The sequence below is a fragment of the Suncus etruscus genome, chromosome 11, assembly GCF_024139225.1.
Source record: "Suncus etruscus isolate mSunEtr1 chromosome 11, mSunEtr1.pri.cur, whole genome shotgun sequence".
Taxonomy (NCBI): domain Eukaryota; kingdom Metazoa; phylum Chordata; class Mammalia; order Eulipotyphla; family Soricidae; genus Suncus; species Suncus etruscus.
In genome coordinates, this window is record NC_064858.1 from 38,140,013 (window position 1) to 38,212,101 (window position 72,089).

General features: G+C 35.0%; 1 protein-coding gene across 1 annotated transcript; it reads right to left on the reverse strand.

Moving 5' to 3' along the window:
• Positions 1-29,978: 29,978 nt before the first annotated feature.
• Positions 29,979-48,045, reverse strand: LOC126022054 (indoleamine 2,3-dioxygenase 1-like). The gene is given in 15 exon segments (XM_049782919.1): positions 29,979-30,331; positions 32,104-32,249; positions 32,632-32,683; positions 33,649-33,651; positions 33,724-33,838; positions 34,668-34,767; positions 36,274-36,288; positions 39,106-39,224; positions 41,845-41,848; positions 45,522-45,547; positions 45,550-45,642; positions 45,760-45,834; positions 45,836-45,856; positions 47,945-47,998; positions 48,001-48,045. Coding segments are annotated over 15 exon segments (1,221 nt in total).
• Positions 48,046-72,089: the final 24,044 nt, after the last annotated feature.

Sequence of the window (72,089 nt, forward strand, 5' to 3'; positions counted from 1 at the left end):
CTGGCTGAGAGAAAGTGAAGACACTGGAGAGCCTGATGCTCTCACTTTCAAGAGTCCCAGCAAGGAAACAAAAAGAAAGACAAAGATATGCTTGACGACAGATGTTAAATCAGTAACTTGGAAAGAGAGCGGGAACAGATTGATTGCATCGTCAAGTAATTTGGAGGAAAGATGACCAGGAGACTTGTTAGTATTCAGTGTGAGTTTGAAAGAAGAAAACTAGATGGGACCTCCTCCTTCCAACATGATCTGTCTCCTGGGTCCCACATACAGGGAAATGCGTTTTGATGAATAAGTGACCAATAATCTTAAAGAATGTTCACAGCAAGTGACCCCTGGTGATTTATGGAGCTCGGAAAGCAATGAGGATATCTGTCCCCTACTCCATTGTAGAAAGCAACTTGGTAAATTTAACGGAAGGTTTTGAAGATCCTCAAAAACTAATGTGGCTGAATGTGGACCTGTTGGGGTAGAAAGCTGGCTGAGTTTGGATTATAGACTATACACATATCTTTTTTCATTCTTAATTTGAAAATTCTTTTCAGAAGATATTAAATATTTATAAATTGTGTTTTGATTAAACCTTGCAACAATTTTAATGTTCCAGAGAATGGACCTATTAGGTAATAAAGCTGAATCCCAACAAGTAAAAAAAAAATGAGTTGACAATCTTTTTTTTAATTATTATCTTTATTTAAGAACCATGATTACAAACATGTTTGTAGTTGAGTTTCAGTTATAAAAAAGAACATCCCCCCTTCACCAGTGCAACATTCCCACCAGCAATGCTCCCATCTACTTCCTCCCCCACCCCCTGCCTGTATTCGAGACAGGCGTTCTATTTCTCACACTCATTATCATTGTCATGATAGTTGTTAGTGTAGTTATTTCTCTAACTGAACTCACTACTCCTGTGGTAAGCTTCATACCATGGGCAGATCTTTCCAGCCCTCATCTCAATTGTCTTTGTGTATTATTACAATAATATCTTTTATTTTTCTTAAATTTCATAGATGAGTGAGACTATTCTGTGTCTCTCTCTCTTCCTCTGACTTATTTCACTCAGCATAATAGTTGAGTTGTCATTATTAAGAAAACACAATGAACAATCCAATCAAAGCAATACTGGTGTTTTGAAAATGTCTATATAGCCAACATTCCCTTGGGAACTTTTATATAACAATACCAGTTGTTATATAGTTGAAGTGTGCTTTTGGGTCCATGTATTATTAATGGACAGTACTTAGTCATCATAGAAGACATAGAGTCAGAAGAAGAAGCAAACCCAGGAACATATCTGAAAAGCATTAAGCCACTGGGTGTGGCAGCAACGTTTCAAAGAAAAAAGTAAAAATTGAAGTAAAATAATAGGTAGGGATTTTGCCTTGCAGGCTGCCAATCTGGTTCAATTATTGGTATCCCATATGATCCACATAGAATGTAAGGAGTATTTTCTGTGAGCAAAAGCCAAAAGTGAGCCCAGAGCATCAACAAGTGTGGCCCCCAAAAACAAAATAAACAAATAAAAAAAAAACAAATGAAAAGACAAAACATAATCATCTATAGATATTAAATTACATCTCATATATTATAATCATCTATAGATAAGTCAATGGGGTTAAGACAGCAACATTTTTCAATAAAATGAATCTCAAAGAAAATATTTTAGTAAGAGCTAAATTACTGTCTTGATAATTGCTACAAACAGGAGATGGCTAACTACTAAAGGTGTGGTAGAAATGTATAGCCTCTCCACTGATGTAGCAAAAATCAAGAGTTTCTTCATCATGCTATTTATGGACCAGGCTCTGAGCTCTCAGTGCTGCTGAGGCATCCTTGTGCAGATTAAAGAATTTATAAACCAGCAGCAAGACCCACAATAGCTATAATAATCACTTTAATTGGTGCACAATACAAAGTGAAAGAGAGTAGGCAGATAGTTATCAAATTCTAAGAAAGACCAGAATTAGATTGAAAAACTAGTGAGAACAGTAACTTTGAGAGGTCTGAGGAACTAAGAATTTTATTAGCAAAAGTAGCAAGATGTTTAGGGAGTAAAAATTGATGGAAAGAAAAATCAACAAGCAGCCTGTGGAAAGGGTTTTTTGACTGAATGAATGAAGACTTGACTGTTGGTATTTCAAAGTAGGGGGCAAATGGGACTGACACCTAGAGAAGAAAACAGAAAACTAACCTTTGCAAAAGACCAACAAAAGATGGTGATGTCCTCAGGACTCTCTAAATCCTTAAAAATTCCATCATGACAGTGGATGTAATGGTCTTATCCTACTCATCTAAGTTGCAGTCACCAACATCATCAGATGCCAGGAAGCCCCAGACAGGTATTATATGACAAGTAGCTCACTCTCTAAATGAAATATTGCAAAAATAAAAGCTGCTTTACAAAGAAATATATAAAATAATTTAATAATTAATTATGGGGCCGGCGTGGTGGCCCTAGAGGTAAGGTGTCTGCCTTGCCAGCGCTAGCCTATGAGGGACCGTGGTTCTATCCCCTGCGTCCCATATGGTCCCCCAAGCCAGGAGCGACTTCTGAGCACATAGCCAGGAGTAACCCCTGAGCATCACCGGGTGTGGCCCAAAAACCAAAAAAAAAAAAAAAAAGAATTAATTATTTAGCTTTTTTGGTTTTGTTTTTGTGTCACACCCAGCAGTACTCAGTGGTTACTTCTGGCTCTGCATTCATGATTCAATACTGACAGGAATTTTGGGTCTATTTATGATGCCTGGAATGGAACCTGGAAAGGCTGCATGCAAGACAAATGTCCTAACTGCCGTACTATCACTACTCTGGCCCCAATTATTTAAATTTAATGTAAATTTTAAATAATTTAAAAATTAATTAAATTAAAGATTTGATTCAATCATATTTGATATTCAATTTCAAATTATATTTCAAATCTCAACGTCAAATTATATTTAATTACTTATATTTAATCACAAATCTATTTAAATCTTCATCAAGTCACAGATTTAATTAGTGGAGATAGGAATTTAAGAGAAATCAATTTTTTTCTATTTGTTAAAAACACACCTGGTATTATTTGAGTTACTGGAAATGATGACTCTGACAGACACACATAGGTACTTACATGCACACATAAGTATATATTGCTATATGTTTAAATATTTATGCCAATGGCTATATTTCAAACAGAATGGTAGATGTCTGAGATTTGATATGTAAAATAAAGCTTAGACAAATGATTTCAGAATTTGTTTAACTTTTGACATAATTACAGAAATACAAAATAAAAGAAAAATCTACCAGAAACAGTAATGCATTATTACTACAAACTAATGTCCCAAGGCAGGTAAATTTTTTAAAAAATTTCCCATAATTGGGATCAGAACGATAGCACAATAGTAGGGCGTTTGCCTTGCAAGTGGCCAATGTGGGATGGACCCGTGTTCAATCTCCAGCATCCTCCCATATAATCCCCTGAGCCTGCCAGGAGCAATTTCTGAGTGCAGAGCCAGGAGTATCCCCTGAGCACTGTGGGCGTGGCCCAAAAACAAAAAAAATATGCATATATTTTTAAGAGTTGCTTTTAGCTATTTTAAAAACTTCTTTCTGCACCCCATACTTTAATCTAGTCTATATTTTTAATCAAAAATTCACATATAATTCTAAAATATTTAAAAAGTGGATTGAAGGTTTTTTTTCCCTTAGGAAACAGAAATATTTTATTTATTTGACAAAGTTGCTTCTTAGCTCCTTCATTTTCCTCAGTGGTATAGAGTTACAAAGTTGTTGAGAATGGGAGTGAAAATACAACTAAGTTCCTTTTTTCCTCCACATTTCCCTTCTCCAGATTGTCACTCATTGATTTTGCTCTGTATTCAATTTCACAGTAAAAGCTTTCCCTCCATGGACCAATTCTGATGAATTATTATATTTTAATGAACTATTTCTACATATTTGTCTTAATACTCCTAAACAATTAATGACCATAATTTTGACATTATATCCACCAACCTACATTCATTATCCCAAAATCATTTGTTCTATAACTAAAGGAATCATATAATAATATAATCTTCTTTAATATCAGTTGATGATTAAAATTGTGTGTATTTTATAAAACAAATAACAGGGCTTTACAACCATCATGGAGAAAAGTTTATGGTAGAAGTTCTGCAATAAAGATGAACAAATATAGATGCATTAAACAATTCTGTGTAAATCATAGTATTTATCACCCAAGTTACTTCAGATTCATTTAATATGCATAGAAACTATCATTTTAATACGAAAATAAAATGTTAAAATGCAGTTATTGATCACCAAAGACACATCTGAAACATGATTTCAGGCTGTTGAAACATATTGGTTGACAAATAATTTATACAAATTTCAAAAATATATTTTAGGGGCCGGAGAGATAGCATGGAGGTAAGGCGTTTGCCTTTCATGCAGAAGGTCATCGGTTCGAATCCCGGCGTCCCATATGGTCCCTCGTGCCTGCCAGGAGCAATTTCTGAGCATGGAGCCAGGAGTAACCCCTGAGCACTGCCGGGTGTGACCCAAAAACCACACCAAAAATATATATATATATATATATATATATATTTTAATCTATAACTTAGATAAATTGTAGTGGAGGTCTCATACCCCAATCCTGGGAAGATTGGGGAATGCAGGTCTGGAAGCAATGCCAACATAGGAAATAATCCACAGGGGTTAGAAAGATAAAATAGCTATCTGCAAGGAGCCAAAAGGGTACCAGCAGAAAGACAGGCTAGCTATGGAACTGAAACTGCAAGAAGTCTCTCTATAAGAAGTCTTTATTAGGAAGAATAGGAATATCCCCACTAGTGGACAATAGATAGGGGTAAGAGATCAATTCAGAAGTACTTTTTGCCCAGGTGGGACAAACATATACAAAGAAAAATTATCCCAATAAAAGTAAAAATCAATTACTCCAACATTCCCTCTAATTGATTTAATAAAAATGCAGAAATATGAGATAAGATGAAGTAAATTGAGTCCCAAAATTATCTGCAAAAGGAGGGACTCCTATCTGATAATAAAAAAAAAAGGTGGCTGTATTTTGCTTAAGTGAAGTTAATGTTGAGTAAATAAAAATAAAAATATATTATTCTAAGAGCAGGATGTTCTTACCCATTAAGCATCTTGCCATAAGACCAACTACAGGCTTCAGGTAGACTAATTTGTCTAATACCAAGGACTTTCTTCTTGGTCCCATAAGAGTTTTCCTCATAGCAGTTATTGCACTATGGCTTTTTAAATTAGAAATCTTGAGTTTTATACTGGTCCTATGTCTATTTCGGGTGTCATAAAATGTTTTCTGGTTTCATTTCACCATTAGGTGGCATGGCACAGAAACCCAACCTGGGTACAAGTCATTGCTGTTTCCAAGCATCATCTGGTGGCATAGGAGCCAACCCTGTTGCAAATCAGTGCTAGGGCAGTATGAAGACCTGTTCCAGTTGAAGGTTGATTCCAGGAGATGGTACAGAAACCATGTAAGTCCTGAAAATGTGACTAAAGAAGGGCCAATATTTGAGCAATTGAAGCCTCTGTGAACAAAACAACATTAGAAAATTGTTGTAAACATATTAAAATCACTAAAACTTTCTTATGGTGGCACTGTAGTAAGAGTTCATGGAATAAAGCCATTCTTCAGCTGTTTCTGTGGGTGAAAGCATTATAACATTATTATAGACATTTATTAAGGGCATTTAGCTGAACAGATGCTTAATCTAAGCAGTTGTGTCCATTATTTCAGGTCTCTTTGAAGTATAAAAAATAATATAAGCTGCTGAAGACTTCAAAGATGAGGTGGGATTTCTGAAACTTTTTTCTGAAAGATTTATGAAATAAGTTCTGGGTCTGTACCAAATATTAAAATGAGGGCACAGCCTGATTTTTTTTCCTGTGGCTATTTTCAAACCAGCTGCTGGCAGGTAAATAATTACATACTCATAAAAATTGAAGCTCTCTGTCCATAGAACATGCTAACAAGATTTCATCTATCTAATGACTAATATAGATATTGGGAATCCTTGCATGAGCAGGGAGTAGTAAGACCACTTCAAAATATTGATGCATTTTATGTGAGATAACCATGCTCTGTGGTAAAAGATTTTATTGAAATCGCTGCATGGGAGCCAATTGTTGAGAGAAGGGACTGAGAACTCAAAGTGCATCTTGTCATTAAAATGGATAGGTATATTGCTTTTAAAAAAAGAGTCATTTAAGTCTGTTTTTAAAGCCACCAAAGGTCAGTCTTTTGGAATTACTTCAAGAGAGAGAACCCAGTTTCAGGGTTCCCATGAATACCATAACTGCATTAACAGCTCTTAAATCCATTAGAAAACTTCACCTGCCTGACTTCTTTTGAATAACAAAAACAGCAGAATTCTAGTCAGAAAATAATGTAGTAATGTGTCTCAATTTAAACTGTTTCTCTACCAAGTTTTTAGTACCTCCAATTTTGTATTATTTACGGGCCACTGCAGTATACAAATAGGTACATTGGACTTCCACTGGGTAGGGATAATTCTGGGTGCTACACCCCAGCAGCCCAGTTAAAAAGGTGAAACTTATGAATTTCCTGGAAGTAGGTTGGCTACAGAATGTAGTGCTTAGCACCCTATTGTCTGTGTAAATAGAAGCCCCAGAGGTTTAGAGAAATTGGAACCATTTATAGTATAAAAGTAGCTTACTGTCCTTCAGGGACAATGTATTTCAGCTACCTTGCCCTTTGCCAGACAGAGGATAAAGACAAAACACCAACTATTTCCTCCAGGCCAAGGTGTTTCTTGCAAGACCTAAATAAGAAGCTAGTGTTGTAACAATATTACAGAGACCTCTGCAACTGCATCAAACATACCTTTACATTTCTTGCTATTAATCTCAAGGATTTACAATGGATGCTTTGTTTGTTGTGTAAGCTTAACAGTAAAGCATATTAAAGAGTTAACAGAGATAAAGAAATTTGTACTTTTGAATCTTTCGACCCTATTACAATCAGACCAACACAGCATAACAATAAAAGCAATAACATATGACCCACATTCTTCCATTTTTTAAAAGTTCAAACTGTCAGCATGTTAATAAGTATTTCTCCAACATGATCAGAATATATAATTTCCAGATGAACAGAAATACCTTTGATAGTCAGACCCTTTCTCCCCATAGCAAGCCTATGTGCCTGGAGGTATTGGTCCATTTATGTCAGATCTTAACTTGTAATACACCGGGCTAGTATTATAGTCACAGTCTCAGGGCAGGGGATATCTAAGACACAGCTCCATTTAGTAACATGTGTTAATGAGTTTATTGATCATAGCTCTCTTGGCCTGGGCCAGGAAACAGAATTACTGATGGTAATATTTCTTGATTTTGGGGGGTGTCTGGGACTTATTGAACCTTCACCTAGTTTCCTAAGAATGGTCAGTAAGGTATTGTTTTGGCACAGGGAGAAACCTGCAGTCTCTAAAATTAATGTCCCATTTTCCACAATTAAAACATCTGGCCTGAACTCATAGAGCAAGGTTTGACCTTTTCCCCAGTTTCTTGAGACACATTAAAATGAGAAACAATATTTTTCTCAGTAAAAGATTTACCACATCTTGGGCAAAGTCCATGGGTCACCTTGAAAGGTGTATATTGAGGGACATCTGTATTCTCTAGAGAAATAGCCTGGTCATTTCTGCTTCCCCTGAGTTTCCTTTGCACAGGATAGGCTGCCATAATATTCACACAAACCTGCACAAGAGCTCTGTCCTCTATGAAAACAACATTCCTGTAAGCCAGCAGAAATCCTATAACATATTCTTTTTCACTAAGGGTATGTAAGATCACCTGGCAGTCTTCATTGGCATTCTCAAAGGCTAATGTTTTTATCACATACTGTTGAGTTTCCCTTCCATTAATCTGCTATTAATCTAGAAAGCATCCATTAATTTTTCCAATAAATCTGCATAAGGATCAAGGTGGCCTAAAAAATCTTAGTAAAACTATCATTTGTTTATGTGTCTGCATAAATTTTCTCTCAAGCACACAATACAATCACACATATCAGTTCCAAAAACAGTTCCTACCTTTGGGGGTCCGAATAAGCCTCTTTCTTTATTAAAAGTTTATGAGACAACTGAATTTTAGAAATTCACCTCCTAACATGACCTAGAGTATGAAGCTGGGTTTTAGCTTTGACAAAATATAACATTTTCAACTATAAATATTGAGAAGTGCTCAGGCATGTGTTAACCACTGAATGAAAATCCTAGGGCTCCCAAGCCCACCTTCATTCCAGGTAGTAAGAAATTCAATGCAAACTGCTGAAATCACCCCATACTGTGAACAAGCCTTCTTGAATAGGCTGAAAGAATCCATGTTCATGCCCTTTCTAATCTCCCCAATATTTACTGTGCCTATGCAAAAAAAAAATGCACAAATTAATTTTTTCTGGTTTTGTTATTGTTGTTTGCTCGTTTGCTTGTTTTTTTTTTATTTTTTCCTTTTCTTTTGCTTTCTTTCTTTTATGTTTTTTTTGTGCTTTGTTTTATTTTTATTTCAGAACCGTGGTTATTGTATGGTTGGTGTCTTTATTGCTGTGGTGCTTTTTGGGTTTTTGTTTTGTTTTTTCTGTTTTTTTTATTTGATTTTTTTGTATTGTTGTTATGTTTTTCTTCCGTTTTCCCTTTCATCTCTTAAATTAATATTTGTAGTCTCTAGAAGGACTCTGCCCATTTTTTGCTTGTTTGATTTTCCTCTCATTTTATTTTTTTCTTTCCTTCAAATAAAACCACATAACTTGAACCATCTTGTTCTGCCTCACAAATTGAGGGGGAAATAATGGAGGGTACCAAGACCAATCAGTCATATGAACATTTAGTAGAAACAAAAAATGATCAGACTTAAACACCAAATCCAAAGCCAACAACAACAGAATCAATACCCAATTTATAACAAGCTAGATACAAAGGTGACCACTTATACTAGTAGCCTGGGGGTAAAGGAGGTAGATATGTGATGCATAATGGGAATGGGGGTGGAGGGAGGACAGCATTGATGATGAGAATGCCCCTGATTCAATGTCACTATGTATCTAAAACTATTACTGTGAAAGATTTGTAATCACTTGGGTCAAAATAGAAATTATTATAAAAAAGGGAAAATTTTAATATCTCAAAGTTTTACCTGTCTGCCCAAGTCCTGAGTATCAATTCTGATGTGTATTAAAAGATTAGTAAGAAGCCAGTTTTCTTATCAAAGTTTCTTTTCATCTGAGGATGCAAGAGCAGTCTGCTTAAAGTTACAGGGCTTTATAAAAGACTATGAGGATTACAAAGTTGTTTTCATGTTTCTCGTGGTGCTGAGTTTTCCAGGTAAAGAGAAACTCAATCAAAACTACTAATTCTTTCATCTGGATGTAAATGTTCAAACATATACATACTTAGTACAGCAGAAGGGCGATTTATATTAGGCCAAATAAATGTTTGCAACTAAACTTGAGAAACACAGTCTTCACTATCAGGAAAGTGACTTCCCTTTTAGGTCTGTTCAGCCATCTGGGCTAGGAGAAAGGGCTAAGTGGGTCTTCTGATATTATGCTTCCCTTCAGGGATCTCAAACTCAATTTACCTGGGGTCTGTAGGAGGCAAAGTCGGGGTGATCCTTGAGTACAAAGTCAGTAGTAAGCCTTGAACATTGGGGGGGGGTGACCCAAACAACTAAAACAAAACAAAACAAAAAAAGTTTCTCTAGGGCAGGGCCACAAAATGTTGTATGGAGGGCCACAAAGTTTGAGACCCCTGCTTGAAAATAGTTGAGGCAAAAGGGAACCAATACAGAGGTCCAAGTGGGATTTTCCTGCCAAGTGGGATAAGCACATGCAAAGAAGAATGATCCTGAATAAATTCAGATAAATAAAATTACTCCAATAATAAATGGTCAAATGGGAAATGAAGTCAATATTGAATAAGGGATAAAATGAGAAAATATTAAACTATGTCTTAATATACCATACATATATAGCTCCTAAGAAATTTATATTCTAATTTCTTATCCCCTTTGAGCAAATTATGCCTTTTAGGGGGTGGAGCTGTAGCACAGCAGGTAGACTTCACAGCCAAACCAAGTTTGATCCCCAGCATCCCACATGATTCAATGAGCCTGCCAATCTCAATGATTTCTGAGAGTAGAGCTAGGAATAAACCCTGAATACTTTCAGGTGTCACACACACACACACACACACACACACACACACACACACACACACACACACACACACACACTGCTTTTTAATCAGCAGATCTTACTTTCTGTCCTTGATTTACCTTTCTAAATCTTTTTACTTGTAGCATTTTTTAACAATTGATATATTTTCTATTTTCAACTCCTAAAATCTCTTCATAAAAATTTAATATGCTGAAAGAGAATATTTATTAGTTTAGTCTTCATCATTCTAACCTTCAGTATGATATATGTACACATATATATACTTACTTAAACTTTTGATTATAGCATGTACATTCTGTTTTCCTAATATTTCACTAGTCTTTTTTTATGCTCATCACCTTTTAGATAAGTTTTAGAAATCTTTCAAATGCAAGTCTTTTTAAAAGGTAAGTTCAAGTCTCTCTCTTCCATGAATCACTTAAAGATACTGCCAACTACTTTTTTTATTAAAATCTTTATTTAAGCACCATTATTACAAACATGATTGTAGTTGATTTTCAGTCATAAACAGAACACCCCCCTTCACCACAGCCAACATTCCCACCACCAATACCCCCTCTCCTTCCCCATCTCTGCCTGTATTTATTTTTTACTTTATTAAATATGAGTATGATATAAGTATATCACATATTTTATACATACAGATATACATTAATTTATACAGGTTGTGAGAATAATGCAGCATGAAGACAAGATCATCTGGGATTAACTCTAGTCACTGACATATATAGATCATCTGCTCTACAATTGAATCACATCCCTAGCCTCCTCCTCCTCCTCTCTTCTTTTCTTGTGTTCTTTTTTCTCTTTTTCTTCTTCCTCCTCTTCTTTTTCTTCCTTTTTTATTTTCTTCTCTTCTTCCTCTTATTCTCTTTCTTCTTCCTCTTCTTCTATTTTTTTCCTCTTCACCTTCTTCTTCTTACTCTTCTTTACTTTCTTCTTATTTCTCTTCTTCCCCTTCTTTTCCTCTTCTTCCTCCTCTTCTTCTCACTCTTCCTCCAACTCCTCTTCTTATTATTCTCTTCTTGGGTCTCTGAAACTTCAATGATTTCTATGTTGAGTTTATCAAAGACTTTCATTTTCATCTGTTCACGTTCTTTGAGTAGTTTATTCATTGTCTGATCATTTGCCTTAAGGTTCTTTTCCAATCTCTTCTGCTATATGGAGTTGTTCTGCATCTCATCCTCTTGCTCACTGACCCTGTTTGCAGCCGCTGTTACTCCATTGGAGAGGTTTTTATTGAGGTTTTCTATTCATCTACTGAGTTTTTCAGACTTGTGATTTCAGTATGAAATTTTCTAATTTAATCTTTATAGTCTCTTGATTCTTATTTGTGTTCCATGCAAGTCTATCTATGCTTTTTTTTGAGTTCCATGATATTCCTCAATATTTCTTCTCTAAATACCTGATCTGAGAGGATACCTAGCTGTTTGGTACTTTTCAGGTCATCAGAACTGCCATCTTCATTCTCTATACAAGGAGTTGTCCTGCATTGTTTCCCCCATTTTGATGCTTATATTGTGTTTTTTACTATATGCTGTGGTGGGGTTCACTGGTTACAAGATGTTCAAGGCAGCAGAGTGAAGGTCGAGGAATGAAGTAGAGCAGCATTACTCTGGCTCCACCCAGGGAGCAAGACAGCAGTCTTATAATGGCTCTCTGGTGCCCAAACACACCGCAGGAATCAGCCCCCATGGATGTTGGGTGGGGACATCTTAACGGGTTAGGGTCCTGGAGAGATTATGTTCGTTGGTGTCTTCTGGGCTGCCCTCCCGCAGTAAAAGATGCCAACTACTTTTAAACTCCTCTGGTATCAGGCTCTTTTGCAGCCAGCAATATGCATTCCTATTCTATGTTTACTCCCATTTTAAATGCAATGTCTATCTGGGGAGGTTTGGTTCTAAATTTTAAGGTAGGTTTCAAAATTCGACTTTTTGTATATGAGTAAACATAGAATTCATGCATGCAGTACTATAATTATAAAAATGCTCCTGCTGTAATACAAAAACAATGTCTTCCTCTTTTTCAAGTATCAGGGTATGATTCATCATAAAAGTGTGCTGTTTATATAATTGAATTTCTGAACAGAGTTGGGAAATAAAGCAAGATAAAATAATAATTAATCTTTTTTGAAAAAAGAAAAATAGAGAAATAGCAAAGCAGGTCGGGAATTTGCCTTGTGGTGTTTGCCCAGGTTAAATCCTCTGGCATCCCATGTAGTTCCCCAAGTCTGTCAGATTTCTGAGCACAGACCGAGAAGTAACCCTTGAGAGTAGCCAGGTATGCCTTCTCCCCAAAATGAAATTTGCTGTTGATGGAGAGAAATGATGCTGATAGCAGTAATGAAAGTGATAACAGTAAGTAGGAGGAGGAAGCTGTTAAAAAAACTACAGTAATAAAATCTACAGGAGATACTCTGGGCAAAAAAGGTAAAAAATAAATAAATAAATAAATAAATAAATAAATAAATAAATTTAAACATTATACAAGAATCAAACCAGAATGGAAAAAACTCAAACCAATTTCAAGATTAAAAAATTGAGAATTCTTCACAAATTTTGGAGTAAAAAAAATAACCCTTAAACACTCAAAAGACTATATTCTGTAGGAGACATTAAAGTAAAAATACAAGCAAGGTTCGCAAAGGTCCTTTCCCAAAATGGAATCAAAAGTCTTCTATGAATTTGGTCAATTGTAGATGACTGGCAGATATCACCACGGAGGAAATGTCTTATAAATAGTTTAGAACTTGTTAAAATATTCTTTTTTCTTTTTGTTTTTGTTTGCTGTTTTGGTTTTTGGTTTTTGGTTTTGATGATGTTCAGAGGTTATTCCTGGCTATGCGCTCCTGGCTTGGGGGACCGTATGGGACGCCAGAGATCAAATGGTGGTCCATCCTAGGCTAGCGAGAGCAAGGCAGACTCCTTACTGCTTGTGCCACTGGCTCCGGCCCTAAAATATTTTTCTTATTATTTAATGTTTTTTAACTATGATATCTGATTGTCATTTTATAATGCAGAGTGAGAACTTTATTGTAGGTTGTAATAAATGTTGTCCAAGTTTCATTGCCAAAGAATATGTTGTACAAATACCTATTTAATTTTTCAAGATAAAATTCCATCTTGGATATAAAGACATACAAGAAATGAATACGTTTAGATAGTCAGTTGATGGTCCCAGTATAGGGCCAGAAAAAAGATGACAAGGAATCCCAGGAATGCCCTGTGAATGAGAGTCATTTGGCTACTCTTTTGCCCTGTTGACTTCCCAAGGAGGAAGATCATCCACAGAGACTTTTATAATAAATTCCTCTTCCATACACACCTTTTTTAAAAACAAACAAACAAACAAACAAGCAAACAAAAAAACAAAGAAAATAACCCTGTTTGGGCTTGGTAAGCATTACAGGGGAATTTGCCCTTATCTGCCCTTATTCCCATGTTGATTATTCCTGATCAATAACTTTCCTAAGTGAAGGACAATCAGAGCTCTCAGTCCCTCAACCCATGTTTTTCTATTTCGTGTTTATCTTGTCTTGTTTTCCTAATATGCCCCTGCTTAAGGCCCATTCACCAGGAGCTGTATTCCAGTAATTCCACCCTTTGCTTGGCTTTAAATACATATGAATTATTCTAATAGTACAAAATAGGAGATGTGATCAAACAGGTGGAAATGGTTGGGGAACAAAAAATATACATATACATGTGAAATAATTTAGTATTTTAGTAAGATAAAAAAAGAAAGTTTTTGTTTTCACTGTACATTATATTATTTGTTTATTTTTGTTTATTTAGCATATCAGAATAAGATAGCCCAGAAATTACCTTTTTGTTTTAATTTTAATTAACATAGCATTCTCTAGTCCTAAGTTGTTGCAAAATGTATGACTTCATCTTTTTTTAGTAACTAGATAGTAGTTTATTGTGAATATATATATTATATTATATATTTTTTTCTTTGATTTTTCAGGCCACACCCATTTGATGCTCAGGGGTTACTTCTGGCTAAGCACTCAGAAATCGCCCCTGGCTTGGGGGGACCATACTGAATGCCAGGGGAAAGAACCGCGGTCCTGGGGCTGGAGAGATACCATGGAGGTAAGGCGTTTGCCTTTCATGCAGGAGGTCATCGGTTTGAATCCGGGCGCCCCAGATGGTCCCCCCTGCCCAGGAGCAATTTCTTTTTTTTTTTTTTTTTTTTTTTTGGTTTTTGGGCAACACCCGGTAACGCTCAGGGGTTACTCCTGGCTATGCGCTCAGAAGTCGCTCCTGGCTTGGGGGACCATATGGGACACCGGGGGATCCAACCGCGGTCTGTCCAAGGCTAGCGTAGGCAAGACAGGTACCTTACCTTTAGCGCCACCGCCCGGCCCCCCAGGAGCAATTTCTGAGCCTGGAGCCAGGAATAACCCCTGAGCACTGCCGGGTGTGACCCACAAAGAACCGCGGTCCTTCCTTGGCTAGCGCTTGCAAGGCAGACACCTTACCTCTAGCGCCACTTCGCCAGCCTCAGATTATATATATTATATTATTATATTATATATAATATATTATATGTAATTTACATATAATATATATTATGTATTATAGAGTTTATATAGATTATAAATAGATAATTAGATGATAGATAAATCACAATTTCCTTATCTGCTTGCCTTTGCTAAGAATTTTAATTATTATAAATAGTGCCACATAGGTATAAGTAGAATATATTTTCTAATGAGTGTTATTGAGATAAATACAAAGAAATATCTGGATCTTATGGTAATTTTGCTCATAATTTTTCAAAAAGCCTCTAAACTTTTCTATAGAGGTTGAAACAATTTAAAAATTCCCATAGCTGAATGCCGTCTAGTTCAACCTTTATGGAAAGCAATATGGAGATTCCTCCCAAAACTGGAAATCGAGCTCCCATAAGACCCAGCTATACCACTCCTAGGAATATACCCTAGGAGCACAAAAATACAATACAAAAATCCCTTCCTTACACCTATATTCATTGCAGCACTATTTACCATAGCAAGACTCTGGAAACAACCAAGATGCCCTTCAACAGACGAATGACTAAAGAAACTGTGATACATATACACAATGGAATATTATGCAGCTGTCAGGAGAGATGAAGTCATGAAATTTTCCTAAACATGATGTACATGGAATCTATTATGCTGAGTGAAATAAGTCAGAGAGAGAGAGAGAGAAAGACACAGAATGGTCTCACTCATCTATGGGTTTTAAGAAAAATGAAAGACATTCTTGCAATAATAACTTTCAGACACAAAAGAGAAAAGAGCTGGAAGTTACAGCTCACCTCATGAAGCTCACCACAAACAGGGATGAGTTTAGTTAGAGAAATAACTACGTTTTGAACTATCCTAATAATGAGAATATAGGAGGGAAATAGAAAGCCTGTTTAGAGTACAGACGGGGGTTGGGTGAGGAGGAGGGAGATTTGGAACATTGGTGATGGGTATGTTGCACTGGTGATGGGTGGTGTTCTTTACATGACTGAAACCCAAACACAATCATGTATGTAATAAAGTTGTTTAAATAAAAAAAAATTCCCATAGCTGTTAATGAGAGGTCTTTTTTTTCCCCACATCCTTTACAGTGCTAGATGTTTCCAGTCATTATGTTAAAGGTTATTATCACTGGTATGAGATTATATTTCACTGTTGCTTTTAATTTTTTTCTGATTATCAATAATGATGAAAAACAATTCCATATGTCTGTTGACCATTTTTATGACTTCTAAAAAGTTTGTCTGTTTTATGATGAGGTTTCTTTGTTGTTGATGAGGTTTTTGAGTACTTTCAATATCTTTACTATAGATTCTTTGTTAGATATAGTGTTCAAATATCTTATCAGCAACTTGGAATTTCTTGGAGATTATTTATGGAGCTGGACTGTTTATATGCTGAAGAACAATGGGTGTGGAGAGAGTGCCAGAACTCTTGGCAAGATTGGGACTTGTCCCACCCAATCTGGAGAAGGATACAGAACTTTGTACAGAGACCAGGATTACCTGAGATAACTTGGTGGCAGCAATATAAGTCTAAAATGAACCCTTTTTTAAAAAAAAATTTGCTCTAAATTAGGCATCTACTGTCTTAATTCTCTCAAAAAAATTATTTACTGGCTCAGTAATCGGCATCTAGGTTAGTCAGAGCCAGTAAACTAGAGGTCTTAGATGGCTAACACTTAAAAATAAAGAAAGATAGATATAGCTGAGTTGTTATTATATATCATATTATATAGTTCTTCTAGGTATATAGACTTTAAAAGAAAAGCAGGAAAACATAAATTATTTGGGGGCCAGAGAGATAGCATGGAAGTAAGGCATTTGCCTTGCATGCAGAAGGACAGTGGTTCAAATCCCGGCATCCCATACGGTCCTCCAAGTCTGCCACGAGTGATTTCTGAGCTTAAATCTGGGAGTGACCCCTGAGCGCTGCCAGATGTGACCCAAAAACCAAAAAGAAAAGTTAGTTACTAGATATATAAATGATAGTAATATTAGAAACAAGAAGTTATATTATCATATTATCATTGAAAATTTTGAGTATTTCTTTAGTTAAGATTCTGGAATGCTGGCATAGTTACCCAGGTGTCACTAAACTTTTTGCTTTCATCAATTTTAATACATATACTGAATTTTATTTAAAAGGATAAAAGAGGGAATGTTTGTTGATTTTTAATTACTTTATTAACAGTGTGATTACAAGGTTATTCATAATACAGTTGAGTATTAAGTTTCAGTCATACAATGTACAGCATCCTAGTGGACATTTCCAGCCACCATTATCCCCAGTACCCGCTCCTGCCTACTTCTTGGGCAAAGGTCCACTTCCCATTTCTTATTTCTCTCTCTCTTTTTTTTTTCTTTTATACACTGGTTTGCATACATTTTTTCTTTTATACACTGGTATCATGCATATCACTTTATCTCCTTTCAGCACACATTTCTAATCCAGAGTGATTATTTTCAACTCTCACTGTCATAATGGTCTGTCTCCTCTCTGTCCTAACTGCTTAACCCCACTATTTGTGACAAGTTTCCTACCATGGATTGGGTCTCTTGGTCTTTGTCTCTATTGTCTCTGAACATTATTACCATTGTTTGTTGAATTTTTAAGCATTAAAATTTTGTCATAAAGTAGGGCATTTGTAGTGCTTAGTTTGTAATAAATTCAGTAAAGCCAAGTCCTAGTTATCCAGTAAGTTTATGGTAAAATTTAAATTTTTATGAATATTTATTTCTGAAATCATTTCCTCCTACCCTTTGACACTTCGTAATCAATGTAGTCCAGATTTAAGTGTGACCATGGCACTCTTTAGATCTTTTTCACTTGGCTTTTTTTTTTGTTTTTTGTTTTTTTTTGTTTTTGGGTCACATCAAGCAGCACTCAGGGGTTACTCCTGGTTCTGTGCTTAATAATCGCTTTGGCAGGCACAGGGACCATAGGAGATGCCGGGATTCAAACCACTGTCCTTCTGCATGCAAGGCAAAAGCCTTACCTCCATGCTATCTCTCCGGCCCCTCACTTGTCTTTTCTTAAATATATTTTTCAGTAAAATATTAGAATTTTACCCCCAGTGATTAATACAGAAAACACTTTTGTTACTTGTCATTGTAAAAATAATAATTTTATAATTTATATGTATTTCTTTGTGTTTCTCTATAGCTTTGTGCAATTTCATCACATTTGTGCATATTTATAACCACAATTATAATAACAGACTATTATCTGCTTTCATAGAAATTGATTGTGATGTTATGTTGTTAAAGGAAAAAATAAACCTTTTCTTTTATTCACACACTTTAAGTATTTGTTAAGCAAATGCTAATGCATTTTGAGCACATAGTGCAAACATACTGTCACCTAAATATGCATGCCTCATTGGGTATTTCACTGTTTTTTCATGAAGAATATTGTTTATATACCAATAATCATGTTGTGTAAAATATTTAATATAAAAATCACAAATAGTACTACCAATAAAAATTATCTCAATTTCTCTCACTATAAATATCTTGTCCTGCAGTTAAAAGATTAAATTAATCTATCTTTAACTGAAAACTTTTCATATTGTACTTTCAGTTTTAGCTAGCAGTGCAAATTCCTGAGACTTTTCTAGAATTATTTTTACCCTGCTCTGGACTAATCTATGGGGTAGAGGCAATCACCTTTTACATAAAATCAAGTGAGGCAAACTCCATTTGTAGATATCTTGATTTTTAATCTTTTTCAGCATACTGTCTTATTTTTATCTCTTATCTCTGAAGATCTCTGATCTTCATGATAATTATGGCTTGCTTATTGTTCCTTATTTACAAAGTTTCATCTTATAATTGCAATTTTAAAAGGAAGTTAGAAAATCAAATCTTGACTAGACATGCACGGAAAAAATTTTCCTTCTTGCATTAAGTTAAAACGACCAGAAGAACTGTTCCTCACAAAAATAAATGAACAGAATTGCTGACTTGATAGTACAGTATGTATGATACTTACCTTGCCATGTATGCAGCCAATCCAGGTTTGATACTCTGAGCCTGGCCATGAATAATACTTATGTATAGAGCAGGAGTAAGCCCTGATCACCAGGAAACATGGTCCCCCACCAAAAAAAAAAAAATGAATAGGTAAAATAAAATCAAAGTGGTAGTCAATTCTGCCTCATATACTGAAATAGAAGAGGGGTATTCTTTTTATGACTGAAACCAAACTACAAACATGTTTGTGTTCATGGTGCTTAAATAAATTGTTTTTGTTTTTGTTTTTGTTTTTGGGCACACCCGGTAGTACTCAGGGGTTACTTACTCCTGGCTTTGAGTTCCTGGCAGGCTCGGGGGACCATATGGGATGCCGAGAATTGAATCCAGGTCCTTCCTGGGTTGAATGCATGCAAGGCAAATGCCTTACCGCTATGCTATCTCTCTTGTCCCTAAATAAAGATATTATTATTTTTTAAAAAAATTACAGAATGGGGCCGGAGAAGTGGCGCAGTCTGTAAGGCATCTGCCTAGAAGGCATTAGCCTAGGACAGACGGAGATTCAATTCCCGGGTGTCCCAATGGTCCCCCAAGCCAGGAGCGATTTCTGAGCGCATAGCCAGGTGTAATACCTAAACGTCACCGTATGTGCCCCCTCTCAATACAGAAAGAGTTTGGTCAAGCTAAATAAAAGAAATTAATCTATTTGGGGGGGGCTATTAAGAGCTTGCTTGTTTCTTCCTACCATATCAAACTATTTTATAAAGTAGATGTCACATATTCAAAATAAATACTCAATGATGACTGTGGGGCCCTGAGTTCTGAACAGGGAGGGGCAGCATTTTGTAAAAGACCAAATGTTAGGTTTCTCTTTCTCTAGCCTAAATTTCTATTAACACCACCCTGAGTTATCTGGCCATGCCAAGTAACCTATCTGGAAAGGACATGAGGGAGGGGTAGGAAAGTACCTTAGACAACAGCCAATCATCTTAAAGATCATCAGAAGCTAAAACTCACCTCAACCCTCCCTATGTAAACTGACTTGTGAACTTGGCAGTGGCTGTTTCCTCTGGAAGACAGCACTGACCAGTTTTGTTTTGCTTTACTCCAATAGTGAGGTCTCTCATTCTTTGACTCCAGATCTTAACAATAACATAATTAGTGCCTACCAATATGTTTTTTTAAAAAAAAGCTATTCTCTAATTGCATAGGATTGAATGTTTATAATGACCAAGTAGAGGAAGTATATCAATTATTTCAAACAAAAGCACATTCTGTTATATATAAATACAAAATATAAATAAATCGCATGGGACTGAAACCACGTAGGTAAAAGAACCTCACAGACGTTTTAAAAAGAGCTCCTCAGTTGCCTCTGTGGCTTATTAACCTCATGATACTGGAAACAGATCTCTGTGTTAACCAGCTTGGTGAATTTTCTGGTTCCCACACTGAACAAATACACCAAAGTTGACACTTAGGTCATTACTTGAAATATAACCCCAGTTATTTTTACAAGGCTTAATTATTCTGTTTAGTTTTGAGTTCCTTGAACTTCAATAAATGTATCTACACTGTAAAGACCTATGGTCCATATTTGTAGATGGAACAAGCATAAAAAAGAGTGAGGAAGTAACTTTCCTAAAAAGATTATATGTGCCAATACATGAACAGGATGTTTTTAAGATAAATAAAACTCTGCCATACTGGAAAACTCAGACTATTACTTTTTCTCTAAACTCTCATTCCTTGACAGTTGACTGTCATACTAATCACTCACTTGTAAGACCTGTAACTTGAAATAAACCTGAGGGGGGAATAGATAAAGGGTAATTGTTAAAAATTAGACGTGTGGCCAGAGTGGTAGCGCAAGTGGTAAGGCATCAGCCTTGCCCGCACTATTGTAGGACAGATTGTGGTTTGATCCCTCAGACTCCCATATGGTCCCTGAAACCAGGAGCAATTTCTTTTTTACTTTTCTTTTTTTTTTACTATACTTTTTTTTAGTTAATATCTTTATTTTAACACTTTGATTACAAACATGATTGTGGTTGGGTTTCAGTTGTGTAAAGAACAACCCCCTTCACCAGTGCAACATTCCCATCACCAAAGTCATATAATTCCCACCTCCCCACCCCACCATCACCTGTACTCTAGACAGGCTTTCTACTTCCCTCATTCATTCACATTGTTAGGATAGTTCTCAATGTAGCTATTTCACTAACTGCACTCATCACTCTTTGTGGTGAGCGGACAGACAATTTGACAAAAAAGAAAAAGAAATGGCCAAAAGACACATGAAAAAATGCTCCACATCACTAATCATCAGGGAGATGCAAATCAAAACAACTGAGGTACCATCTCACACCACAGAGATTGGCACACATCACAAAGAATGAGAACAAGCAGTGCTGGCGGGGATGTGGAGAGAAAGGAACTCATATCCACTGTTGGTGGGAATGCCATCTAGTCCAACCTTTATGGAAAGCTATATGGAGATTCCTCCAAAAACTGGAAATCGAGCTCCCATACTATCCAGCTATACCATTCCTATGAATATACCCAAGGAACACAAAAATACAATACAAAAATCCCTTCCTTACACCTATATACATTGCAGCACTATTTACAATAGCCAGATTTTGGAAATAACCAAGATGCCCTTCAACAGATGAATGGCTAAAGAAACTGTGGTACATATACACAATAGAATATTATTGCAGCCATCAGGAGAGATGAAGTCATAAAATTTTCCTATACATGGATGTACATGGAATCTATTATGCTGAATGAAATATGTCTTGCAATATTTTTAAGAGTGATTTCTGAGCACATAGCTAAGAGTAATCCCTGAGCATCACCGGGTGTGGCTCAAAAAGAAAAAAAAAAAAACAAAGATTAGACTTGTACCCTAATTCTTTAGTAATGAAGCGATTTGAACTAATTACTTCTGATATGCATTCCCAAAACTCTGGAAAATAATATGTACAGAAAACACATTATAAATATCTGCATAATTTATTTTATTGAATCCTCTAAATCATCATTTATAACATAGGCCTCAATATCATAGTTAAAGACATACAAAATTATCAGAAATGTCTACTCGGTGACAACTACCCATCATTGACTGAACTGAATACCATTTAGCTCTGTCTACTTACAGTACATAAAAATATAAACTCACTTAGCAAGTTGAAAGAACTATTGCTTTTATTTTTCAGCTTAAGAAAATAATTGCAAATGTATTGGATAAAACTATTATAATGGCAACATATATTTGTGTGAAATATGGACATATTTTTCATTATTGAGGGGGATAAGATTTAGGAACATGCATTGTTCAGGGCCTATCCCTGACTCTGTGCTGGGCCATTCTTGGGTTATTTTTGTCAGGTCACAAGTTAAGCTATTGTAGATAAAAATAAATAAAAATCAAGTAAAATTTTGTTATCTATACAATTTAGAGTGTAGCCCCAAAACAAAACAAGCAAGTCTCATCAACTTCAAACTACACTTGGTTATACTTATTTTACCCGATATGGAAAATAATCTGAGCTACGGAACTCAGGCTGAACCAAAAAATTGCTTTTTGCTGGAAAGGAACAGAAATCCTAAATCACCTTCTCCCATGGGGAAAAAATCAGAAAGAGATAAATAGTGAGGTAAAACAAATTTTGGGGGGAAATAAGAGGAGTGAAGAGAGAGAATCAAGTGCTCAAGAGAAGACTTGGGCTTCTCTAGAGTGAAAAAGTCCAGACTGGCTTTCTGGGGAAAGTTAAGTATGGCTTTTCCAGAGCAAAAAAATATTGAACTTCTGGTGGCCTTTGTGCATTTTGGGCACCTTTCCACCAGGAAATCCATTTTATGCACCAAGCTTGGAATTCTGCATTGTAAAAAACTTCCTAGTTCCTGAGTCTTTTGTCTGAAAGGCCTCTATCCCTTTTACTGATTTAGGTTCTAAACTATTTTCCTTTTATTACAATACCAACCCAACCCGAATCCCTCCTGTAAAATCTGTATTTTATAGTGCAAGTATTGTCTTATAAAGATATCACCAGAGTGAGAGAGACTAGTTTCAGATAGAAAACCTAAGCTTCTTCAGAGTGGAAAGTGAAAAAGAATACATCGCAAGTAAGTTTGGCATCAGATTCTCAACATGCAGAACATAATCCATAAAGAAAATACACATCACAAGGGAGTTGCAAGTAAGAAAGTACACAACCCAGAGGTGCTTTAGGGGTTACTCCTGGCTCTGTGCTCAGAAATCGCTCCTTGCAGACTCAGGAGAACATATGGGTTGCAGGGAATCAAACCAGGGTCCATCTTGGGTTGGCCCATGCAAGGCAAACACCCTACCACTGTGCTATAGCTCCGACTCCTAATTTCCATCATTTCTATAAGTAGTAATAGCATTTCTATCAGTACTTATAAATAACGCCTTAAGAAACTGCACACTTGGGGCCGGGTGGTGGCGCTAAAGGTAAGGTGCCTGCCTTGCCTGCGCTAGCCTTGGACGGACCGCGGTTTGATGCTCCGGTGTCCCATATGGTCCCCCAAGCCAGGAGCAACTTCTGTGCACATAGCCAGGAGTAACCCCTGAGCGTTACCGGGTGTGGCCCAAAAGCCAAAAAAAAAAGAAAAAAGAAAAAAGAAACTGCACACAGGAGCTGAGGAAACATGGTTACTTTGGGATTAGTTTCCATTACAGAACTGAATCTCACTGGCTGGAATAAAAGCAGTAGTGGGTGTGCTTGGCTCTCTCCTCGGGGGTCTCGTGTATCATTTCCCTTCCTCAGTCTTCTAACACCTAGAGAAGGTTCTTCATTGTGGCCAGCAACTGAAACTGTGACCTAGATTTATGAGAATTGTCCTTGACTGATAGGAGCCTCCTAGCCAAGCAGTTCTGAGAAATTACTCTCTCTCTCTCTCTCTCTAGGCCAGTGACTGACAAATGAGGAACAAAAAGTCTTCCTCGTCAGAAACAACATGAATAAAATTTGTGAAACAGAGGCAAGTTCCTCCATCCACTTACAAATTCAGGTCAAAACAGTTCTTAGCCCAACATCAATTCTTTGTCTAGGAATCATATCTAAGATACAACATGGACATATACTGAATGGGTAATTCAGAGAAGTTACACTAAGGGATGGCCTAGATCACATGACCAGTACATACACACACACACACACACACACACACACAGATATATATATATATATATATCACATAAAGTTAGATAGGTTTCATCAAGGACTTTGATTTGTTCACTCTATAGTCCCAATATCAGGCACAGAATAAGCATGGCTGTATTTAAATATATTAAGTAATATATATTTCTTATATAAATTTAAAATAAAGAAATTGCTTATAGAAACTGGGGAGATAAAACAGCAGATGAGGGGCCGGGCGGTGGCGCTAAAGGTAAGGTGCCTGCCTTGCCTGCGCTAGCCTTGGATGGACCGCGGTTCGATCCCCCGGTGTCCCATATGGTCCCCCAAGCCAGGAGCAACTTCTGAGCGCGTAGCCAGGAGTAACCCCTGAGCGTTACCGGGTGTGGCCCAAAAACCAAAAACAAAACAAAACAAAACAAAACAAAACAGCAGATGAGGCTTTTTCCTTGCAAGCAGCCAACACAGATTCAGACCTAGGTTAGATCTCCAGCATTGTCATAAGTTATTCCTGAGCAAAAAGCCAGGAGTAATCCTTGAGCATCACTGGTGTGTGATCCAAAACAAACAAACAAAAAACAACTAAAAGTAACTGCTCACAAGTCCTTTGACTAGATTAATTACCAATCTTGGACTTTAATATATATGTCTGATTTTAGTTTAATAATTTTTTTTGAGACCAATATGAATTGCTAGTCTTTCACAGTTATACTTAAAGTTCATAGTGACAATGACTTAGGGCAATTCCCACCACCAGTGGTTACCTCCCTCTGCCACTGTTCCCAGCATGCATCCCATACCTCCGCCCTTAGCCCCCAGAACTGCTAGTGTAACTGTTTCTCAGACTCAATAAGACCACAGTGTGAGACAAAAAATGTGCCCTGTATCTCACCGCCCCCCACAAAGACTATCTCAAAAGACTTAATGGGGATATCTATTTTTCTTTGTATGTTTAATTCCTTAATAGCTATACCTCTTAGTGTGTTATTTCCAAATGAAAAGATAGCCTCCTCCAATCCTTTTCTTTCTTTCTTTCTTTCTTTCTTTCTTTCTTTCTTTCTTTCTTTCTTTCTTTCTTTCTTTCTTTCTTTCTTTCTTTCTTTCTTTCTTTCTTTCTTTCTTTCTTTCTTTCTTTCTTTCTTTCTTTCTTTCTTTCTTTCTTTCTTTCTTTCTTTCTTTCTTTCTTTCTTTCTTTCTTTCTTTCTTTCTTTCTTTCTTTCTTTCTTTCTTTCTTTCTTTCTTTCTTTCTTTCTTTCTTTCTTTCTTTCTTCTTTCTTTCTTTCTTTCTTTCTCTCTCTTTCTTTCTTTCTTTCTTTCTTTCTCTTTTTCTTTTGTTTGTTTGTTTGCTTGCTTGCTTGCTTGTTTTGGTTCTGCTTCTAGTAAAAAAGTCTTGTTGGGATAAAAAACTCAGGCCAAAATCAGGGCATGAAGATTGTTTAACTTGTCATTTTTACCCCAAAATTACCATTAATATAATATGGCATCGTTCCTTTCTGCATAGGTACACTAAAATTGGAAAATATTGTGTATTAAAACAAGTTCTTATTTACTAGGGATAAGAACCCATAAATTTTAAAATACATTGGCATCTCCCACCCTGTACATTTGTTATGGGGACTCAACTTAGACCTCATGTGATTGGACATCTACAGTCCAACCCCGAATCCTAGATTCCAACCTTAGAACTGAATCATTTTCTTACAACAGCACCAGGAATCAAACTCCCTCTAGGGGAATCCCTAATACTGCTCTGAAACCAACTTGCACTAGGTAGGTTCAGACTACATACTGATAATGAGGAAATAGCAACAACTTGATCTAAGAGCAGGTTGCCCTACCTCATCACTTAACAGCGAGATGAAATTAGAAGACATTTGTCCTTTGATCTGTGCAATATGATTGATTTTTAATTGCATATGATAAGTTCAGAACTCTGGATCCACCACCAAAAAAGATTATCAGGGAGACAGACAGTAACATAAATGCAAAGGAGTTTATTCCAGCAAGCTGGGGTTCAACATCTCCTACAAAATAAGGACCCTGAGAATGGCTCACAGGCCACATTTAAATTTAAATTTAGGGAATCTCTGTCTCTGGGTATTGATCTTTTAAAACTACTGGGTCTCAGTAAAGTTTGGGCTAAGATTGGCTATAGTTCAAATGTAGCATTAGACAAACAACGGTTGTGGCAGGCTGTTCGCTCAGTGAGGGTTCATCAGACATCTCCAGATCCAGGGAGTGGTTTTCATATGTCTGACTGTCAGCTGCTGTTTAGCCTCTGATATATGACCAAGAGGTCAGTTTCTGAAATATCCCCCAAGGGTCTGGTTCCAGGAACTGGCTGCTCTTCTGGGTCTAGACTTTATACTTTAAAACTTCTGCCTGTTATGGCTATACGTGGGCTCACAGTAAAGTCAGGTTTACAACAGTTAACTTCGGTAAGCAAGCAGAGTACAGAAGCCAAAGCATTCTTATCTCTAAAGACATGTCATATTCTAACATCAATATTTAGGTTACAGTTCATTCTAAATATTAGATCCTAACACAGAGATGTTGAAAAGAGACTCAGTTGCTCCTAGTGTGAATTTCTGATAATCTACAAATGTTCCACACCTCAGGCATTGCTTTATTCAAGAAAAAATTACATTTAAATGTATAACAAGATGGTTCTACTTAATAAATCCTTAACTGTGATAATATCAAAGGGAACCTCTGTAAATAATTAAAAACAGTTAAACAGCATCTTGAAAGAGAATTCAAAAGGGAAAAGCAGCAAACATGTTCTCTGACACTGAAATACTCTGAATATAGCCAAAAATGACCTTCAAGCACCAGGCAGTACTTGAGGAGTCAGTAAACAACATCCAGTGTGGTCCCCCACAAAGTAAATATAACAGTTTTAAATAAGGTAGTCATCTTGTGCATCAAATGCTATTCATGTTCAAATATACTTTGAGTTACAGCTTCTAAGAGAGAAGTGATTGGGAGATTCATAGAGAGAGCAGTGGTTTTCATTTGTCAGTTAAAATAGAAATTTTTAAATTAAATATTTATTTTTAATTAGTCACTTTATTTAAATACTGTGGTAACAAGATTGCTTATAATACAAGTTTTTTTTAACTACTGAAAAATTGTTTTATGAGGGCAAGAGCCATGGTGCAGCAGTAGGGTGTTGGCCTTGTATGCTGACCTAGGACAAACTGCAATTTGATTCCCGGGCATCCATATGGTTCTCCCAGCCAGGAGAGATTTCTGAGCACATAGCCAGGAGTAACCTCTGGGCATCACCAGGTGTGGCCAAAAATTGAAGAAGAAGAAGAAGAAGAAGAAGAAGAAGAAGAAGAAGAAGAAGAAGAAGAAGAAGAAGAAGAAGAAGAAGAAGAAGAAGAAGAAGAAGAAGAAGAAGAAGAAGAAGAAGAAGAAGAAGAAGAAGAAGAAGAAGAAGAAGAAGAAGAAGAAGAAGAAGAAGAAGAAGAAGAAGAAGAAGAAGAAGAAGAAGAAGAAGAAGAAGAAGAAGAAGAAGAAGAAGAAGAAGAAGAAGAAGAAGAAGAAGAAGAAGAAGAAGAAGAAGAAGAAGAAGAAGAAGAAGAAGAAGAAAACCAGGCATTAACTATGACAGAGTCTTAGTGTAAAGATTAACCTTAACCATATGGGATGCCGGGAGATTGACCATGGTCAGTCCTAGGTTAGTGCATGCAAGACAAACTCCTACTGCTTGTCGCTCCCTTCATACATTTTTGAATACCAGACCAGAGCAATGGTACAGTGAGTAGAATGTTAGTTTTGCATGCCTTACTATGATTCTCAAAGCCCTCCAGGAGTAATCTCTAAGCACAGAGTTAGGAGTAAACCCTAAATGGTGCTAGGTGTGCCCCACCAAAAAATATTTTTTAAGTGACTAGAAAGAATGCTTATACAAAATGTATTCAAGTTGTCTGTGTGATAGTTATTCAAGAAAAACATTCCCATGGAAACTGAGAAAATTTCTTTTTGTGCTAAATTTGACTTCAGTCTTCAGAGACAGAATACCTGAATTTAATTCTTTTTGTGTTTGTTTTTGTTTTTTATTTGTTTGTTTTTGGGTCACACCCAGCAGCATTCAGAGGTTGCTCCTGGCTCTATGCTCAGAACTTGCTCCTGGCAGGCTTGGGGGACCATATGGGATGCCGGGATTCGAACCACAGTCTTTCTGCTTCTAAGACAAACACCTTACCGCTGTGCTATCTCCCTGGCCCTGGATTTAATGCTTATGTATATTTTGTGACAGTTGGACTGGAGTACATAAGGTAAGGTGGTCTCCATAAAAAATTTGAACAAATGTTGGGAGAAGTCACATCTGATGCTGCTCAGAGTTAGTCCTGTCTCTGTGGTCAGAAATTACTCTTAGCAGTACCTGGGAATTATACAGTGTTAGAGATCAAGTAGGGGTCAGCTGTGTAATGCCCAAGTAAGATACTTTTAAAGTTTATCTCCAAATATTAAGAATTGACTTCTCAGGGCCGGAGAGATAGCATGAAGGTAGGGCATTTCCCTTGCATGCAGAAGGACGGTGGTTTGAATCCCGGCATCCTTTATGGTCCCCTGAGCCTGCCGGGAGCAATTTCTGAGCGTAGAGTCAGGAGTAACCAGTGAGCACTGCTGGGTGTGACCTAAAAATAAATAAATAAATAAATAAAAGAATTTCCTTCTCTGAAAAGAGATGGTTGACATGTTGAGAATATCCCCTTTTTCTTGTCCTAGAGGAATTGAGGGAGGAGCCATAATCAGAAATCTTTACTTACAGTCACATTCTCAGTGTGCCCCAGTGGAACAACCCATTAATTAATTAATTTACTAATTACACTAGATTGCACCAGTCTGTGTAAAACAACCTTGTTAAAAATCTTCTTCCAGAGGTCAGAACCATAGTATAGTGAGCAAGATGCTTGTCTTGCAAGATTCCACCTGGGTTTGATTTCTAATTTCCTATAGATTTCCCCAGAGAACCACCAGGAGTAAATCACTGAGTACAGAGCCAGGAATAGGCCCTGAGTGCATCTGGGTGTGTGGTTCAAACTCTCCACATAAATAAATAAATAAATAAATAAATAAATAAATAAATAAATAAATAAAGATAAAACAAAGACTGTTGATGCTCCGTTTGATTCCCCAACTCTGATTTGTGGAAATGACTTCGTTTACAACTTTCTCGTTTCCCTATTTTTTTTTTTTGTCCCCCACTGTGTGCTATCTTCATTTACCTGCCTCCTCTACCTTTTAAACTAAATATTTGCTTTAATTGTTTTGTGTTCCTATAAAAATCCTTTTGGATAAGCTCAGAATTGGGCAGGAGGATCTGTGCATGCCTGTGCCCCAGTTTCTCTCATGCTTTCTCAAAATTTTATGTCAAGAGTGAGCACTTCTTATTAGACCAAGATCAATATATAAAAAATTAAGTCACATTTGGTTTTTTTGTTTGTTTTTTGTTTGTTTTTTTTTTATTAAGTCACATTTGAACACACATTTGTTAAGCCATTTATTTCTATCATCTTATTCAACACGCAATTGTTAAACCACTATTACTAAGAGCTGGGAATTTAGGGCTCTGGTAAACAATGTTGTCTTGATTACAAATAAAACACAGCTAGTATGAAATAAAATAAGAATGTGCAAACATCCCCAATACCAAAAACAAAGTAAAAAAGTAATACATTTAAGTAACCAAAAAACTATAAAATACTTGTATATTGCTATTATCAGGAAAGTACACTAATTTATTAGTCATCCTTAAAGAAAACAAATAAGTCTAACCTTTCTGAATAATTATTAAGTGATCATTATATAAAAGCAATATTTTGACAGTTTTATATACTGTTCTTGGTTTTATCATAATATTCTGACATCTAGACTTACATAATAGTTATGATTGATCTCTATTGTTTTCTAATAAGGACTGCTGATTTCCAAAAACGCTTTTGAAATCTTATATAGAGTTTGCTATAGAAAATTGCTACATCTTTTTGATAAGCATGTCTAGCAGAAGAGTGGCATTAACATGTATAGATATTTGTCTTGACACAAGGCATTCTGTTAGGTTACTTTAATCTTTCTTTATCTGGTACTTTTCAGTTTTATTTTTTACAGTCTTTAGAAAGACCAAGACATCGGTGCCTCCGGTTCCTTTGTTCCCCGTTTCTGAGGTTCCTTCACATGCTGGCTTTGCCCCTGACTTCCGGGATGCAGGTCCCACAATATACTCAGCCACTGTCTTCAAATGGTAGTTTCTCAAGGAGACCATAGCTTGCACACACTTATTATAAATGCTCCGAAGGCTCTCATTATCTTCTGAAAGGACAAACTCGCGAACTGAGGGGCCTGTCTCCAACGAGCGCAGAAAGTTCTGATGAGCAGGAGGCATGTATGTTCTCATTTCCTGGAGAAAATCCCCTGCTTCTAAAGGGTCACAAGAAAGACAAATTCTTAGAGGCTTTATGTTCTCCAGTTGGCAAAAGGAGGACTGAGTTGGGTTTTATGGGGCCACATCAGTGGCTGTCTAGGTGTTTCTCCTGGCTCAGAGCTCAAAAATCATGCCTGGCAGGCTTGGGCGACCATATCAGATGTCAGGGATCTAACCCAGTTCGCTGGGTGCAAGGCTAGAGCCTCGTTGCTGTGTTTCCTAAGTAATACTCTGTTCCAAGTCTCAGTATTTGTAATGACAGTTATTGTTAATATATATAAATATATATAAAGAACAAGTCTTAAATTCATTCTCTTATACTAAAAATGCTTATAGTTTCTTTTCTTCTAATTGTTTTTCTAGAATGATATAGACAGAATACATGTAATTGTAACAGACTGCCAAGACAATATTTAAGGGATCATTTTCAAATAATTTTTTAAAATTTTTCTCCCAGCTCAGTTTTATCCTTCAAGAGAAAATAGAAATTTAAGGAAAGAGAGTAAAAAAGAATATTTTTCTTCACAGTTTTTTTTTTTATCCCCCTTTATAAGACTAAGAGTGAATGATAAATGTGATTCAGATTCAGATGCCAATATAAACATTTCCCTGGGTTGGCTGGAAAATATAAACTGTGTCAAGATTAACTTTTGTCATTGTAAGTTCCCTTCCCAAACTCCCTTCCCAAATTCCCTATATTCCTGCCTCATTTTCCAGCGACTTTTTCTTTCTGAATCAAATTCTCCATTTTAAGGCCTCTGGTATTTTCTTCATCACATTAAACTGGGCCTATGCTCATACTTAAATACCAAAGTCAAGAGAGTGATGAAGGGCCAGATTGGAAGCACAACAGGTAGGGCATTTGCCTTACAAGCGGCTAACCTGGGACCAACCTGGGTTCAATCCTCCCCACCATCCTCTATGGTCCCTGAGCACATCTGGAGTGATTTCTGAGTGCACACCCAGGAGTAGCCCCTGAGCACCACCACGTGTGATCCAAAAACAAACAAACAAACAAACAAAAGAGATTGATAAAGTACATTATTTTCCCCCACTAATTACGGGAAGGAGCAGCTGCTTATCTTTTTTTTTTTTTCAAGTTTCTGCTGCTTCATCTAAAAACCAAAAAAAAATAAATAATAATGTGACTAATTCTGTATTGAAAAGCATCCGAAACGCTTCTCTAAGATGCACTTTGGAAAGGTTTTTCTTAGTTATTAAAATACTATTGTCGGGGCCGGAGAGATAACATGGAGTTAAGGCATTTGCCTTTCATGCCAAGGACGGTGGCTCGAATCCCGGCATCCCATATGGTCCCCTGTGCCTGCCAGGTACGATTTCTGAGCATAGAGCCAGGAGTAACCACTGAACGCTGCCAGGTGTGACCCAAAAACAAAACAAAACAAAAATGCTATTCTCTTAGGTATGGAATGTAGCTCAGTAGAAAAGTTTACTTATGCCTTTCCTAAATTTATGCCTCTTTGCCTATGTGTGTGAGACCAGACTTTGATCTCCCAGCACTACAACCAAAGGACAGTACTAAGTATTTTGACATAAACACTCATTCCTAATTGTATTTATTTTTTGTTTTTCTTTTTGGGTCATGCCTGGTGGTGCTGAGAACTCACTCCTGATCTCAGGATTTATTCCTGGTCAGCTTGGGGGAACCATATGAAGTACCAGGTACTGAACCTGGGATTGCTTTGTGTAAAGCAAGTGCCTTACTATCTGTTCTATAACTCTTGACAAAATACTCATTTTTACTCACCTCCCTTATCTTGTTGGATGCCCAGAAGAACATCAAAACACTGGAAGATGCTGCTTTGAGCTGCACTGCCTCCTGCAAATTTCTTTGGGGTGTCCCAAACACCTTCATAGAGCAAACCCTCTGACAGCAAGTCACTTCCTTTCCAGCTAAGTTAGAAAGAAAATTGTCATCACTACATGTATTCATAGTCAAAATTTCAGATACAAAATTTTGGAGAAGAGAATAAATGAAAGATGGCAGACTTAGACTGTATTGTTTTCCCATACTTTCTCTCCACCCATTTTTGTGCATGATATTTAATAATAGTAAATAATGTGGTTCTGAGAAAATTTGAAGAAAGCATTTTGTGACTGAACTTTATCTTTGCATTAGCAGAGATCATTCTCTTTTCTGTAAAATGCCTAATTCTTCTTCCCCTGTGTGTGCCTGGCTAAGAATATAATTGTGTCTGTTCTTTCTCTATGCAACGGGAATTGGTTGTGTTCTTTATGTTAACTGTTTAAATAAAATTAAAAAAAAAATACATACCCTGACAAATATATGCGAAGAACATTGAAAAAGACCTCTGGGTCTACAAAACCTGTAAGAAAGGACCGGTTGTGTTTAATTAAGAAGCATCAGTTATATAGTGCTGGGAGGGGTTTGATACAAGAAACAAACTTCAAACAACTACTAGTAAATTTAAGCACAGACAGCAGGGAAGTCCTAAGGTCAGTTTGTAAATAAAAAGACAAACTCACAAACCAGCCCCCTCCCAGGAAAGTCCCAAAATTTCGCATGTCTGCTGAACAAGGCCAATTAGAGGCTAAACCACCCTGGAAAATGAAGAGCCTATGTCTACTTCTCATTGTGATCTCAGATGACCGATTAAACAATCAACTTTCTTTAAGGCTACTTCATGTCCTTCCTGATAAAATAAAAAAAATATGACTTACTTAAAATAATAGTTTCAATAATTGATCAGAAACAAAATCTCATCAATTTTATAAACCATATACCTGGTAGTTTTTCTCAAAGCCTCTAAATGTCTGGGGTTTTGTTTTGTTTTGTTTTGTTTTTGTTATGGACCTATTATCAGTAACCTGAAACCAGCATTAAAGTCATATTCATTCTGACAAGTAGGGCCAATTTTCTTTTGCAAATGATTGTTCACATGATTTTTGAATCACAGTAGTTTTATATATTTTGCAATGTGTCTTTTATGTTTCTCAATCAACTTCTGAAAAAAATCATAATTCATAAAGTTCCTGTTAGGAAAAATTATCGTTTATTTCAGGACTTAAAACAATCTGCCTGTTCAAAAACTGTCTCCATGATTTTTTAGTGAAAGGTGAGGACATTTCATAGAGACTGAGCTACCTTGGAACTCTGACTTACCTATTTATTATCTATGCAATCTTCATTCATTCACCTCTTTAAATTTAGATTCCTGGCTATAGCGTATAAATATAATCAAATGCACTACAATGAGAAGTATAATTACATAGTGAAGTAATATAAAGTCAAGGAACAACCCTCTACTGAGCATTGTTTTTCTGCCTCCACTATCTCACAACTCAACTCATCACATAATTAGAAACATTCTAGCTTTCTAGAATGTTTGACAGAAATACTTGCCACGAATTTGTTGAAATACTTCAAGAGCTTTCTGAAGGCATGAAGCTATCTCACTCAGTGCTTTTTGCAAAGTTTCGTGGTCCCGATGCTGTACCGCATTGAATATAGTGGGAATTACCTTAAAAAAAAAAAAAAAAAAAAAACAGAACAAAAAGAAAAGAATTAAAGACCAGCACTTAGGATTTTCTGTTACTTAATACTATCATAAAATAAAATTATCTTAAATCCTAATGCCTGAAGTAAATTTGGTATTTTCATTTTTTCTTCTGGACTGAGTGCCCTACAATGGTTTGACTAATTTCCTAAGATATAATCAGGTTTGATTACATTTATTTATTTGTTTTAGAGGTGTATATATTGGTTTACATATTTATATTTCTAACAATCTTAGTGATATAATACATTATATTATTCTGATACATTAAATGGCATTGGATGTTTTCCTACCAATTTTTGTTGTGCATCACATGTATACGACTGCTGTTCACACTTTATTCTTTTTTTTTTTTTTTTTGGTTTTTGGGCCACACCCGGTGACGCTCAGGTGTTACTCCTGGCTATGCGCTCAGAAGTCGCTCCTGGCTTGGGGGACCATATGGGACGCCGGGGGATCGAACCGCGGTCCGTCTCCTAGGCTAGCGCAGGTAAGGCTTACCTTACCTCCAGCGCCACCGCCCGGCCCCCACACTTTATTCTAATATAACACCTAAAACTAATATGTTAACTTCCCTCCACCAATCAGGATTTCCAACTGGATTGTAAATTCTTACATTTTAGATTAAAAATAAACCAAAATATTTCACCAGATAATCTACAACCCCTAATTCTGTAACAAAATATAGCAATTAGTCAGGTTCTAGCTATTTCACAATTAATATAGTACATTAGTAAATAACTACTCTCTGTTATGGAGCAATATACAAAATTTCCCGTATAGATTAACATACTTTAATTGCATTAGCCGCTGCTGTTTCCACCAATAGAGAAACCAGAAAGAATCCTTTACTGCAATCACCACCAGGAAATGAGAACAGAATGTCCATGTTCCTATGAAAATCAGGTAAGAGGTTAATGCTAAAACAAAAGTATTGGCATATTTGTTAACTGCTTTATAGTTTTCAAATATTCTTATTTATCCAATTTTATATTCAAAATTTTCTTGAACAGTAAAGTTGGTTGGTTTTACTAGAGCCATTATGTAATAATAATGTTAAACCAGCTTTCTAAACTCAGATAATTAATAGTAGATTTATCTGCAACTTGTGAATTCTATATGGAATTTGGAATTAGAAATGGAGTTTAGAATTAGAAATTTCAATATCTCATATTTTCAGAAGCATATATGTTATAGAGAGCTATCTTTAAAATAGAATTTAAAGTTATCTCCCTATTGCTAGTCATAATTATACTAATGTTTTCATACACTTTTTTCAGTTTTTCAGAGTTTTGTATTGTCCAAAAAAATTAATTTCGGGGGTTGTTTAAGTAACTAGATGCTATTTTCTTTTTTTATTATTATTATTTTTTTGCACTGATACAAATTGGTCTCAGTGTCTGGTTTTCAGTGAGTATTTTTTTGGTTAAATGTATAGCATCTAAAAATCAAACTTCAGTTTATTTACTATGTAAGCAAAAATTTGATATTTGATGTCAGATATTTGAGCAAAATATTTTTATCTGTTTCTGATTAAGCATTCTCTTCTTAAAATGAAATTGAGATGTTATTTTAAAATATTTCATAGTCTGCACAATCTACTTTAAGGTAATGTCTTTTCATACTGACTTTTAAACTATTTTAAGTTATTCACTTATATGCTTCAGTTCTAATCATAAATCAAGATTTTTGTTGCTTCAAAACTTTCATACTTTCTTTTTTATGTACTACAGTCTATGAGTTTCCTCCCCACTAATCCTTTCTCACTTTTAGATCTTATTTTAAATTCCTCCCTTTCTCCCTTTCTCCTACTTACTTAGAATTCCCATTATCAAAAAATATTTCTCCATTCTCTTAGTCATATCTCATATCCTTCTCATTAGTCCTGCTTTACTAGGATATGCTTATATATAAGTTATTTGCCTTTATTTCTGTAGCTCTTAGACTCTGTTTAGTCAAGAATCATAGAACTGTATATAAAAAAAGATATTTTTGTCTCTGGTACCTACAACTATTAAGTCATAAATATATTTGCATATTTTAAATATTTTAACAATTTATCTGTCTATAATAGCAAACAAATATATGCTATGAAAATCAGGCAAAAAAGTCAATGCTAAAGCAAAAGTATTAGCATATTTGTTAACTGCTTTACAGTTTTCAAATATTCTTATTTATCCAATTTTATATTCAAAATTTTCTTGAGTAGTAAAGTGGTTGGTTTATTTTACTATTATAAGTATAATTGAAGATTGGCAATATTAACCTTTTAAACACTTAAGTTCTTATTTTCTTGAATTCAATGAATCTTTCTTAAAAGGTATTTGTAGATATTATACAACATGTTTACTTTGAAAACACAAATACCTCTTAGATAAAAAGAAGAATCAAATACTTACTCATAAGTCATGGGTCTTATGGAAGCATTCATAAAATCATGGTTATATTGGAAAAAAAGAAAACAAATTTAAAATCAGATGGTTGTCACAGTCAATAGATGTGATTCTGATACATTCACTATGTACTAAATCAAATATGACTGAACATTATACATATATTTCTAGATAGATCAAGACAAAGTGAGACATAATCAAATAAAAATGTGATTTTTATATTTCTCAAGCAGACACTACAAGCACTTGTATTTCTTAAGTAAAATTTTAAAATGGATTAAAGTCTTTGTTAGATATTAGGACCCAATACATAAAGCACATGGAAGAAAACATTGTTTATACGTCCAGAAATTCAATATTAGAGCTATATTTGGAAACTCAGACAATATGACATGATAAATAAAATTAATAAGAAATAATTAGAAAGCATCAACTATCTTAGGGCAGGAGAGATAAGTATAATTGGTAAGGCAATTGTACTGCATATTGTCACCTGAGTCCTATTAGGAATGATCCCTGAACACAGAAAGAGGAATGTAATCTGAAGTTTTTTTCTATAGCAAAAAATTATCTATCACAAATCTAAAAAGTATTTTGGGGGCCGGGAAGGTGGCGCTAGAGGTAAGGTGTCTGCCTTACAAGCGCTTGCCAAGGAACGGACTGCGGTTCGATCCCCCGGCGTCCCATATGGTCCCCCAAGCCAGGGGCGATTTCTGAGCACATAGCCAGGAGTAACCCCTGAGCGTCAAACGGGTGTGGCCCAAAAACAAACAAACAAAAAAAAGTATTTTGGAAGCTGGGAGAAGATATTTATACATTATACAGCTGACCAGAGGCTAATATAAAAGCATGTTGATTACTGACAATTATGAAGCAAAAAAAAAATCACTCTTAAGTGCTAAATGATATGACTAGATATTTCTACAGAGTAGACAAGCAAACTATCTACAGACATATGAAAAGTATTCAACTTCACTCATTATTAGGGAAATCAAAACTGAAATCATGTGAGCTATAACATCACTCAATGAAAATGTCGCATACTTATCACTTCTGGGAAATAACAAGTATTAGTGAGGACATTGAATTAAAAGAAAGGCAATGCATTGTTTCTAGAAAGGCTAATGGGTGTGGTCATTATGGAAACTGGTATGGAGATTAGTTACAAAAGTAAAAATAGAAAGTCCATTTAAGGAGCTGAGAAAAATGGTACAGTAGTTAAGGTGGTTGGTTTCTATGAAACCTACTAAGATTCAATTCTCATTACTCCATATAATCTGCAGAGTCCCACCATGAATAATCTCTTAGCAGAGTTAGGAGTAAGTGCTGAGCATTGCCATATATGTCCCACTTCCCAAAACAAATGAAATACCATGTGAATTCAGGAATATGACACCTAGAATTGAGTCAAAGAATATAAAAATGCAATATTTTAAAATAATATTTGTATTATTATCTTCATAGGAGAATTACTTGCTAAATATGGAATTCAGCTAAAAGTCCATCAACAGGTTATTGGATATATAAACAAATTATTAGATAATATTGAGCATATCTGCTCAATAAAATATTCATGTCATTAAAAAGGGTCGAGTCATGGGGCTGGAGCAATAGCACAGCAGTAGTGCATTTGCTTTGCATGTGACTGACCCAGGATGGACCTCAGTTCGAACTCTGGCATCCCATATGGTCCCCCAAACCAGGAGAGATTTCTGAGCAGATAGCCAGCAGTAACCCCTGAGTGTTACTGGGTGTGGCCCAAAATTCAAGACAAAACGGGGGTGGTTAGGATCATAACCTTTGGGGCAAAATCAACAGGACTTGAGGTGATGAATGAAATAAGTAAGAAAATGAATGAAAATTAGTTCTCAGTTTCATGAGTTACTAAAGCAAATGACCTGACTAAAAGTAATAAAATATTTTCCTACACCCAGTTAAAATTATGATGGCTGTTGGAGGCAAATGAAAAAGGGGTGGAAAGAATAAGAAGATAATTCATCTGAGTGATTGACACTAGAAAATCGGTGAGAATGATTGGTGACAATTACACAAACTATAAAGACATGAAATTAAGACTGAAATACTACAATATTGTAAATCAGTTATAAGTCAGTAAAAACCTTAAAACAAAGTATTAACATATAATTAAAATTAAATCAGCATAAGAATAAACTTTAAAGTATTTAGGCATTTCAAAAATTTAGATAAAATTATTATATTTGTTGTTCTATTACTATAATTTTCTAATTTTGTACATCCAGATATTTGAGATTCCATTATGCTCTTGTATCTTTGCTATATCAAATTTCATTACTGAGTTACTAGGAAGGATCTACAATCTGAGAAGATCATGCATTTCTACAAGTTAAGGAGGGTTAAACAAAACTGGGTATTTAAAATTTGACATGTACAACCTTAAAAACATTTTTATAAACATATGCCAGATATTAAAGAATGCATGCTCTATTATTTCACTGATATGAGGCCAATTACAGAAAAGATTGCTGGTAAGACAAATCAGAATGTATTTGCCTGAATGGGCAGATACACAAACTAACTCTTTGAGGTTATAGAAATATTTTGTATCTTCCTCATAAATATTTGTGAACTTATTACATCAAAATTTATCACACTGAGCACTTTATATCACTGTATTTCTTTCTATTGTCTATGTGTGCATATTACTACAAATATATTTAGAGCCATAAATATACTGAATAAAGAGAACAAATCCCAAAATCAAATAAGTAATTGTGAGACAAAAATTAAACCAGTGACAAATCTATATGATTTAAATTTCATATTATTTTCACTTTTATTAGAACAGTGTTTACATACCCATTGGGATCCTTTTTCTTCCAGTTTGCCAAAACACAGTCTGCATAAACCAAGATAGGGGGCAATCCCAATTTCTCAGAGAGTTTGCAATAAGGAACAGCAATATTTCTTGGCAGGATCTATTTAAAATAAAACATTAATCTTTAAAGAATTTCCATTGTTTGCTGGATGTCAAAACACTAGCCGTCTACTTACTTTGAGAATAAACAAATATTTCATAACAATTTTTATAATAGTCAAATGTTCACAATCTGGATTTGTGTTGACGTGGACATAACCTAATCACTAAGAGAAATAGGATATAAGAGGAACTAGAACATAAAAGCTGTACTGCTGACATTCTAAAAGCTTATGAGTTATTTGTAATAGTCACTCATCCATATCCATACTAGAGATTTTTGTTCAGCAAAATATATTCTAGAAAATGTACCTAACCATGTAAAAAAAAACTGAATTATTTATTTAAAAGAATCTAAAAACCATCTAGATTTGAGACTTTTGAATACAATATATGCTGAAACATATATATGGGTACAAAGATGCAGTATAGAGATAGGTAGAGGTATAGATGCCATAAATATATAGATATTACATATAGATTAGATATAGAGAGCATACTTCATTCCCAGGCCATGTCTGCATCCCTAGCACACCTGCATTCTCCTAGACAATTCTGTTATTCCCATTTTCTGGGGTTAGGGGTGGGGATGGAGAAGAATATGTCAAATGGAATAACACGGTTGCTTCTCAGTTTTTTTCACCTTCTTTGGTGGTATAGAGTTACCTAGTTATTAAGTGTGGGAGAGAAGCTACAACTAAGTTTCATCTCTCCTTCCTGTTTCCTTTCTTCAGATTGTCCCTCATAGACTTTTGCTCTATATTCAGTCTCATAGTGAATGGGCCAATTCTAATCTATATTTTATATTATATATTTATATTATATATATCTAGTGAACAGACACTTTGACAAAGAAGAAATACAAATGGCCAAAAGACACATGAAAAAATGCTCCACATCACTAATCATCAGGGAGATGCAAATCAAAACAATGATGAGATATCACCTCACACCACAGAGAATGACACACATCACAAAGAATGAGAATAAACAGTGTTGGCGGGGATGTGGAGAGAAAGGAACTCTTATCCACTGCTGGTGGGAATGCCATCTAGTTCAACCTTTATGGAAAGCGATATGGAGATTCCTCCAAAAACTGGAAATTGAGCTCCCATACGATCCAGCTATACCACTCCTAGGAATATACCCTAGGATCACAAAAATACAATACAAAAACCCCTTCCTTACACCTATATTCACTGCAGCACTATTTACCATAGCAAGACTCTGGAAACAACCAAGATGCCCTTCAACAGACGAATGGCTAAAGAAACTATGGTACATATACACAATGGAATATTATGCAGCTGTCAGGAGAGATGAAGTCATGAAATTTTCCTATACATGGATGTACACGGAATCTATTATGCTGAGTGAAATAAGTCAGAGAGAGAGAGAGAGAGAGAAAAATGCAGAATGGTCTCACTCATCTATGGGTTTTAAGAAAAATGAAAAACATTCTTGCAATAATAATTTTCAGACACAAAAGAGAAAAGAGCTGGAAGTTCCAGCTCACCTCAGGAAGCTCACCACAAAGATTGATGAGTTTAGTTAGAGCAATAACTACATTTTGAACTGTCCCAATAATGAGAATGTATGAGGGAAATGGAGAGCCTGTTTAGAGTACAGGCGGGGGTCGGGTGGAGAGGAAGGAGACTTGGGACATTGGTGATGGGAATGTTGCAATGGTGATGGGTGGTGTTCATTTCTTCTCCCCATTTTTTGATGGGATTAGATGTTTTTTCTTGTAAAGTTCTGTCAGAGCCCTGTATATTTTGGAGACTAGCCCCTTTTCTGATGGGTATTGGGTGAATAGTTTCTCCCACTCAGTGGGTGGCTCTTATATCCTGGACACTATTTCCTTTGAGGTGCAGAAGCTTCTCAGCTTACTATATTCCCATCTGTTAATCTCTGCTTTCACTTGCTTGGAGAGTGCAGTTTCCTCCTTGAAGATGCCTGTAGTCTCAATGTCCTGGAGTGTTTTGCCTATGTGTTTTTCTATATATCTTATGGTTTTGGGTCTGATATCGAGGTCTTTAATCCATTTGGATTTTACATTCGTACATGATGTTAGCTGGGGGTCTATGTTCAATTTTTTGCAAGTGGCTATCCAGTTGTGCCAACTCCACTTGTTGAAGAGGGTTTCCCTGCTCCATTTAGGATTTCCTGCTCCTTTATAAAAAATTAGGTGATTGTATGTCTGGGGAACTACTACCAATCCTGGCAAGACTCTTTCATGAAATTGAACAAATGGAAACACTTCCAAATAGCTTTTATGAAGCCAACATCACCTTGATACCTAAACCAGACAGAGATGCTATGAAAAAAGAAAATTACAGACTAATATCGCTGATGAATGCAGATGCAAAGATCCTCAACAAAATCCTGGTAAATAGGATTCAATGCCTCATTAAGAAGATCATCCATTATGATCAAGTATATTTCATCCCAGGAATGCAAGGATGGTTTAACATCCGTAAATCTATCAACATCATACACAACATCAACAACAAGAAAAATAAAAACCACATGATCATATCAATAGATGCAGAGAAAGCATTTGATAAGGTCCAACACCCATTCTTGATCAAAACTCTCAGCAAGATGGGAATGGAAGGAACCTTTCTCAATATAGTTCAGGCCATCTACCAAAAGCCAGTGGCAAATATTATCCTCAATGGAGAAAAACTAAAAGCCTTCCCTCTAAATTCTGGCACAAGACAAGGCTGTCCTCTCTCACCCCTCCTATTCAACATAGCACTGGAAGTACTTGCTATAGTGATTAGGCAAGAAAAAGTGAATCCAGATAGGAAAGAAAGAATTCAAGCTCTCACTGTTTGCAGATGACATGATACTCTACTTAGAAACCCTAAAGACTCTACCAAAAAGCTTCTAGAAACAATAGACTCATATAGGCATGGTGGCAGGCTACAAAATTAACACACAAAAATTCAATGGCCTTTCTATACACCAATAGTAATAAGGAAGAAATGGACATTAAGAAAATAACCCCCATTCACAAAAGTGCCACACAAACTCAAATATCTTGGAATCAACTTGACTAAAAATGTGAAGGACCGTATACAAAGAAAACTATAAAACTCTGCTCCAAGAAATAAGAGAGGACACGCGGAAATGGAAATGCATACCCTGCTCATGGATTGGCAGGATTAATATCATCAAAATGGCAATACTCCCCAAGGCATAATACAGATTTAATGCTATCCCTCTAAAGATACCCATGACATTCTTCAAAGAAGTGGACCAGGCACTCTTGAAATTAATTTGAAACAATAAACACCCTAGAATAGCTAAAGCAATCATTGGGAAAAAGATATGGGAGGAATTACTTTCCCCAACTTTAAACTTACTACAAAGCAATAGTCATCAAAACAGGCATGGTATTGGAATAAAGACAGGCCCTCAGATCAGTGGAATAGGCTTGAATACTCAGAAAATGTTCCCCAGTTTAAGACTTTAATTGAGGTTTTGTCTCTAGTGCATTTAATAGCTTGCTAATTCCTTAGAAGATATTAGAGCAAAGCAATCCCAATTCCAAAAATTTCCAGACTTTTTTTTTGAATAATATCTTTATTTAAGCACCATGATTTCAAACATGTTTTGTAGTGTGGGTTTCAGTCATATAAAAAAAACAACAACAACAACAACAACCTTCACCAGTGCAACCTTCCCACCACCAGTACTCCCATCTATATACCTTCCCAATCCAATACCTGTAATTCCAGACAGGCATTCTATTTCTCTCACTTAACCATTATCATGATAGTTAGTGTAGTTGATTTCTCTAACCACTGTGGGGGGAAATTGTAGAAGTCCTGCAGTAGAGGTTGAACGAAATATGACTCACTGGCACAGTTCTGTGAAAAGTCATAGAAGCTATAACCTAAGTAACTTCAGATTAGTTTAATATGGCTAGACACTAATAGTTTACTAAAGAATAAAAGTGGTTAAATTCAGTCATTGATCAAAACACATCTGAATCATCTTTAAAGGCTACTGAAAATTAGTTGGTTGACAAATAATTTATAACAAAATTTAAAAATTAATTTAGATCTATATCTTGGATAAATGGGTAAAGTAGAAAATAAATGGATTTTCAATAAGAGAAAGAACAAGAAAATGATGAACTATGTCTTAATATAGCATACATACATAGCTCCTATGAAACTCAGATGCTAACTTCTTATACCTTTTATAGGCAAAATATGCCCTTTAGGGGACAGCCCTAAAAAGCCCTATAACACAGCAGGTAGGGCATTTTCCTTTGACACAGCTGAATCAGGTTTGATCCCCAGCATCACATATGTTCCCGAAGCCTACCAGGAGTAATTTCTGAGAGCAGAGCCGGGAGTAACCCTGAGCACTGCCAGATACCCCCTCCTGAAAATATGCTTTTCATTGGTAGATCTTTCTGTCTTAGGTTCATCTTTATAAAGTTTTCTTACTTGAACATTTAAACCCATTGGATATGTTTTCTAGTTACAGCTCCAAAAATCTCTTCACAAAAATGTGATATGCAGAAAGAGAAAAACTTATTAGCTTACTCTTCATCATTCTGGACTTTCAATCTTATATATACACATACATCTACTTATTTATATAAACCTTTGATGATAAGCATGTACATTCTGTTCTAATTTTTCACTAATATTTTTTCACACTCATCTCCTTTTAGGTAAGTTTTACCAACTTTTTAAAGGGCACATCTTTTTAAAAGGCAAGTTCAAGTCTTTCTCTACTATGAAGCATTTCAAGTTACTGCCAACCACTTTTAAAACTTCTCTGGAATCTGACTCTTTTTGCAGTCAGTTTATGCAGTCCTTTGCTTTTTTTTTTTTTTAATTTTTTATTTTGGACCAAAGTGGATTACAAATCTTTCACAGTAAATTTTTTTTTAGTTACATAGTGATATTGATATTGAATCAGGGGCACTCCCACCACCAATGTTGTCCTCCCTCCACCCCTGTTCCCAGCATTCATCCCACAACCCCCCACCTTTACCCCCCGGGTTGCTAGTATAAGATGGTCCAGCATGTCTGATGTTTTTTTGTTTTGTTTTGTTTTTTAGTCCTTTCCTATTTTTTACTCTCTTTTAAATACAATGTCTATCTAGGTAGGGTTGGTTCTAAATTTTAAGGGAGATTTTGAAATTACACTTTTGTATACAAATAAACATAGAATCTATGCATCCCAGTGCCATGATTACATAGGAAGTAAAAAGTATCAGAGTGTGACCTCATTCATAAAAGTGTGCTGTTTATATAGCGCTGCATTTTTTAACAGGGTTGGGAAGTAATGCAAGAAAAAAATAATAATACTTCTTTTTTAAAAAAGGAAATTAGGTGTCAGAGCATTGAAACTAAGCACAAAGAAAGAGAAATTTCATTTACAGAGTAAAATTATTTAAGAGCAGACCTTGTCTGTCTCACCTGGCCTCTAAATTCATTATGGCCTCTAAATTCATAGCAAAGCAGGTAGGGCAGTTCCTTGCAGGCATTTGCCCAGATTCAATACCAAATCCTTCTAGGAGTGATTTCTGTTTGCAGAGCCAGGAGTAAACTCTGAGTACTGCCAGAAATGGAGCAATAAATAAATAAATAAATAAACAAATAATAAATACATTTCTTTAGCAAGTAGAATTTTTCTAAAATAGATTGTATCCCTTTGCTAATTACTAGATATAACAGTCTGTATTGATGTTATAAAAACATGCAAACTTATAGAATACCAAGATGATATTTAAATCTGAAGCTCTATAAGAAAAAATACAGACATCCTATGTTCTATGTTGTTTTAATTTGTCATTATCTTGAAGAGATAGAACATGTTCATCTGTCCAAAAAGTCATGGAAAGAAAATAATGGTCACATCTAAATAAATTGCTATCAAGTGTCCTTGCAAGAGAAAAAATTTAAAAAGAAATAATTTAGACATACGAAGATTGAATAACATTTAGTAACTGAATGAAAAGTATACACTAATTTTAAATGATAAGGAGTTTGACATAAATTCAAAATGCCAAGAGTATCATTTATGTGAAAGACAGAAGAAATATCTGTTACACAAATAAAAATAGGAGAACTTGTAAGTCTGAAAAATTACATAGTGATGCATTCAATGAGCTATATTGTTTCCCTAACATAATTCTATCTAAAGTTTACAAAAGAGCAGTTTGATAACTTTTACCAGTGGTTTTTTTTTTTTATATCTTGTATATTGGATGCAAAAGCATCAGATGGAATAAGAAATAAAAAAAAAAAAATTCTCCAAACCTTACCGGATGTCTTTATCACCCTTATTTCCACAACATATGCCATGGTGATGTATCCTAGCACTTCAGATGGGCAAGGCGCTGTAACTATGTGCCCTGCGAGATCATCAATGCTGAGTGTTGGCAGCTAGAATAAATGTGAGAGGTTGAATCAAATCAATATGAGGACAATATAAATTTTTCAAAGCCAATTTTGATATGTAAAAAGTTACATAGAAGAAAAAATGGGATAACTAATCAGAACCTTCTCGACTTCTGCACGGAGTTTTTCAGTGTCAATAAATTCAGTAAGATTTTTAGCAATTTGAACCCAGGCATACATAAGGGTGAGGGTAGCTCCTCTTGGAAGAAAGAACGAGAAAGAGAAGTTTCATTTACAAGTAAAAATTATTTAAAGGCAGACTTGCCTTTCACCTGGCCTCTAAATTCATTCTGTGCAAAGTTTATCTGATGTATAATTTACCAACCATAACATATGTTCATACATCATCTTCACACTTCACAATCAAGCTCTAACCTCTGTGATCTTTCTTCTCCTCTCGCTAGGCACTCCGATCCGCCTGTGTGTGTGTGGTGTGTGTGTGTGTTGTGTGTGGTGTGTGTGTGTGTGTGTGTTGTGGAGGAGGGCACTCAGAGATCACTCCTGGATGACTTTGAGGAACTATGTGAGGTAGGCAGGATAGAGCCCTTGTCAGTAATAATGCTAGGCAAGTTCCCTACTTCTGTACCATTACTCAAGCTCAGCATCTCCCTCTCCATTTTCTGGGTGCATGTCACACCCAGCTATACTCAATGATAACTCCTGGCATCTTTATACTCAGTGATAACTCTCTGTCTATGTTCAGGGGATCATATGAAGTGATTCAGATTCACTAATAATGTACTAATAAGTACATCTTTGAAATACATCCACCCACAATTTTTAAACCTACAGGAAGGAGAAGCCTTATAATTGCTTCATAAATATAACTGTAATGCTAAGCCATGGCTTCACCAATAAAAATACAGCATATGTTCTTTTGCTGGGATAAGGTGTGATGCACACCTGGTGGGTGGTGTTCAGCGGGCTACTCCTGAATTTTTTCTCAAAGAATCACAGAATTCTAGCATTTAATATAAGTATTAAAATGGGTTAACAGGGGCCAGAGCCAGTGGCACAAGCAGTAGGGTGTTTGCCTTGCACGCGCTAACCTAGGGCAGACGAGGTTCGATCCCCCGGGGTCCCATGTGGTCCCCCCCCAAGCCAGAGGCAATTTCTGAGCTCTTAGTCAGGAGTAACCCCCTGAGCATCAAACAGGCGTGGCCCAAAAAAACAAACAAAAAAAATCAATCTCTCTCTTCCCTATCTTAACAATAATATTTAGATCAGAGACCTCTGAGCCAAACAAACTAGTCTCACATTCTTTGTTAACTCGACTTTGCTACTTATTAACTGTTTGAATGTCATAAAACTTTTAAAGCTTCATTTGCCTTATATTTCTTTTACGGAGAATAAGGTTAGATGACACGCAATTTTCTTTGAAAGGATTGTGAGGAGGAATGAGTTAAAAATTGTTCTTATTTTGGGGGCCACACCCAGCTATGCTCTGGGCTTATTTCTGGCTCTAGGCTCAAGAAGCATTCCCAGCAAGGCTTTGGAGACCATATGCAGAGCCAGCAATCAAAGAAAATGAGTTAATATTTCAAAATTCTTTTAAAATGTTATGTAGATGGTTGAAAATTAATATTAGTGAAAATTATTTCTGATCATTTTTTTCTGGGAAAATTACATAAAAGAATCTAGACGTTTTTAAGAAAAAAATATTAAATAAAGTTTATATACTAGTCAAAAATTGCAAATAAAAGTTTTGACTTGTACCTTACTCATGCCTTGTAAACAGTAAGCATATTAATATAAATCAGAGCAGAAAGTGTACCATCTCAAAAACCTAGTCAAAGAAGAAATATGTATTTTCCTAAATTTAAGTAATTGAAGTAAAAAAATTTAAGTAAAGAAAAAAAATTTTATTTTTTCACACCTCACTCATTACTTTTTAAAATGCCCTCTGAAAATCCAGTTGCATTAAACACAACATTTGATTAGTACATTATAATCTACTTTAAAAGTAACATAATACTTTATATTTTATACTTATAAACTTTATATTAAAATACTTTATCTTTATATTCATACTTTCCTGATTTCATCATTCTCATAGCTACCTGTGCAAACATATAAATCTGATAGTACATCTACATCTTAATTCCGAAAAACAAATCTTTTTGAAAATTAAATGAGACTCATTTGTTAGATTATGCCCCCAACATTGCATCTACTTCAACTTTCAGTTGAAATAACTGAGCTACAATTGTTTCCCAACAGAAGTTAATTTGTCCAGAAAAATAATGCTAAGAACTATTTTGTCCATACTTCAGTGCCTTCTCTGTACCAGTGGATTTGGTAAAGCAAAGCCCAATTCTTCATCTACTATGAAATTCTTCACTCTATCTTCCAAGAAGTTTCACTGGGAAATGCCTTGTTATGTGTCATCTTGCAAGTCTTCCTCTTCGTTCTTCTGAGTGTCTCTTCGATGTTTTAGAACATCTATTTATTATAAAGTACTCCATAGCCAATGACTACACCTTATCACCTAGGCAGAAAGAAATGTCTTTCACTTTTGGAATAGTTTCATTTTCTACTTTCCTTATTTGTTAATTTGATAAACAATAAAACCCACAAGAGTATGACTATTCAAAAGAAGAAACTGGAAGTTTCATACTCCATATCAAATTTGATTACTGGAATGCTATTTGTAGATTGCAATAGGGAAGTTGAAAAGACCTGAGTGAAATAAATTCATGGACATTGATAACCATACATGACACTTTTAATTTATTAGAGCTTTTAACTATTTGAATTAAAATAATAAAGGTGGTGAAGACATTTAAACTACAATTTAATTATTACATCACTGGCTTTCTTTTTGGTTTCATGGGTTTTTCCTGGCTCCACACTCAGAAAATCACTCCTGGCAGGCTCAGGGGACATTTGGGATACTGGGATTCGAACCAATGACATTCTGCATGAAAGGCAAATGCCTTACCTCCATGCTATCTCTCCGGCCCCTGGTTTCCAGAATTTTCTGAACAATTACTATCTTGTTTTAGTAGACATGTAAATGCAAGCTCATGAAACCAGGAATGTTCAATGGCTTTAAAGTCGAAAGAGATGAGAGCCATGAAGATGTTTTGAAAACTGGTATCTTTTTGTTACTTGTTTTTTTGTTATGTGGGTATTCTTGGTGGTATTCTTCCGTAAGCCTACCAACTTGTCAAGTTGCTTATAAATTAATCAAACTATATATAAAACTTAAGTTTATTTATTTACTTATTTTGTTTTTTGGGTCACACCTGGCAGCACTCAGGGGTTACTCCTGGCTCTATGCTCAGAAATCTCTCCTGGCAGGCTCGGGGCACCCTATGAGATGCTGGTATTCGAATCAATGACCGTCTGCATGCAAGACAAACACCTTACCTCCATGCTATCTCTCTGGCCCCAGCTTAAGTTTATTGACGCAATAATTTTTCACATCCAGATATTTTGTAGTATAGTGAACATTGAAATTAGGATAAAATGCTTTTTACAACATAAAAATACATTTGGTTAAGGTTTTTAAGAGTACAAAAAAAAAACTTTCTTTTTTTTATTATCAAGGAAGGAAAGAGAAGAACTTAATGATCCATTGAATAAAAGAACGCAGTTTTGAGCCAAGAATTGTCCCTCTATGCTGGACATGTGTATTTGAAACAGAAACTAAAATATGGGCTTGATGACCCTTTTAGTCTGTCTGATATGTGGGCTGTTCCTCCTATTGAATTCCATTCTGATTTCTTTCCTTTTGCACTTCCAAGAAGAGAGCACATTTAGAGAAAGAGAAAGAAAGTACTGTAAATAATTCTGTGAAAGATTTGTAATGCACTTGGTCACAATAAAAAATTTATTTAAAAAAATAGAATGCAATTTTGACCTTCAATGTATCAGTACTGGAAATAGCTACTTAGTACATGGTTGTGACACATCCAGAGTACTTCTTTCTTATAGGATTCCTTCCCTATTACATTAAAACTTTTTTTGTTTATTTGTTTGTTTTTGGGTCACACCCAGCGATCCTCAGGAGTTACTCCCGACTCTATGCTCAGAAATTGCTCCTGGAAGGCTTGAGGAATTCTGGGAATCGAACCCGGGACCGTTCTGGGTTTGTTGCATGCAAGGCAAATGCCTTACCGCTGTGCTATTTTTCCAGCTCCTACATTAGAACTATTTTATGATGTAGTTATACACAACAGCTGGCTCAGCCTTTTCTTTCTGTTTGTTTTAGTGAATGTTTCATGAAACTCATTTATAAAACCAAAACCAAGTTGGGTTTTTTTTTCCAGCTTCCAGGGCTGCTACAAAACCAAGAATATTTAAAAAGCAACCCAAAATATGCTATATTTTATTACGTCTACAAGGAAAACAAAAACTTCAACATATAGAAGATTAGAGAACAAAGGTTTATTCAACAACTCTTGTTCTTTTTATCTGATTTTTTGATGAATGACTCAAAACAGAAATGTTTGATTAAGTTTTAGATTATTCCATTTTATGAAAATATCTGAATTTTTATTATTTAACTCATGCTTTAAAAACTTTGTCCCAGGGACCGGAGTGAAAGCGCAGCAATATGCCATTTGCCTTGCAAGTGGCTGACCCAGGACTGACCTGGTTCTGATCCCTGGTGTCCCATATGGTCCCTGCGAGCCAGGAGCAAATTCTGTGCGCATAGCATAGTCACGATTAACGCCTGGGATGTGGCCCCAAAACAAATAAACAAAAAACAAAACAACAGCAACAAAACGTTTGTCCTGAGGAGGGTCTCCCTGTTTTTAGGCCAAAGATTTTTTTCCTTTCTATTTTCCCCAACTTTTGCTGTGCCTATGAAAAAAAATAAATGCACCACCCAGTTTTTCCTTCTTTTTTGTGTTTTAAATGGAGTTCTCGCCTCTTTCATAGAAACCTTGGAGTATGGATTACTTTATCTTACCTCATATTTCTGCAATTTTCTATAAAATTAAGAAGAAAAGAAAAAAAAAGAAATGGGAGCTGTTTTAAGTTACACCTTATTTTACCTAAAACAAAGGTCATCCCTGGTTCCTTTGTATGTTTGTTTACAACTTGTTTACCCAAAAACAGAGAATGTTTTACTTGTAAATCTGGGTGCAACTGGATCAGAATAGCCTGAGCTATCTGTCCTTACTGCCCCACCCAGGGGTGGTCTCTGTATTCAATAAAAAGCAGCAGTTCTGGCAAGCAGCTTAGTGGAGATACTGAGTAGAAGACTACTAGACTACACGTGTTTCACCCTCAGATTGGTTTGGATAATTTCACGAGGACCTTGATTCAGACTTGTTCATCTTAGAGTTAGAGATACAGCGTGTGGGATGATTTTACACTGGGCCAGGGGCCAAGTAGTCTCAGGTGCATTAGTGGAGAAAAAAGCACACAACTAAATATCCAAAGTCAACAACAATAGAATCAAGAGACCCAAACTTTAACAATCTAAATTTAATGGACCTGTTATACTGGCAGACCAGGGGAAAAAGGGTGGTGGCATAGGATACACTCTGGAAACATTGGTGGAAGGAGGTCGACACTGGTGGTGGGAATGGCCCTGATTCACTGTATATTTGAAATTCAGCGATGGAGGACTTTGTAGATCACAATGGTTTCAATCCAATAATTAAAAAAATAAAATAAAAAACTTTGGGTTCTATTATATTTAATTCTACCTTGATTTTATAGACATAGATTGCTTTTCTGTTAACCTTAAAAACCCCTTCATGTTTCTGAAACCAAAATTGATAGTGTCTTTATTCATAATAATTTTTCTTTACTAAGCATAGTTCCTTAAAACTTTCTTTTTGCGTGGTACCAGAAGAACTTATTAACATTGTCATTTCATTTAGATTTTTTATCTTTATTTTTTAATCTGACTAGGTTCTGGAACTCAGAAATCAATTATTTGAGACTTTATGTGAATTAGAACTTTGTACATCTCTCTTAATTAATGACTTGAATAATCTCTATACAAATTTCATCTTCTGACTTCTCTCTAAAGCTATATCCTACATTGTCAATTGCCCGATAAACACATCTGAAGATCTTTTTTAACCTGTTTTACTAGAGTATTGATTGATTATTGATTGATACAAGGCTTCCCTGAGTAAATCCTCAAAGACATTTTTATCACAATAATGATAAATGTATTTCTTTATAGTATGTCCTCAATAATACATCCTACTTCCTCTTTGTCACTATCCTATAATAATTTAGGGTGTAACTTTATTTTATAAGTAAAATAATATGTATTAAAAATTGGCAAGTGTTTTGGCTAGGAATCGATAGAAAGCAGGTGAGAGAGCATGTAGTTAGCCTGTATAAAATCAAGTCTTCTACTAAAGTATTAGCCATTCTCCCCTCCCAGAACCATGTGGCCATCCCAGATTAGCATCCATATGATTCTTAATTAAAAAATAATGAATTAGAATATGCAAGAATTTAAAATGACAAAATAACATCATTAATATGTTGGTCATTGTGTAATCTACTGTTTTGTGGAATTTAATAGCATACAATCTTGTTTTTAAATACCTTAAAATACTAGATATTTTCTTCAAAAACATACTTAGAGAAGATAGAGAGATAATACAGAGATTAAAGCATTTTCTGGACCTGCAGCTAGATTGGGTACAATCCCCAGCACTACATATAGCTTTCCAAATAACTGCAAAGAGTGACCCTTGAACACAGATCCAGGAGCACAGGTCCACATGTCTCTGAATCTGGTCCAAATAAAGAGAATACATGTTTATAATAATTTTTTAAATTATATTATTATAATGAGAAGTTGTATATGGTATCCCTAAAGAAAACTAGAATGATTCGAATATTTTTGTGTTTAACAAAAACTAAACTCTTAAAAAAGGAAATCCAAAAGTGAAACTTAAAGTAGTTTATCTAGAAGTTACAAAGTAGATAGCCATTTAATATCAAGGAAAAGAAAAGATTAAAAAAAATAAACATGACATTAGATAAGAGCAAAAGGGAAATCAAAACTAAAAAGCAATTGGTATGGCTACCCAAGTACAGCAGGGTGTAACAGTACAGGTTCCAATTACCACGGGGTAGAACAAAAGAAACTAACCCAAAAAAAATCAACAATAGTGGGGTTAGAGAGAAAGCATGGAGGTAGGGCATTTGCCTTGTATGAAGAAAGATGGTGTTTCGAATCCTGGCATCCCATATGGTCCCCCAAGCCTGCCAGGGACGATTTCTGAGCTCAGAGCCAGGAGTAAACCCAGAGAGAGTGCTGCCAGGTGTGACCCAAAAAAAAACAACAACAACAAAAAATCAACAATAGTAATTTGTTCAGTATATTTAAAATATAAAAGAGATGGTTAAAAAGTCTTGCAAAATCTAGGGCCGTCGAGGTGACGCTAGAGGTAAGGTGTCTGCCTTGCAAGCACTAGCCAAGGAAGGACCACGATTCGATCCTCCAGCCTCCCATATGGTCCCTCCCATATGGTCCCCCCAAGCGAGGGGCAATTTCTGAGCGCTTAGCCAGGAGTAACCCCTGAGCATTAAACGGTGTGGCCCCAAACAAACAAACAAAAAGCCTTACAAAATCTTATCAATCTGAAAAATAAATAAGTATTCATGAATTTACAGTTAAAGATTTAGTTGATTTTCAATTATGCCAGAAGAAAATTGAGATTAAACTAAAATCTCAAGAAAAAAACATAATAAAATGGCGATAGAAAAAATTTATATTGATGTCAAAGAAATAGTATAGCAGGTAAAGGCACTTGAATTGTATGTGCAATTGTCCTAGGTTTGATCCCCAACAGCCCAATGGACTGCCAAAAGTGATTTCTAATTGTAGAGCCAAGATTGATCACTGAGCACTCTGGAGTGGCCTCCAAACAAAGCAAAACAAAAGGCATTCATGTCAACATAATATCTCCCCACTGTAAATCTGCAGCTTTTAAATTCAGTAAAAAACTGAAAAAAATATTCTGTCATCAGATATAAGAAAGACAAAACTATCTGCTCTTACAATTATTCAACAAAACATTGGAAGTCCTAAACACAAGAATCAGATAAGAAAAATTATTAAAGAAATTCAATTTAGAAAAAGTAACACTATTATTCTCAAATCATATATTATAGATAGAAAACCCTCCAAACTTCACCAATTACTCTTGGAAACAATAGACCAATATATTAAAGTGAATACTATAAAATAAATATTAAAAATTGACTGCCTTTATATGTTGAAAAAATAAACTGGATGATAAAGAAATAAAATATCAATAACATTTTCAAGTTTATAAAAAGTTTCTAAGAAAAAACTTCAACAGTTAAAATGCCTATACATTATAAAATATAAGTCACAATTAAAAATATAGAAGAGCATTTAAGTGGAAAAATATTCCATGTTGATCAATGGGATAATAGCTTCATAAAATTACAAATATTAATACTTTAAGTATTTAATATTAAAATGAATATTCAATAAATTATTTAATAAGTTACTTTAACAATAATTAATTTACTCATTAATTTATTAGTAATATGTGATCAATATGTCAATCTTCAGAATACACTATGGCTTAACCATTACTTTTTCTAAATAAATGAACAAATGAGGACATACATTGATTTGTTCTGTTTTGCTTTGCTTGGGGGACTTACCTGGGAGTGATCAGGGGTTATTCCTGGTTCTACATTCAGTACTCGCTCCTGGCAGGCTCAGAGATTATAAGAGTTGCCAGGAATTAAACCTGGAGCAGCCCCAGGCAAGGCAAGTGCCCAACCAACTGTACTTTCAAAACTCTAGCCCTAGAGGCCATACTTTTAACTGGAATTGACTATGGAACCTGAAATAAAATTGTATCATAAGAACAAGGCCTGGGGAAATAATACAGAAAGGAAGGTGCTTGCCTTGCTCATAGCCAGCCCAGTTTGATCCCTGATACTCCAAGCACCTCCAGGAGTGATCCCTTAGCACAAAGCAAGGAGAAATCCCTGACACTTCTGGGTATTAGCCAAACGCATGCCCCTCTCCATTTTTTTTTAAACATAATAATGTAGTTTGTAGATATCATTTTTTTTTCTATTTTGGGATATCACTTTTATGAGTGTTATTGCTCATGCTTGGGAGTATCATCATCACTAAAGACCATCCAACACAGTTCTTATGGGCATTTCTAATTCGGTTGCTCAGGGAAGAAAAGCCAGATGGACAAATATAAACAATGTGTCATTTAATTCATTGTGGTAGAAAAGAGCAAACAAACCAATGTATTGATTAAATAAAACAAAAATTAACTCTTTTAAGCTATAAGATCTCTTATTAGTTAACTGAAGCTATTTAGGTTAAGATCTTTTATTAGTTAACTGAAGTAATTTGGGAGGAGATTAGTAAATTAAAACAAAAGGAATGATTATAAGTGATAGATTACCAGTAATAGATAGGATAATAGTTTTTGTGGTGACTTAATGAATCATATACAAATGTAGGTTTCTTTTTTATTAGTTTAGATTTTATTTTAGGTACCCTGGTTTACAGTACTGTTAATAATAAACTTTTATGTATATAGCACATTCCCCTACACCACATCCTTCCATCAGTGTCCTCTTCCTTTCACCATTGTACCAATGTCCCCAACACCCACCATTCCATTCTCCCTTAATCCTATGCTTCTGGTAAACATTATACCAAAGATTGATTCTCCATTTCTATTGTCTTTGAGGGTTTGTTTTAACCGACTTTGTTTCTTTATTTCCCATTTATAATAGGAAATGTTATGTCTATTACAAGTATACAAATGTTATATATCTGTTTGTTCCTCTCCTTTTCACTAATTTCACTCAGCATTTCTATCAAATAGAAATTTCTATAATCACATCTTTTCATAAAGCTTCCATTGTGTATATGTACCAAAGTTTGTCAGGGGCAGACTCAAGATGGAGTCTGTATGGCTTGCCTTCTTTGCCCACAGCATGAACTTTTCTTTTGTGTGGCATGCATATGTGTTAAGTCACAGGAAATAGCACATCCTGTTGTAAATTATGTTCTGAGAACTTGTGACAGTTGAATGCATCTATAGAAATTAAGTATGGAAGTTAATACCATGACAATATACTCCAAGGGTGGAGAAACCCTGTGTCTCTTAGGCCAAGGGAATTTCTTTATGAATGACCCCAATATTTACTGTGCCTGTGCAGGAGGGAAAAAAAAAAAGAGGCAAAAAGCACAAAACGGGGTTTGTTTTTTTATTTATCTATCTACTTTTTGTCGATTTCTTTGTTTTGGTGTGGTTATTGAAGTGATTGTCTCCATTTATATTTATTTATTTATTTTTCTTCTTTTCTTTCTTTATGTGCTCTGCCATGTTTTTTATCTCAAGACCATGGCTTTTATGTGGTGCTTATCTTCATTGTTGGAGTGCTCACTGGATATTTTATTTGACACTTCTTTTTGTACTGTTAGGGTGTTTTACTTTCTTTTCCCTCTTTGTCCCTCAAACCCATGATGAGAGCCTCTAGAAGGACTCCGCCCATTTTTGGCGTATTTGATTTTTACCCCAGTTTATTACTTTTCTTCAAACAAAACCACATAACTTGAACTATCTAGCCCCACATCCCAGTTAAAGGGGGAAATATGGGAGGTACCAAGACCAAACAGATGTAAGACCACTAAGTAGTAAGCTAGACACAGAGGGGACCACCTATTCTAGCAGCTCTGGGGGGGAGGGACGAGGATATGGGAGGTAGGACAGGAACGGAGGTGTAGGGAGGAAAATTCGGTGATGGGAATCCCCCTGATTTTATGTTAATATGTACCTAAAATATTATTGTCAACAATATGTAAGCCACTATGATCAAAAATAAAAACTATATTAAAAAAAGAAATTAAGTATGGAAACAGCACATTGTCCTGTCAAAAGTTATGAGAAACAGATGTTGGCTACAGAATGTATGAATAGGATGTACACAAATGTTCCAGGTTTGACCTAAGTTGACCACAAAAGTTCTTGAGAAAATATCAAATTGTACCTTGTAAATGAAGTCACCTGTAATATACAAAGGCTGTTCTTGTATTTCCCCTCTTCTCCCCACTGCTCTGCCGGAGTATATAAGCTGGTCGTCTGCTTCAATAAATTTAGCCCTTGATCAGAACACACTTTGTCTTGGGTCCTGTTTCTCTTTCCTTATTTTTTAGGCTGGAACCCCCTCACGTACCCACGAATTACTGAGTTCTGCGGGACAGGACAAAAAATTTTGTTTTTATTTTTGTTTTTGTTTTTTTGTCCAGTTATCTGTTCTTAGATACTTGGGTTGATTCTAGACTTCTGCTACTATAAATAGTGATATTAATATAGGAGTTCAAACATCATTTCTGAAGAGTTTGGGCCCTTGAGATAGATAATAAGAAGTGGGATTTCTGGGTCATATGAATGCTTATTTTCTACTGTTCATATCATTTTCTAAAGTGAATGAACTAGAGGGCCATTCCACCAGTAATGAATGAGGAATAAACATTGATTTTTCAAGGGTGCACAACAAAAATGATTATAACACAAATTTATTTCAATAGAAGTACTATTTAAAACATTACATAATACAATATCAGGATTTTTCTCTGATTTTTCCCAGATAATTATGTTTGAAAAATTAATATAGTTAAGAGCTATTTTTTACTCTTTGCTCAGGAGTGGTTTGGTGATACCCAGGGGGTGGTCATTTAAAGCAAAGTAAGTATAAACAAATGTTTTCACTTTCACCTCTAAGTATATTTGCCCTAAAAAAATTCCTAATTTATTATTGAACTGCTTATCAATATTTTTATTCTGCGCTCAAAATATTATATTAGCACCTCATTCTTGGACATTATTGTTCCAAATACCTTATAATAAGCATGTTTTATATTCATGTGAAGGTAAAATGAATGTTTTGTAAAAGTAAATTTTCCTTTTATAAAGTTCATAGGTGGCTGGTATAAGATAATTGCTGTAGGGGGGGCGTGGCGCTAAAGGTAAGGTGCCTGCCTTGCCTGCGCTAGCCTTGGACGGACCGCGGTTTGATCCCCCGGTGTCCCATATGGTCCCCCAAACCAGGAGCAACTTCTGAGCACATAGCCAGGAGTAACCCCTGAGCGTTACTGGGTGTGGCCCAAAAACCAAAAAAAAAAAAAAAAAGATAATTGCTGTAACAAGAAACATAGAAAGAATATAAATCTTCCAAGCATTTTACAAAAAACTCTAAAAAAAATCAAGATGAGGGAGCACATTTTAAGTATATTTTTTTCTCACTCAACTTTTCTCATTCGGCCACATTTTCTACTGTAATAAATTTTAAATTAATCACATTTTTTTGTTTCAACATGTTACCATGTTATAAAATATTGTCAATATCAAGAAGATTTGAAATAAAGTTATATACCTAAAGTCCATTTTATATTAAAATATTTAGCTTAATTTTCGTAATGTGCAGCATAATATGATATTTGTGTGTAATCTTAATGATTAGTTATTTTAATTATTTCAAATACTTTAATAATTATTAAATGATAATTAATAAGTATAAAATTAATTTACTATGGAAAAAATAAACAATGTTGGCGTTGGAAAATGTGGTGTTCAAATATTGTATACATGAAATCTTACCACTGACAGTATCTGGAGCACATATAAAGATTATCAACTTTTCAAAGATGTTGAGAGAAAGCCTTTCATAGTGAGGGAGAAATGAGCAGCTAGTAAGAGAGATGAATGTAGCCAGGCAAAAAGTCAAGATCCTTCAATTCTCAGGCTTACACTTGCTGTTCAAGTTTTCTGGTACATTTATCAAAATCAATCTGAAACCCTTACTAGAAATGTATTGAAATATTTCCATATACCAAATATACCAAGAAATAGAGGCCAAAATTTTGTTAATACTGTTACTTTATTTATTTTGTTTGTTTGTTTGTTTGTTTTTGGGTCACACCCGGCAGCGATCAGTGGTTACTCCTGGCTCTACGCTCAGAAATCACTCCTGGCAAGTTCGGGGGACCATATGGGATGCCGGGATCTGAACCACCGACCTTCTAATTGCAAGGCAAATGCCTTACCTCCATGCTATCTCTCCGGCCCCTTTATTTCTTATTACAGTATGACAGGTAGATTTTCTGTTCCCAAATCATTTATTTTTTTGTTTGTTTTTTTTGTTTTTTGGGGACACACCCATTTGATGCTCAGGGGTTACTCCTGGCTAAGCATTCAGAAATTGCCCCTGGCTTGGGGGGACTATATGGGACGTCCTGGGATTGAAATGCGGTCCTTCCTTGGCTAGGACTTGCAAGGCAGACACCTTACCTCTAGCGCCACTGCTCCGGCCTCCCTCCCAAATCATTTAAACATAAATATTAAATATATTGTTTTCAAATCATTTAAACATAAATATCAAAAATAAATACTAAAACTGTTTATACCTCAATATATATGCCAATTTTATGGCACTGATTAACAAAATATAACAGTACAAAAATTAATATCAATAGTTCTAGATATGAAGACTATGCTGGCTACAGTTGTGAGATTTCGAAACTCTAATATGTTTGTATTTTTAGTAGTCTAAACAGACATTCTTTTGGGGATTACTTTATCAAACACTGTGGTTTACAATGTTGTTTAAAATACAGTTGGTTTATTTTCCACAGTTACAAAGTTGATCATGATTGCATTTTAGTCACATAGTGTATAAAACCCTTTGCAGTGCATATTTCCCACCACCAATGTCCCAGTTTTCCCTCCTACCCCTAACCCTCCTACCTTCACCCCTGCTGCCTTTGTGGCAGGCTTTTTCCTTCTCTCTCTCTCTCTGTCATCTTTTTTCCTCTCTCCTTATTTTTTTTTATTTTAGACATTGAAGACACACATTCTTAAAAACAGAAATTAGTAGCATGGAAAGGCAAGAATTCACTAAGTAATTTTAAGTTGAACTAACAACTATCAATCAAAATTAACATATGAGTCCAGAGAGATAGCACAGTATATGTAAGGCACTTGCCTTGTATATGACCATGAGAGTTTAATCTCCAGCATCTCATATGTCTTCAAAGCATTTCCAGGAGTAATACATGAGAATGGAGTCAGTATTAGTCCTGAGCACTGCTGGGAGTGGCCCAAAAAACAAAATTAAAAATAAAAATTAACTGAAAATAGCGAGACCGAAAATTCAAATATTTAGGGGCCGGAGAGATAGCATGGAGGTAAAGCATTTGCCTTTCATGCAGAAGGTCATTGGTTCGAATCCCTGAATCCCATATGGTCCCCGAGCCTGCAAGGAGCGATTTCTGACCGTGGAGCCAGAAGTAACCCCTGAGCACTGCCGGGTGTGACCCAAAAACCAAAAAGAAAAAAGAAAAAAAATTCAATTATTTAAAAGAAAACATAGGGAAAAATAATTACTTCTGATTTAATAACAATCTTGGATTAAAGTAATGAGCAACAAAGGAAAAATTATACAAATTAGTTTTTATGGAAATAAAAAGCCTGTGATCAAAATCTCATCAAATTAATATAAAGGCTTTGGATAACAACATTGGTATTCATCAAAAAACTAGAAAAGAAATTTTGAGTAAATACAGGTGCCCTCCCCAACCCTACTTCCAGTAGGATTGGCAGCCAAAATCATAACCCGAATGCATTGCCACATCTAATAATAACTTAATGACCTTGGTGTGAGGTAATTTTTCACAAATTATTATTGCTATATTATTTTTTCATTATATGCTTTATTTTTCTTTTTTTTATAAAAATAATTTATAACAACTTACCCAGAAACAAATGTATTATGATTAACTATGTAATACATGGTCTTGAAATAAAGTAATTTATGTATTTTAATAAAACTAGAAATTGAGCTCCCATATTATGCAGCAATCCTGTTCCTGGGAATATACCCTATGAATTCAAAACACAATGCAGAAAAAGCATCTGCACTATGTTCATTGCTGAAATATTTACAATAGCCAGAATCTGAAAAATATCAAATGCCTAAAAGCAGGTGTGATTAAAGAAACTATGGTACATCTACACAATGGAATACTAAACAGCCATTAGGAAAAATGAAGTCATAAAATTAGTTTATATGAATAGATTTGGAGAGTAGTATACTGAGTGAAATGAGTTAGAGAGAGAAAGACAGTGATTGCATTCATTTGTGAGAATTAAAAACTAAAGATGGCACTGTAGCAATAGCACAATTGGATATGTTTGCCTTGCACACAGCTGACCTGGGTTCAATTTTACCATCCCCCATGACTCCTTGAGCCTACCAGAGTGATTTCTGAGTGCAGAGTCAGGAGTAACTCTTGAGTGCCACTTGGTGTGGTCCCCAAAACAAAACAAAACAAAAAAGATAGTATCATAATAATACCCAAAGACCATAGGGTGTGGTCCAAAAATAAAGCAAACAAAATAGATAGTATCATAATAATACCCAAAGACAATAGAGACTTGAGGCAGAAGTGCCAGTCCATGGTAGGAAGCTTGACCCAAAAAGGCAGGAAGTGAAGTTAGGGCAGAAAAGGGTCCACTATGACAATGAGTTGAAAACTATCATTCTGGACTTGAATTGGGTGCTGAAAAGAGGTAAAATGATATGCATAATACTTCATTCAACATCAGTATTACAAACCACTGTATCTAAAATGGAAAAAGGAGGGCGGTCGGGGAGAGAGAAATATATATATATATATATATATATATTATATATATATATATATAAAGAGAGAGAGAGAGAGAGAGGAGAGAGAGAGGAGAGAGAAGAGAGAGAGAGAGAGAGAAATCTATGTGCCATAGATGCTGGCAGGGGAAGGACAGAGGGGAAACGGACATTGGTGGCAGGAAATGTACACTGTTTATGAGATAGGGTTGTATTAACATATTTAAAACTCAATCATAACCTACTCTGTAACTTTGTATCTAATAGTGATTCAATTAAAGAATTTATTTATTTAAAAATTTTAGGGCCCGGAGAGATAGCACAGCGGCGTTTGCCTTGCAAGCAGCCGATCCAGGACCAAAGGTGGTTGGTTCAGATCCCGGTGTCCCATATGGTTTCCCGTGCCTGCTGGGAGCTATTTCTGAGCAGACAGCCAGGAATAACCCCTGAGCAATGCCGGGTGTGACCCAAAAACCAAAAAAAAAATTGTAAATGATGTTATAATGGCAGTCTAAAGAATGAGAAATATTTGCAAATCATATCTAATAGAGTATTAATATCCAGAAAAATTAAGACAAGTCAAAACTCAACAACAATAAAACATTTATTTTTTTAAATGTTTATATTTATTAAAGAGCCATGATTTACAGTTCTTGATCATTGAGTTTTAGGCAAAATGTTTGAGCTCCAATCCCATCAGCATTGTTTACAATAGAATGGAAGTTGACTTACATCCACCAGTATTTCGAAGTTTCTATTTTACAGCACACCTAGCAGTTCTTAGAGCGTACCTCTGGCTCTACTCTCAGAAATCACTTGTAGTGAGACTCAAGTGGGTTGTCAGAAATCAACCTGAGTTGCTGCATGTAAAGGAAGCAGCTTTACCCACTGCACTATCTTTCGGGACCCTCCACTTCGTTTTTTTTTCCCAAGTGGCACTCAAGAGTTACTCCTGACTCTGCACTCAGAAATCACTCTGGTAGGCTCAAGGAGCCATGTGGGATGGTACTCTATCCTTTCTGTCCAATACAAAATCTCCAACTGTTATTATACAACTGCTTATGAAACCCCTTATATTCTGTCAATTTTTGCTTATGTTTTGATGGTATATTACCAGGTACATAAATTTTTTATAATTTTATAATTTTTACATCTTTCTGCTGTATTGGATCTTCTGTTATCATAATGAAATATATACAATGCGGAAAAGTAAGAAAATAGGAGTTAGATTAATTATCCATATCTATAATACAGATAAGGCAAAACTTTGTGTTTTCATTCAGACCCTACTTCCCTGCATTGTGTATGAACACTAGTACCTAAAGGAGTTCTGTAATGAGGATCTGAAAATGCCAGATGATTTTCTTCTGCACTGACTCTAGAGCAGAAGAGAGCAAAGAATTACTATTCTATAACCAAAAAAAAAAAAAAAAGTCACGAAATTAAGCAGAGTGATTGTTCAGGAGAAAGAACTAGTGTTCTAATTTGAGCTTTGATGAGCTATGAGAACAGAAACAAACATGAACAAAAGAACAAAAGTAATTTCCAAGAATTTTTTCTACTGTGTGAACAGTATTTCTATCTTGGAGCACAAAATGTTAGAGAGAGAGAGAGAGAGAGAGAGAGAGAGAGAGAGAGAGAGAGAGAGAGAGAGAGAGAGAGAGAGAGAGAGAGAGAGAGTGTGTGTGTGTGTGGACTAACATTCATCCATTTTGATGAGCTTTGAAAATCAAGCGATGTCTATGGTGGCTACTAAGTTAAATGTTTCCATTTGTTAGAAGTGAGTGACAAGTATATATTAACTTAACTACAACATCTGGCCTATTTTGAGCTACAGTGACTCTCTTCAAATTAAGAGTATGGGAAACATCATTCAGGTTCTACATGGGTCTTGTAGTACACTTTAAGGATTCTCCCTTTAGTGTTTTTTTTTTTCACCATCACTCATGTATGTTTGAACTGTTTCAAGCCATGGTATTAGCTGGCTATACCAACTGTTTTTTTTTTTTTTGGTTTTTGGGCCACACCCGGTAACGCTCAGGGGTTACTCCTGGCTATGCGCTCAGAAGTCGCTCCTGGCTTGGGGGACCATATGGGACGCCGGGGGATCGAACCGCGGTCCGTCTCCTAGGCTAGCGCAGGTAAGGCAGGCACCTTACCTCCAGCGCCACCGCCCGGCCCCAACTGTTTTAATGTGTGGCAATTTAAGAAGAGTTATCATTGGGCTGCAGGTACAATAGGTAGGATGCTTTCCAGGCATGTGACCAATCTGGAAGTGACCCCTGAGCACAGAGCCAGGAATAAGCTCTGAGCATCCCCACACACAAAATAAATAAATAAATAATAAATAAATAAATAAATAATAGAAAATAAATAGAAAAGAATTAAAAACTAGATTAAATTAAATTAATACCATACAGTAGGAAATTTCTAGTGTTGTCCAGCCTATGTTTATAACTTGAGAAAATATATGAGTAATTTAATTGGTATAAACCCTACAGTTCATAAACTAGGATAATACTCAGAGGATAATTATGAAGTAAAATATTTTAATGAGAGAGAGAGAAAGTGAGAGAGAGAGTGAGAATAGTATCTGGTGACCAGAGGGAAACTGGTGGCATCAGTTGGGAGAAATATACACTGATGAAGGGATGGGTATTAGAATACTTTATGAATAAAACAACTTTGTAACTGTGTATCTCACTATGATTCAATAAAAATGTTAAATCTTTCATATTTAAGATAAAAATTATTTTATTTCCTTTGCCCATATAAAAATACTTAATTTTTAAAATGTTAACAATCAGAATTAAATTCAAAGATATGGACGGTTAAGTTATGGCTAAGAAATAAAGGAATAAAATAAATACTAGAAAATTTATTCAGTAAACAGTGCTGAGAAAACAGGATAGGAACAGGAAAAAGAAAGTGAAAGTGATCACTATATCACACCATTAAAACAGTTAATTCAACTGGAATGTTCTATTAAAAATAATAAAATATACTGGAAAATAATTAGGCAAAACACTATGATGTTGGGTTCTGTCATGTATACAGGGATTTGACTCCGGAACAAGAAAAAAAAAAGTAAATACAAAAAAATGGTGATTTAATAAATTTTAAAACTTCTAAAAAAGAAAATGTCATTAAAAAATACAGGTTCAGAAATTAACTTAAAGTTTGAGAGTTCATGCTTTGAATGACAGAGAACTGGAGTAATCACTGGCATCATCTGTTCCCTCAAACACTGCTGGAAGTGGGCCCCATTCCCAATAGAATCAAAGCATATCTTGCTGAATAGGATGAAATATTCACTCACCATACAGCAACCAAAGTGATACTATTCAAGATACATAAAGCACTCACAAAACTCAACAGCATGAAAACAAACAATTTTGTAAAAAAAAAAAAATACAAGGCTAAATAGACATTTCAATGGTTAAGAGACATATAAAAATGCTTTCAATTAGACAAATTTGAATTTAAATGCTAGTAATATCACCACTTACAAGAAAATATACTGCATTAAAAATATATTGCATTTAAATTTACTAATTTAAAAAGACTTGAAACAGCAAGTGCTAATAAGATTTTAGAATAAGTTGAAATAAGATTTTTTTAAAATGTAAAATAGTGTTATCATTGTAAAAATAGAGCCAGCAATTATAATGCTGTTTATCTGACATAAGAATACAAAATACTGGGGCCAGAGCTACAGCATAGCAGTAGGGCATTTGCCTTGCACACAGCTGTCCCAGGACAGACCCCAGTGTCCCTTATGGTCCCCCAAGACAGGAGTGATTTCTGAGCGCATAGCTAGGAGTAACCCCTGAACGTCACCGGGTGTGGCCCAAGAAAAAAAAACTCACAAACAAAAAGAATACAAAATACTAATTTAAAAATTTATAGTCACTCCTGTGTTCATTGCAGCACTATTTACAAAAAGTCAATATCTGAAAATATCTCAAGTGCTCAATGACAGATGAGTAGAATAAGAGACTTTGTAAGGTAAAAACACATTGGAATATTACCAGTTAAAGGAAATGATGAATTCTTGTCTTTTGTGACATGCATGAATGAATGGGGCCATGCTAAGTTATGAGGCAAAACAGAAAGACAAATATTAGATGATCTCATGCATCATTGTATAAAGAGAAGTAAAACTATAGAAACAGATAATGCCAATCCTAAACAAACTCTTGGACTTTGACCTCCTAAACCCAGGTCACCAGAAAGGAAGTGGGAGAAAATGAAAGGGAAAGGATGGTCCAAAGAATTGTGATGGATGATGTTTGAACTTCATGGCGGGTGTGGTGTAGCAAATATTTAGTAGAGATAAGAAATTAATTCATAAAACAAGTGGTTTCATAATCAATATTGTCTTTAAAAAAGTTTGATCACCTTAAATTGTGCCTATTTGATTGCAATAGTAAATTTTACCCAAGAATATGTCTCCACATTTTTATTGCCTTTGTATCATTTTCTATTACTAATACTTGCTATTTTTATTTTTCTTGCTATATATTATAAATTAAAGTTAAAGTTTAATATTTGGACTTCATTGTTTAATGTCAATTACTTTTAGCTCATGTGTTTGAGAAAAACACACTGTAAAGTCTTTAATTTTCTTGTTTTTATTAGTGTATTTTATCTAAGATAAATATATTGTCTTCTTGCAAATACAATAACCATTACTTTGGCAATCTTCAGCAATTATCCTCTCATTAAATATATATCCACATTTCTTCTCGTTGGCATGCATTAGAATGTTAAGCCTAGGATAGAAAATTGTTTTTATTGAATTATAAATTTAAATTAAATATTGAGATTGTAAGTCTATAATATTTTCACATATTTATAAAGACTAGGATTGTCCTATCCAAAATTCTTGAACAATACAAATAATGAATATATTGTTTTACCCAAAATTAAACATTAACTCTGGAAACAGGATAGTCCCAAAGCCTTTAGTACTCATTATAATTTATCTCTGTGGCTTCGGGCAGTGTCATACTTTCTTTTTTTACTACAGTGCATCACATTTCTTTTAAATGTTAATATTTTGATAAATACATTTCACTATATAGACAGTAAGTTGCAGTTAATCAGGAATAGCAATTCACTGTTTCCATGAAATGGTGTCTTCTTTTTCAAGATAAATTATGCTAGTAAATATAAACAACCGTGCCCCAACATGAAATATTTGAATATATCAAAGTCACAGAATTCAAGAAAATTCAGAAAATAAGTCTTATGCTAGAATGCAATAATTAAAATAATCTTGCAATCACTCTGAATTTTAGCAAATCTGAAATATTGAATTCAAAAATGGATTGTATTGGAAAGCAAAACCTGTTTAGAGTGAACAAAATGGAAGGAATCTTGCATCATTTATTAATTAATTCTTTAAATAACATAAAGTTGTATATAACTTACAACAATTGAACCTTAGGGTAGATATGAGAAGATGGAATGAAGATAACACTTATAGTTAAGATGTGAAAGATTTTAAAAGCTTAGATTATTTTATTTATTGTGTCTTTCACAAATAGCCTGTGAAGACAAGGTTCTATTGTTCACCTTTTACATACATGATGAAACAAATCAGTACATAAGTTTGAATAATAAAAACTAAAATTATCTACATGAAAGAGACAATATCTCAATCCATGGAAGTCAGATTCAGATTCTGACTTCCCCTGGACTCTATACCAAATTATTGTTATAGTAAATTGTATGTGCATATATGTATTCAGGGCCTATTTCCATATTAAATGTTAATGCCACTGTGCAGAACAATAGTTCTAAATACATTGAGAACCTGTTAAAATTATTTTTTTTCAAAATCCATTGTTTTTGCAGCACAAAATCACTATTTCATGAGTGAGTTCACTGTACAATTTAAAGTTTACTATACAACATGTATAATACTTAAAAATATTTATATGGCACTTGATAGATAACTTATTCAGCATTACTATACTTTTTTAGAGTTTAACCAGTATTTAACCCATAATCATAAAATATGATTGCAAATCCAATTAATAATAGGTAATAATAATTGTTATGAAGAACTTAAAGTGAATGTTTGGCTTTTCCTCCTTATAAAAGGAGAATTTTATTGCTATTATTAGAACAGTTTATTATTTTTACAATTTGGATTTTATCCTTACAATTTTGTAAGGATAGCCAGAAATATCTCTCCTCACCCACTTCAGTCAATTGCTGTGGCTTCTTTTATTCTCTTTACTTTTTCTTTCTTTTTTTTGTTCTTTCCTTTTTTTTTTCTTTTCCTTTTCTTTTTTCTTCCTTCCTTCTTTTTTTTTCTTCTTTCTTTCTTTCTTCTTTTTTCTTTCTTTCTTTTCTTTCTTTCTTTCTTTTTCTTTCTTCTTTACTTTCTTTTTCTGTCCTCCCTCCCTCCTTCCTTCCTTCCCTACCTCCCTTCCCACCCTCCTTTTTCTCCTTGCTTTCTTCCTTCTTCCCCACTCCCTATATCCCTTCCTTCTTCCTACCTTCCTTTCTTCTTCCCTACTTCCTTCCTTCACTCCTTCCTTCCTTTTTTCTCTTCTTTCTTTCTTTCTTTTTCTTTCTTTCTTTTCTTTCTTTCTTTTCTTCCTTCTTCTTCCTTCCTTTTTCTTTCTTTCCTTCTTTCTTTTTTCTTTCTTTCTTTCTTTCTTTCTTTCTTTCTTTCTTTCTTCTTTCTTTCTTTTTTCTTTCTTTCTTTCTTTCTTTCTTTCTTTCTTTCTTTCTTCCTTTCTCTCTCTCTCTCTCTCTCTCTCTTTCTTTTTTTTTTTTTTTTTGGTTTTTGGGCCACACCCTGTGAGGCTCAGGGGTTACTCCTGGCTATGTGCTCAGAAGTTGCTCCTGGCTTCTTGGGGGACCATATGGGACGCCGGGGGATCAAACTGCGGTCCGTCCTAGGCTAGCGCAGGCAAGGCAGGCACCTTACCTCCAGTGCCACCGCCGATCCCATTCTTTCTTTCTTTCTTTCTTTCTTTCTTTCTTTCTTTCTTTCTTTCTTTCTTTTTCTTTCTTTCTTTCTTTCTTTCTTTCTTTCTTTCTTTCTTTCTTTCTTTCTTTCTTTCTTTCTTTCTTTCTTTTCTTTCTTTCTTCTCTTTCTCTTTTCTCTTTTCTTTCTTCTTTTTCTTTCTTTCTTTTTCTTTCTGTCTTTCTTTCTTTCTTCTCTTTCTTTCTTTCTTTCTTTCTTTCTTTCTTTCTTTCTTTCTTTCTTTCTTTCTTTCTTTCTTTCTTTCTTTCTTTCTTCTTTCTTTTTTTTCTTTCTTTCTTTCTTTCTTTCTTTCTTTCTTTCTTTCTTTCTTTCTTCTTTCCTGCCACAACTGGTGGCACTCAGGGGTTACTCCTGGCTCTGCACTCAGAAATTACTCTTGGCAGTCTCAGGGGACCACATAGAATGCCAGGGGTAAGCTGAGTGCAAATGCCTTACCCACTGCGTTATCACTCCAGCCCCAATGCTAATGATTTAAACAATCATACCATGACTATATTATAAAGAAGCTCATAGATGATTTTTTTCTATCACAGTCAAATATTTGTGATATTTAAATTATACATATCATATAAGACAATACACAAAAGCTATGTTCTATATATCAAGTTTTATAAGACTTTTTTCCATAAATGTATTTTTACATTCCCTACTTTGATTGCCTAGTAAATTTACCTAGTAAAATCACCAATTGAAGGCTAAAAATCTTCCTAAGTATACATATATGTGTGTAGAATAAATAAGAGATTATGCAATTAAACTTACTAATTTTTATTTCATAATTAATTATTAAAATGTAATAATACTGGATTTAGGATAAGAATCAAAGACAAGTGTATGTGTCATAATAGACACAGAAAGATGAAAGAAAAGACAATGTGAAGTTAGAGACATATCACTGAGCTGTAGTAAAGATTTTCAGTTATTATCACTATCACCTCAGGAATCTGAAAACTAACTTCTATTGTAATGTCATATATTTCCTCCATATCTGATCATTTTAATGAATATCATTTTAATAAATACTTTTTACAGTATAACAATGCAAAATTCTGTTTTCAGTAACAAGTACTTTTCTCTCTAGTAAAAATGATTAAACTTTGCCCAAACAAAGTAAAGTAACTTCCAGAAGGAATCATATTGACACCAAAATTTTCTGAACTATCAGAATAAAATTTATATCTTCAAGATCCCAGTTTGTATAATCAGTGAAAGATGCCCTAGAAAAGGCAGGGAAATACATAAGTTTGAAACAAGGAGAGAACGTACTTTAATAAATAAAATGTTTGAGAACGGAGAAGCAGGAGGATCCATCTCTGGCACTGCAAATTTCTGAGAACTACCTGATTAAGTGTGCTTGTATCCTGATAAAACTGACATAAGTCTAATATGACAATTCTAATATGAACTCTGTGCAATCTTATACATATTTTATTTATTCAATCACTGCTAAATGAATTTTCAGAATACATTGATAAAAAGAAATCAGACCGGAGATATAGAACAGCAATAGGGTATTTGCCTTGTATGTGGCCGACCCTAGAAGGACCCACATTCAATTCCCAGCATTCCACATGGTCCCCGGAAACTGCCAGGAGCAATTTCTGAGCCAAAAGCCAGGAGTAACCCCTGAGCGTGGCTGGGTGTGGCCCCCAAAAAAAAAAAAAAAAAAACTTAAGACAATGTAATTGAATTATAAAAGTAAAAAAAAAAAAACTAGCATTGTAACCATTTTTTACGTACTTGTGTCTTTCTCTTGTCAACTGTCATGGGTATAGTGTTTTTTTATATAATCTAACTTTAGACTATGTATGTACCAATATTTGACTTTCAAAAAGAAATAACTTTGTAGTGATTTTTATTAAATAGAAAAAAACTTACTTGTCCAAGGTAATATCTGTGCCATCTTTCCAAACCCATTTCTTTTGTGAACTGTTATAGTATAAACTGATCGAAAACTTTTCTTTTTCTTTTTGTACATGGCATTGTAGTTTTGACAAATCAATTATGAAATTCTGTAGAAAAAAAAAGAAAACAAATTAAGAACTTACTTGGGGCTGGAGTGATAGCACAGCAGTAGGGTTTTTGCCGTGCATGCGGAAGACGGGGATGGACCCAGATTCAATCCACAGCATCCCACATGGTTTTCTGAGTCTGCTGGGAGTGATTTCTGAGCTCAGAGCTAGGAGTAACTCCTGAGCGCCAATTGGAGTGGACCAAAAAACAAAAGCTAACAAACAAAAAAAAAAGTAGAACTTTCTTGATGTGAAGTATAAAGACTTAAATGGCTTTTCACTTATAAATTTTACTTTGAGATCTCTCCTACATTATCATAGAATCTGAAGGGAAGCAACTTCCATATAAGTTGGGTTTTTTTAACGATATATGTATTGCTGTTCATCTGAAAATGCTAAAAATCACTTTTATGAACACTTACCATCTCTTTTTCAGTAATCACTTTAAGAAACATTGACAATGAACGTATGCAGTATTTTTCACATTTTTCCCAAAGAATCATGCTTTTTGAAAAATGGTAGCAGTTTTCTCCATGTTGATACCAGTTTCTTGGGCAAGTAGAATCCCAAACTATTAAAAAAATGTAAAAGTCCAAATTTGCATCAGTGCAAGTTCACATGGTAAATTTTGCCTCTAAAAGAAATTGAGTTTTATGTAATAAACTAGATGTACAAATTGATTTCAGATTTCTTGACTTAGAAATTCATCTTACAGGAAACAATTTTGGTCATAGTGATTCGTACAACAAAATATGATGAAAATCACAAAATTAGAAGCATTCTATTAAGTACATATAGCAGCTAAAACTGCTCATTTCTTGTCCAAAATAAAATAATAAACACTTGCATTATTAGTTATATTATGTTATTATTTATTAGTTATACAGAGTATACCAAGCTGTGCTCTGGAACTAACCATAGCTAGGTATTTAAAAATCATGCAGTGAAAATAATTAAATACAAAATTTTTTCATGCAAAGCATGTTCTCCAGACCACTGAGCTATTTCTTTAACCTCCATTTTATGTTGTGATGTTTTTTGGGAAGCTGAGGATCACCAGAGCCACACTAGGTAGTACCCAGGCCCACTTATGCCTGATATAGAATTCAGGATCTTAAAAAGCTAAGTTATGTTCTCTCACTTGAGCCAGATACCTAACTCTAAATATTTATTGTCTAAAAATGAATGCTTCATAAATTAGATGAAAATTATCTAAACGATAAACAGATGTGGGTTCAATATAAAGCAATCACATCTTGCCAAAACTTACATTGTAGCTTATAATCAGCAGCTCATAGTGTTGAGCACATACATTAATACGTAAATTACCACATAAGACTTTTCTTTGACAAACAAGTAAATTTGACTTGTCTTACACGTATCTTATTACATGTATAAAACAAAAAGAAAGTATATGTATATTTTCTCTTCCAACCTGCAAATAACATTATGACACAGAACTCTTTCAAAATTACCTTCTTTACTTTCTTCCTTAGAGAAGGATCCATTCTTTGGATATTCATCTGAATGAAATGACATCTGGTTTGCTAAAGAGAATTTTGAAAAATCTCTTTTAAATTTAAAGAAAAGTAATTGGAAATTTTAATAAAACAAAAAATCATTAAACACCATCAATTTCAAATATGTCAAAATAATATATAGTTATGAACATAAGAATTTAAATTTCAAAAAATAAATAAATTTAAATTTAAATGCAAGTTTGACAAGTTTTATAACAATTGAATACAGAAAAACAATTT